The 61,458-nt window shown below is 43.7% G+C and overlaps 4 protein-coding genes across 4 annotated transcripts; 1 reads left to right on the plus strand and 3 right to left on the minus strand.

The window, feature by feature from the left end:
- Positions 1-3,230: 3,230 nt before the first annotated feature.
- On the minus strand, positions 3,231-13,417 carry prkag3b (protein kinase, AMP-activated, gamma 3b non-catalytic subunit). Its single transcript, XM_068734189.1, has 13 exons — positions 13,103-13,417; positions 11,106-11,172; positions 10,165-10,271; positions 9,974-10,055; positions 8,674-8,732; positions 8,483-8,528; positions 8,337-8,388; positions 7,701-7,827; positions 7,041-7,206; positions 6,718-6,755; positions 6,269-6,415; positions 5,603-5,696; positions 3,231-3,893 (listed from the first exon to the last, which is right to left on the minus strand). The coding sequence occupies exons 1-13, from the start codon at positions 13,118-13,120 to the stop codon at positions 3,862-3,864; spliced, it is 1,035 nt and encodes a 344-aa protein (XP_068590290.1). The 5' UTR covers positions 13,121-13,417; the 3' UTR covers positions 3,231-3,861.
- Positions 13,418-15,984: 2,567 nt separating this feature from the next.
- On the minus strand, positions 15,985-26,962 carry ttll4 (tubulin tyrosine ligase-like family, member 4). Its single transcript, XM_068734197.1, has 20 exons — positions 26,288-26,962; positions 25,698-26,148; positions 25,092-25,308; positions 24,919-24,995; positions 24,730-24,793; positions 22,669-22,787; positions 22,197-22,307; positions 21,614-21,690; positions 21,314-21,508; positions 21,119-21,201; positions 20,903-21,031; positions 20,578-20,700; positions 20,356-20,454; positions 19,828-19,962; positions 18,969-19,106; positions 18,727-18,823; positions 18,427-18,637; positions 18,138-18,205; positions 17,962-18,032; positions 15,985-17,826 (listed from the first exon to the last, which is right to left on the minus strand). Exons 1-20 carry the CDS (start codon positions 26,879-26,881, stop codon positions 17,628-17,630), a joined length of 3,258 nt encoding a protein of 1,085 aa, XP_068590298.1. The 5' UTR covers positions 26,882-26,962; the 3' UTR covers positions 15,985-17,627.
- Positions 26,963-29,568: 2,606 nt separating this feature from the next.
- si:ch211-67e16.11 (uncharacterized) lies at positions 29,569-42,112 on the plus strand. Its single transcript, XM_068734195.1, has 8 exons — positions 29,569-31,785; positions 33,214-33,480; positions 36,041-36,295; positions 37,115-37,285; positions 38,066-38,197; positions 38,778-38,944; positions 39,465-39,731; positions 39,810-42,112. The coding sequence occupies exons 1-8, from the start codon at positions 31,533-31,535 to the stop codon at positions 39,984-39,986; spliced, it is 1,689 nt and encodes a 562-aa protein (XP_068590296.1). The 5' UTR covers positions 29,569-31,532; the 3' UTR covers positions 39,987-42,112.
- Positions 42,113-44,352: 2,240 nt separating this feature from the next.
- abcb6b (ATP binding cassette subfamily B member 6 (LAN blood group) b) lies at positions 44,353-61,105 on the minus strand (the record flags this gene model as incomplete). The annotated part of the gene is made up of 8 exons (XM_068734185.1): positions 44,353-44,861; positions 48,084-48,152; positions 53,742-53,836; positions 54,017-54,129; positions 54,304-54,478; positions 60,264-60,368; positions 60,666-60,723; positions 61,020-61,105. Coding segments are annotated over 8 exons (816 nt in total), but the record flags the coding sequence as incomplete, so codon positions are not given.
- Positions 61,106-61,458: the final 353 nt, after the last annotated feature.

A 61,458-nucleotide genomic window follows, 5' to 3' on the forward strand; every position in this document is an offset into this window, starting at 1 on the left:
TAGTTTTAATCAAATGTTACTCAAACAGCAGGACATTGCATTGCATCCGTTTGATAATAGAATAAGAAGGATCTATCAGGCAGCACTTGTTTGTAGGAGCAATTTGAGAATTGGAGAACTTCACCAGCGTCATCAGGCTACAGGGAACAAGCTTGTTTGCTCACTCAACGTCAAAATTTATATTGGTTTTATGTAGCTCCCAAGGCTTTATTAGTCTTCTGTGGTAGTCATAAAAAGGACGTCAAAATGAAAAAGAAATGAAGACATGCTGCAGAAGCCCATTAGCTGAGGCTGCAACTGGACTGTACCCATCATAAATAGAAATGGAAGGAATGCATCCTGCCCCCCAGAACAAGGCAAACATCTGCTGCCATGATTAGCAAATACTTTCACAAGGGAAAGGCAAATCCCCGCGTCCTCATTACACTGTGGTGAAGGAGCCTTGTTTCTAGTGGCCCGTCTTGTTATTCACCATGAACAGAAGACATGTTGTAGTCTTGAACAACACTCATATTCAACTTCTTGAACTTTTAGTGATCGCAGAGCAACTCCTAGAAACCCAATGGACAAAACAGCCCCCCCCCCCCCCCCCCCCCCCCGGAACTTCATCTACAAAATGTCATTCAAAAAGACATGAAGCTACCAGGAAGAGACTCAAAATGACAACAAAGAGACACAAAAAGACTACAAAGAGATGCTAAACAACTATAAAGTCTATGTGTCTTGCTCCTGGTAGTGGGGCCTTTTGCATGTCTGTGCACTGAGGGCCAATGTGCTCATAATCCTCCCATGGTTTACGTAAACTGCGTTGATTATTGATTAAATATCAGTTCTGTCAGAAGTTCGTGAGACAGAAAACTGAAAATAGTCTCCTACTACACTACGAAGCCCACTGTCGGTGCAAGTTTCCTCATGACTTTGGGAAGTGGCATATCGAACCATGATTAGCTTCCAAACGAGTTGTGAAGTCACAGAATCCTCTGATAGGAACACAAAAAACACTTCCTCTTCCAGTAGATGAAAGTGAAAACAGGCCTCTAGTATCAAACTGTGCATGAACATCATTATACATCCTAGTGAAGACATATTAAGACATAACAAGAGTAAAACTTAATACTTAAAATGTATGTATTTTCAGGTGCACATTGTCCTGAATGCCTTCTTTTTTTTTGTATATGTTAAAAAACTGTTGTGTCTGATGGCAACCAAAGGCCAATTTCTCAAAATGGTTCCCAACTGTATTAGTCCAATATATGGATTTTGTCACTTTGGTGAGAAGTTGTGCTCTACAGTAAATAAAGGCCTCGCAGAATGATTTATTGGTCAGAAACAGGAGCAAACTTGTTTTTAAATGTTCCCTTTGACCCTGGGACCAATAATAGCTCTGCGTTGGGTTTCGTGTCAGCGCAGGAATGTTGCTAACGGTCCCGATGGAGCACAATCCAGGAAGTCCAGTTTGAGTAACACATCCATGAGTTAGGAGGCATGTCAGATGCTGAAACACTGCACAGCTGTTCACTGATGACTTTACAACTCATTGTATCCTCAATGATCAACAGGTAAACAGCTGAATTACCACATCTACAGTTAAACAGTGATCTACCAGGACATATCCGATATACGTAATAATAGTAATAATATAGTTTGTTGCTGGATGAAATTGCATTTGGTTGCCACTTGTTTTCTCTGACTGAAATGAATGAGGACACTTTGCTATTGTCTATCCTCACAGGTCTACCCTAAAAAGACCCTAAAACTCTCCGTCCATGTGACTTTATGTTTACTGCAGTGTGAACACTACAACAACTACAATCTTCGAATATGTGCAAGCCTCTCCTACGTACATTCAGTTCAGGTTGGCAATAAAATCCAACCGCAGCAAAAGCAACAAAACGAGCTCGTTGACTCGACACCAAACATTGCTGCAGTAATGAGAGGGCAGAGGAGGCCTCCTACCTGAGCCTGGGATCCATTTCTGCAGTCAGGAGTCAGCGTCACACCATCAGTTGTGTCAGCTGTCCACGCTCCGCTGCATCCCGCCTGCATGCGTTGGCTCAGAGACAAGGTTAAGACGTTCAGGTGAAGCGACAGCCCGAGCTCGTGATTGGCGGCCGGAATGTTTGTTCAGAGGAAGGAGTCGTAAAGCAGAGGGAGCGGGAGGACGGTGCGTTGCCAGATCCTTATTGATTTTTTACTTAACCTGCTGCAAAGTTCAAGAGCGAAACAGTCTGCAAGTTCACCTTCACTTTTAAAAATGTTATTACATTATGATTTTTTTTAAGGATTAGCTTGGTATATGTAGTTGTTGCAATAATGGTGGAAGCAGTATTAGCAGTGGCAGTAGTGTGGCATTGCTATTATTTCTTATCATTGCGTGTGAAATAATCCGGCGATTCAGTGGTTTAGATAACATGACGCTTCCTCCTGAAGTTGATAATGACGTTACAATCACATTCATCAGTTGTCATCTGCATATGGGGGAAGTTTGCATTGAAGGCTTTCTGCTAGAAGGGTTTATTTGATCTTTTCCTAAACCGACAACCAAGTCCATTTGTTGCCAAAACCTAAAGAGATTTCTGTCAGAAAAAACAACAACTTCAATCACATATGGAGGATTGTCAGAGCTATTTACCTAATGTGTGTGTGTGTGTGTGTGTGTGTGTGTGTGTGTGTGTGTGTGTGTGTGTGTGTGTGTGTGTGTGTGTGTGTGTGTGTGTGTGTGTTCATGTAACCTGGTTATCATGTGACCAGGATGTATGTAAGTGGTAGAGTTAACAAATCCGCCCCTGGTAAACAGAGCAGTCATACCTCATCAGCTGTCTAATCACCTGATGGACTTCATGTACTATTATATGAAAGCTTGGGCCACATTTACGATACAAATATCTACCAAACGGAATTTAAAGTAAAAGATTTTATGTAGATGTTTTGCTTTGAAGTGTATCCGTAACTGCAATAAATATATCCTTCAGAGACACTATAGATTTGCTTTTCAATAAGGTCATTTAGATTTGATGTGGTGGAGAATATAATAATAACAACAAGGTAATAGGGGTGTCATTATCATGTGAACAACAGTGTAATTTATGGGTAATGCCAAGGGAATCCCAAATGTAATAGCCTGTTAGTATCTTGTTACTAATTAGTGGTCATGTTGTGGTTTAATTAACTTTAAAATGGAGCAACAGCATGAGGGTAAAATCAGGTAATAAAAACCAGACAACAAAAGGTTTGATAAGAAGGGATTCTATATTAGCAAACAGAAATAATAAGGGAATAGGGATGATGATAAGGTAATATGCTAACAATGTGAAGGTATCATTAATTAATCGTAGTTAAGTGTAACAACAATTACATAAAAATTATGACTTAAAATAAAGTACGCATTTACGAAAATGTGATCACAATTCCAAGATTCAATATTTTCCATATACATGAATGAATAATTTGTAATCATTCAAAGACCAGAAAGTCAAGTGCAAACCATTAAACTTAAATTAAACGGTCGTGTTTTGGGGGAGTCTCCAATATCCCCCAAACAATCAAATATAATGCACTTGTCGTGGTCACTTTAAAAAGTCTCTGGTTCATCAGTTTGAAGCCACACCTGTGATGTAGTTCGTCACTGGCAGCTTCCCAGCACAACCACAGTCCTCTACTGGCTGCCACTGAGCCGCATCACTTGGGTATGAAGTGCCTTGCTCAAGGGCACTTTAACGCTGCTCATAGAGAAGGTTGATTTTCCACTTTGTCTTTCCGTATTTTATCTTCTGGACTGGGGATTGAAACCATTGACCTCTCAGCCTCTTCTTCGCCGACTCATAGCTATGTTGAGCGTGATCAGTCTCCCGCCGGTTCTCTTCAGTCCTGACAGCCCGATCCCTCGTAAATATCTGGAAAAGATCAAATAACAGAGGAAAAGTTTGAATTCTTATAGTTTCACTTTTGTGGGACGAGAAACTATGACCACCAACGTTTAGTCCAATGGTGTTGCCACGTAACGAAGAGACCATTTAAAAAAAATTCAATAAGAGGAGTTTATGAATCGATTTAATATCTACAGTGTTTGAAGACGGAGGACAAGCACTGAAGCACAAAGCCTAATGCTGCAGAGCGTTTCATCAAAGACGAGTTCACATCATATCAGAGGAACCAGGGAAAGTGGATCGTACTGCATTCAAACAACCCGGGTGGATTTAAGTGTTTACATTTCTAGATCGGCCGTGAAATACAATAATGTTCTGTTTTCTGGAAGCAGATGAGACCACCACTGGAGGATTTGTAAAATCAAATGGGAAATGTCAAAGCAAACATCTCAACAAATAGTTCCTCCAAGATGGCGGCTTGTATTTCGGGTAAATCTGGTATGATGTTAAAACAGCATACTGTAGTGACATGCTGACAGAAGACAAGGACGATGACGCAGGCTTACTTTTTGAGAGATCTTCAGCCTAACATGTTAGGTCCATTAAGTAGCAGCTTGGCAGACGGAGTTTGCCCAGTTATTCTATTTTTCAGCTAACATGGATAAGAAGTCTTAAAGGTTCTCCAAAAACTAGAAATCTATGAAAACCAGGCAAACTCGTATGCTGCATTCCAGACAACTCAAGACCGGAAATTTCCCAGTTGAAATTTCCAACTTTGGACCTCCAAGCGTGCCGTGAGCTTGTTCTGAACAGGCACTGCAATAGTCCCCAAAACACAAACCAATTAAATGTTTTAATAAAATCTAAATAGTATTATGCCATCAGTTCAATTGTATGAGCACAGACACATCTGTCCCCAGATGTCAACAGATTCTTGAAGCAGAGATGGAATGGAAACCCCAGCATGTGTCACCGTGATGGTGAATGATTTGAGATTCACTGCGTTATTGAGGTGTATTTAGCTCACTGGAAGTAATTTACTACATTAATATGCGTTTGAATTGAAAAGAAAACTTGCAGTTGGGAACAAGGATCACAGGTGTGGCTTCCTTTAATGCAGATGCAGTAAATACTTGGGTACCAAATCCCCCCCCCCCCCTCACATGATCCATTTGGAGAATCTTACAGAAGAGCCACAACAGGCAGCAGCAAGACTTTGCAATTCAAAGGAAACGTGAAGATGCAAGCCGCCAACCGGCAGCTCAGGCTGGGCTTCCTACCTGGGATGTGTTGGCTAAGAGTTGCTGGTGGCATGGTGGTTTCAGAGGAGGAATTTCAGCACGAAGACGATGGGGGGGTGGCAGACGTTGTAGAACGTAGAGGATAGGGGAACTGCTTGGTTGGTTTGGTAGTGGAGGTAAAAGTGGATGAATCAGATCGTGGCTCCAAGAGCATTTTGTTTGATGCTTCAAATGAGAGTTGTAGAATAAATGTAAGGAGGTTATTGATAAGACCCTCATTGTCTTCAGGAGGATGACTAGTTGGAGATGAAGTGGAGTTTGCGTATGTAGGAACATGAGCGTTCACAGGACGAGAAGGAGGAGGAGCAGAGATCGCCAGAAGGAGAAGGAAGCTTTTAGAAGATTTGAAGGCCGATGGACGGATAACCGGGGAGTTCAGAGAAAGAGCAAGAGGTGAATGGAAGGGTTGGAGTCAGGAGTACAGAGCATCAATACCTGCAGGAGTGAGAACCAAGGCCTGTAGAAGGTCCGATAGAGAGACAATCCCTCTCACCACATCGTCACCGTCCACCAAAACCAAACGATGCACCTGAAAGAAAAAAGGGTTTATTCATAATGCTTGATTGTAAAGCTTCTACAGCCAACCGAGATAAAATGAACCATTTATCACCTCACACTGTAACGGTAAAAAGAAAAGGAAAGAGAAACAAGAAACTGGAAAGGATACAGTTCTAAACAGTAAATTGAAACGCTCACCATGGTATTATACAGTCTCATACCTGTTCTCCAACAAAAAAAAAACATAATTCACTTATGCATTCTCCCTTTTAAACTCTCTCGACAAAATTCACGGATTCTGTCAATGGAGTCCGGTGGCTTTGAGCGGCGCATGCAACGCCTGTTTTCTTTTCACGTCCAACTTGATGAACCAATTTCAACCAAACCAGAGTTGGTGATTGTTGGAACAGCGGAAAAGACTAACTAAGACAGTGTCGATGACATTTATTTAGTTTCTTACGTTTGAATGAAGTGTGTTTCGATAGATATATATATATATATATATATATATATATATATATATATATATATCGATATGTGGACGTTACTCCTACTAGATTTAATAAAGAGTTGTCGGTCCGACTGTTGGCGCAAGTATGTTACCTCAGCCTTGGCAATGCGGTCAATGATGGTCTCCAGCGTCTCGTGAGGGTAACACTTGAGGACCCCCTCCATGCAGCAGGCTCTGGAGGAAATGGCCTCCCGCATCGTCATGTTCAGGTTGTTGTAGTTTTTCTGGGCGGCTAAGTTCTGAATGATAGAGAAGAAAAACGTTAAACGAATACTGTGCAATGACACAACTTCTGTCGTGTTCTTTCATGGTGATTCTTCCTCGCTTGAGGGAATTAATCTATGCTTTTGTGAAATTGGGGAACTATTTCTACATTGTACCAAATTCATTCGCAAGCAATTTCACAATATTTTCTATTTATTTACTTTTTCTGAGTTGTAATCACTATCAAATTGTTGTATTTTATTTCCAATGTTATTTCCAGAACAATAAGACTATTTGACTGAGCATGACAAGAGATTGATGAGTGAAACTAACTCACAATGACATCAAACCTGGAGTACAGCGCCACGACTTTACCTACAGAGGAGACACAGAGAGATGTAGGGACCATAGACGGCACACACCGGACAATGACAACAGAAAAACATTACGCAGAAAAGAAAATCAACACTGGATGGAAATCACAAGTTCTACTGGCTGCTGATGAAACACATAATAGAAAATGGCATCCACTTTTGACTATTGACTTTGGGCTAAGAGTTAGGAGTCAATCAGTGCAACAGTAATACAGAATGAAACCTTCCATTTACTCAACTGTGATTTTAAATAAATAACCAAATGTCAAGAGTGATGTTAGACTACCTTGCTCGTTGACCACGGGCAGAGCGGACACTCTTCTCTCTACAAAAATGGTCAGAGCTTCAAAGACAGACGCCGATTCCTGGACAGTCGCAATCTGTTTGAAGGTACCGATCGCCACTTCATTGATCCGCTTCTGAAGAAACCTGGGTTTAGGGATCTTTGATCGCTGCAGGGGAGGAAAGAGAACTTCTACAGTACATACAAATCAATCATTTAAAATAATTTGAAAATAAAATAATTTGATAGAAATTTAATAGAAATCCTACAGACCAAGAACTGCATTTTTTGTATTACATATATGTATGTATATGTATATATATATATATATATATATATACATATATATGAAAAAAATATAATATTTATTTTTTTATAATACTTATTTTTATAGTACATTTTGTTTCATGCAAAATAATATATATATATATATATATATATATATATATATTATTTGTTGCAGAATAAAAGAACTTTATTTTATTTTATTATTATATTTTATTTTATTTTATAGGGATGATGGCTGTCACCCATTTCTTATTGTTATTTGTAGGACATTTTCAGAATCCTGTGTTTTCAAATGACAAAGAAATGCAGCAAGCAGAAGGAATTTTTTTTAATCAATATTATGTGTGTGTTTATTGCAAAAGGAAAAAGTCTTACGAAGATGTGGAGGAACTTGAGGATGCGTTTGTGAGTGAGGATGTGGAGGACATTTCCCGATGCCGGGTCGATGACCGGCAGTCGGTGTATCTTATTCTTCAACAAGGAGTAGATGGCGTCAAACAGACTGAGGAGACAATAAAACTCGTGATTACGGTTAGCCGTGAGGATTGTACCATGGACTGATGAGACACATTATGGATTTGATCCTCTGGTATGAGGCAAGAATAGAGTAAAACATGAGTTTATGGTCTCAATCTCTAGTTTACAGTCTTCTTCAATACAGCATGATGTTCATTTAGTACATTATGGTCCATTTAGAGTCAAACAGACCATAAAGCAGGGGATGCTTTAGGGGGCGGGGCTACACAGTGATTGACAGGTCGCTACCACGCCGTTGTCCAGCGTTCGTTTGTACTAAAACACACCAATGAGTCAGCTGTTCATTCAGAATGAACTAAACTAGCTAAAATTAGCAACCCAATTAATACCACGGGTGGCGTGAATTACGGATGCACATTGCTAACCAAGCTAAGTAGCCAGCTAGCAGTAGCATTAGCCGCTTCAAAACGGTATTCCATAAACCAATGGATGGCATCACGGTGCCTACTTCTTTTTTTTTACGTTCCGTTTCACCTGCAGTCAGGAGTGATGCTGATCAGTCTGTTGGAGGACTGTAGATAGATCTCTGCAGAGAGAGAGAGAGAAACACAAGTTATCAACACAAACACATGCAGATGTGTCTTTATTTTTACATGAGAACACGGTCGTGTTGAACACACCTCTCCATGTCTCTATCTTGTGTTCTTCCAGCTCATAGATCTGAACCTGCAGACAAAAACAAACACCATCACGTGATTTGTATTCATAGCTTCCTGTTGACTTCTGTTGTATAACCCGACGATTTGGCGCCACTGTGGCCCGATTTGTGTATTTGCTGCAAATGTTTCACCCAACGGTCGCACAAGCTCACCAGAGGAGACTTGTAATAACGATGGAGAATGTTGATGAAGTCAGTGATCGTCAGCATACCTGCACACACACACACACACACACACACACACACACAAAACATGGATTTATCAGTATGTCAATAGCAACAAAAGTCAATTATATCTCGCAAAGTTTCTTCCTTATCGCATGACTCCATTATTATGACTCACTGTCAGTTTGGCTTCTCTAATGTGGGCATTATGGGTGTTGTACTGACAGCGTTCATCTTTAAATAAACAATCCATTACCACAGAAACATATTGAAGTGACGATATCGTTTCCATACTTCCGCCCATTTTTTGGGAACCTTTAATAAGATAGGAGCAAAGTAAAATACGATGGCCGTCACATGACAAGGATCTTCGTCAATTATCTCGTGAATTATTACTCTGCTCTAACAAACATGTTTTTGAGGCTGTTTGCCGTTTCTATTCCGAGCCCGAAAATGAGCACTCACCGACCTGGTGTTTGTAATGTAACACAAATGTCTCGTAGTTGACCCGCTTCCCTCTTAATGTTGGCCGTCATTCATTTGAAACCCCCCTATCTGCACCAAGGAAACCTGAACCCTCAGGATTCTGGGCTTCAACCTGATGTAGGTCACACACCGATTAAATGGTGGCACGGAAAGGAACCGCAACACTTATTCAGTTCATGAAAGAACCCAAAAGGTGGCACTGCTCGGCCACATTGTAAATATTCATTGAGTTTATTTTCTTCTGTGTTTATTCAGGCAGACTTTATTTAGACTTTATAAAAGTAGACTTGGATTGAATTTAAAAATAAAGGTTTTTTTGGTTAAAACATTGTGTTTTTTACGACAAAAAATTATCGTAATTTTCTAGTTAGATAAAAAAAATTTAAACGCGTGCATGATAACACAGACGCATCACTCTTTTATAATCGTGGAGTTGAAACAGGAGGTAGCTCTGCAAGGCATGAAAGAATAAAACTAGGTATCATTATTTCATTATTATTTCCAAAAGGTTTAGATCGGTGGGTTAAATTGGACGCAAACTATTGAAAGTAAAACCCCGGTTGCTCAAGATGTTGAAAATGTTTTAACAGGTCATGACTATAATGTGGCTTTCCCTGTTTTCTCTGTAAGTTTTGAACATGAATATACAATGTATAAGCATTTTTATGCCCCTTTAAGGGGAGCTCAATTATGCGAGGGGACACTGATGATTCTGTAAACTTAGATCATTTGTGTACTGTACACCTCTACTGTATTAGAGTGTATATGTATGCAAGATAGACAGAGACGTATTAGGGCTCACCCACAAAACACTTCAGCTTGTTGTCCCACAGTGGAGCGGCCCTCACCCCGTTAGCCACCAGAGCAAAGAAAGCCTTCTTCACCTAACACGAACACACACAGACACGCACACACACACACACACACACAACGCTTTTCAATAATTACAACCCAGAACACTCATGCAGTTGTGGGTCTTTTGCTATTCCATACCTGCAGTGTTGTGTCAAAAATGACCAGCTTGGAGCTGGTAGGCATGGCATCGTAGCAGCAGTGACTCTTCATGAAGTTCATGTATATGAACGTGTCAGAGTCTGTGCCTGCAGGGGGCGCAAGAGCATGTGTTGCATACAAACAGCCACCTACAACTAAACAACTGAAAACATAGGATTTACACTGCTGGTGCCCAGGCCGGAAACCCTCTGGGTCTGTAAAGGGAAGCGAATGTGGAAGATCATAAAACCTGCATTCTCTCTAGTGTCCACCAGGGGGCGACTCCTCTGGTTGTATAGAAGTCTAGTCTAAAATGACTCTACTTCTCTCTTGATTTATTCCCTCAGTAAACATTGTAAACATGAGTTTATGGTCTCAATCTCTAGTTTCCAGTCTTCTTCAATACAGCATGATGTTCATTTAGTACATTATGCTCCATTTAGAGTCAAACAGACCATGAAGCAGGGGATGCTTTAGGGGCGGGGCTACACAGTGATTGTCAGGGTTTTTGTCTTATAACTTTAACCCTTTCACAGTGTGTTTTCAGTAAATTGTCACATTTTGGTTGCCTAAAAAATGTCTTATTCAGCATTCAGTTTTACTTAGCTCCTCCCTCTCGTGTTACTTCTGGTTGCAAAAAGCCAAGATGGCGACGGCCAAAAAGCTGAACTCGAGGCTTCAAAACGTCAGTCAAGAAACCAATGGGTGATGTCACCGTGACTACGCCTACTTCTTATGAAGTCTATGCTGGTGCCAAGAGATATTATGCCAAATCCAGATATCAATAAACTTTTTTTTTTTGTTGCAATAATCACAAGAAATCTTGGGTATTTGACACAGTGGCTGTGACAGTCGTGATAATAGTAGGCTGTAGCGGTAGTATAAGCACAGGAATAGAAGTTAAATAAACACACAAGGTGAAAAAACGTTCTCTTCTTTACCTCTGCTCTTCATTGAGGGAACATGCTGTTCCTCTTCCTCATCCTGGTCCATCTCAAATAACGGGACCTGGGAAAGGAAGAAGATCAACAGTTTACGCTTTGAACACTGACTCGACTCCACACACAGCTCTGCAGTGACCCCTCATCCAGGACAGGCATAGGCGTGAATTAGAACATAATATAATAACATGGAACTCATGTTGCCATGTCACCCTCTGACATGTCCGTTGGAGACGAGTAGTTATCTATAGGTTGGCTGCTGCATGTCATGGCAGGAGACCAAGAATCTGCTGGCGGACGTCAGCGTTGATTATGATTTATTAAAAGACTCCACAGTCTTTTAATAAAGGCAGGCTGCCAATGAGCAAAAACGCTTGGTAATGACAACTATGGCAGATCTACAGAACATGGAAGTTTCAACATTGGGAAACAACCAGGTGACTCAGGAAGCTGCTCTCAGCAAGATATTAAAATCTCAAATGAATTCCTAACCAAGGAGGTTCTTTTTAAAGTTATAAAGCTCTTTAGTGGTTAAACACAGATGGGTGCTACAGTCATTAGATCTATAGAGTTGGACTGTCTCGGATGGTCTTGTGATGCAGCTAAGGGTAAGGATACCACAACATTCCTCGGGCACCTCTCTTTTGAAAGTCTGATCGTTACAGATTACCTGAAGACATAAGAACTCTAGCTATTTAACAGCTATCAAGGTGATGCACTGGGGTGATGCTGCGGGCGATAGAGAGATAGAGAGATAGAGATAGGAGAGAGAGAGAGAGATAGAGAGATAGAGATAGGAGAGAGAGATAGAGATAGGAGAGAGAGAGAGATAGAGATAGAAAGAGAGAGAGAAAGAGAGAGACAGAGATAGAGAGAGAGTGAAAGAGAGAGAGAGACAGAGATAGAGAGAGAGGGATAGAGAGAGAGAGATAGAGATAGAGGGATAGAGAGAGAGAGATAGAGCAAGAGAGAGAGAGAGAGATAGAGAGAGAGATAGAGAGAGAGATAGAGCAAGAGAGAGAGAGAGATAGAGAGAGAGAGAGAGAGAGAGAGAGAGATTGAGAGAGAGAGAGAGAGAGAGATTGAGAGAGAGAGAGAAAGAGAGATATGGAGAGAGAGAGAGAGAGAGAGAGAGAGAGAGAGAGAGAGAGAGAGAGAGAGAGAGATAAAGAGAGAGATAGAGAGAGAGAGAGAGAGAGAGAGAGAGCAAGAGAGAGAGAGATAGGGAGAGAGAGAGAGACATAGAGAGACAGAGAAAGAGAGAGAGAGAGAGAGCAAGAGAGAGAGAGGGGGAGAGGTGGATGCCTCCAGAGCAGACAGCTGTTGGAGGTCTGGGCAGGAGGAGCAGTAAAGCTGTCTAGTTAATAGTAATGGATGTGAAGTCAGTGTTGGTTTCACTTCGTACATGAATAAACACTGCAGCTCCTCACCTGAGTCTGTTTTACAAAGTAACGTAAATCACTCAGTAACCCTTCAGACGAGTAATCCAGAACAAATTGTTGAAAAAAAAAAAAAGCATGAATATATTGTATTAAATTAAGCACAAGACATGCCACTTCAGTAGACTTCAGAACAAACATGACTTGGACCACTACAGAACAAAACACATGAACTGTTCACTAACCCTGGAACAACAGACACGGTCCAGCCTTATATCAGGTCTTGTTAAATGTGGTGTTTGACAGTAAACAAACATCTTCAAAATTAACATTATTCATTAAAAAAAAAGAGAAAACAAAGAGACTAAAACTAGATTCAACACAATGATTGAGAGAAGAATGAAATGAAAATCAAGGTTTGAGGGTCTCTGTTGACATCTCACAGCTGATCAGCTACATGCGCACACAGACGCTGTGTTTGGGCCAACAGACATTATTGTGACTATGATTTACTTTAGACAGTAAAAGAAGCGCTGAGGTGTTTTTTCTTTGCAGCTTCTCAGTTACAAAGCCAACCAGGGTGGGTGGGTGTGGGGGTGAGTCAGCAGAGTGTCTTACCGCTGCAAGAGCCTCCATGGTTTGGGGAAGAGGAGCAGAAAAGGCAGCCTCTCTGGAACCAGACCGACCCCCGGACTACAGCGCCCGACCCGCTGATCGGGCGCTGATCTGACCTGATCCGTCAGGCACTCCCTACCATGTCAGGTAAAGAAGTCCCGGCATAGTGAAGAAGGGCTGAGACGGGTAGGTAGGTAGGAAGGAAAGGAAAGGAGGTATCGGACGAGAAAGGGGGAAGAGCAGAATCTGTGAACCACCGGTTCAGCTTCAGCCAGCAGGGTGTGAATGTCTGGGAGAGACAAGAGGTCTAAATCCGGACTGAGGGGTGAGAGGCCTGTGGCATTCACAAAGAGAGAGAGGGAGAGAGGGAGAGAGAGAGAGAGAGAGAGAGAGAGAGAGAGGGCGGGGAAAAGTTTGGAGGGAGAGTCGAGGCAGCTAAAGACAGACACATACCCTAGTATGGTGACAGACATCATCGAGCTCTTCTTTATCATCCGTCGGTGAGAACTTCAGGTGGCAGCATGGAGACCACTCAGAGGAGAAACAAGGACCACAAACGTCATCGCCGTCACCTCCGTCGTACGAGAACAGAGCCGGATCACCTATGAAGTCCAATCATCATTTTAAATCTAAACTGATTTGTTTTGATAAACGGTCAATAATGCAATCTGTGCAATCATGCTATTTATGCAGCAGCTTATGTGCTAAAACATGCACAAAAAAAAACTTTTGTACGTTATATTAATAATTGACACGACGGCGCGGTTTAAAACAGGCTGGAGAACTGGAATGCTCCGTAGAGCTGAGCTCAAGGGACAACTTTCATATTTCACAGTTATTGGATTTTATTTTAATAAAAAGAAGAAATAAATAACTAGACCGGTGCAGCTTTAAGGCTCCGTGTGGGAGATGTTCAAGTTTCACCGGGCCGTTGCATGTCAAACTATTTATAGACGTGCCGAGCAGCCGTACTAGACTACCCACTCCTTTGCACACAGTTGTGATGTGTTAATATGCAGCCTTACAATCACTAAAACGTGTCGTCAACAATGACAAGAAAATACTACGTCAAGTCAAAGTCGTGCGGACATAAAAAACAGCGAAACTGGCTGGTTAAACTCTGCCAATAAACCGCATTCATTCTGCAGAAAAGTGAAATAACTTTACTTTACAGAGAGGAGCTCAGATATTAATAGTTTACAACTGTTTGAATAGTCCTGACATTGAGCCTGGTCCCTGTCTTCACTAGTTCTCTGTATGCATGCATGATGTTTGCATGATGCATGCATGATGCGTGTATGATGCGTGTATGATGCGAGTATGATGCATGCATGATGCATGTACGATGCGTGTACGATGCGAGTATGATGCGTGTACGATGAGAGTATGATGCATGTACGATGCGAGTATGATGCGTGTACGATGCGAGTATGATGCATGTACGATGCGAGTATGATGCGTGTACGATGCGAGTATGATGCGTGTACGATGAGAGTATGATGCGTGTATGATGCGTGTACGATGCGTGTATGATGCGTGTACGATGCGAGTATGATGCGTGTACGATGCGAGTATGATGCGTGTATGATGCGTGTACGATGCGTGTATGATGCGTGTACGATGCGAGTATGATGCGTGTACGATGCGAGTATGATGCGTGTATGATGCGTGTACGATGCGAGTATGATGCGTGTACGATGCGAGTATGATGCGTGTACGATGCGTGTATGATGCGTGTACGATGAGAGTATGATGCGTGTACGATGAGAGTATGATGCGTGTATGATGCGTGTACGATGCGTGTAAGATGTATTCCTGCTCTACAACATCAGGAGGATTCGTCCCTTCCTGACTGACGAGACTGCGCAGGTTCTCATCCAGGCTCTTGTCATCTCCCGCCTGGACTACTGACACTCTCTACTCGTCGGCCATCAGACCTCTGGAGCTTGTCCAGAAAGCTGCAGCTCGCCTGGTGTTCAATCGCCCCAAGTTCTCCCACACAACTTCCTTTCTCCGTTCTCTACACTGGCTCCCTATAAGAGCTCGCATCCAGTTTAAGACTCTGGTGCTAGAATACAGGGCAGTGAAAGGAACAGCTCCTTCCTATCTCCAGGCCACGGTCAAGCCTTACACCCCCGCCCGACCACTTCGCTCTGCTGCCTCGGGGCGATCGGTCGCCCCGTCGCTCAGAGGTCCCTGTGGCCGATCGACCCGGTCACGGCTGTTTTCTGTCCTGGCCCCACAGTGGTGGAATGAACTTCCCACTGACGTCAGGACAGCGGAGTCACTGCCCATCTTTCATCAGGCTGAAAACCCACCTCTTCAGGAAGTGCTACCCTGAGCCTTCCACTTAGCACTTATTGTTTTCATACTAGCTTGTTGCACTTATTGTATTCGTATTACTTATAGCACTAACTGTTTCTCTTGTTTCTGTACTTTGGCTCTGAGTTATGCTCTGCTTCATGCTCTTAGATGCTTGTTTGGGAAAGGAAATGTACTTATGACTTCTGGTGACTAGTAGTTCTCTTGATTACCAATGTTGATGCACTTATTGTAAGTCGCTTTGGATAAAAGCGTCTGCTAAATGACTGTAATGTAATGTAATGTAATGTATGTACGATGTCTGTATGATGCGTGTACGATGTATGTACGATGCGTGTATGATGCGTGTACGATGTATGTACGATGCGTGTATGATGCATGTAAACAGGGTCATCATTGGCCAGCTGCTTTATGAAAGATCAGATATTTTAACTTGTATAACAATAGTTGAATAGATTTTTTTTTTTTTTGCAGGTCACTGTGAGGTAAATGGTAGAAAAATTAAAATACATAAACTTTTTGTATCACCCAGAAAAAGACCCAATCATGAGATTGTACCACAAATTACTTTTATTTTGAAAGAGTCATCCTGAGCAATTCATACAGCCCTTTAAAAAAAAAAAAAAAAGGAGTACATTTTTTACAACTGACAAGTTAGTAAAAAATATGAGCATCTTACTTTTTAACATTTCCTTTATGTTAAAAAAACAACATACTTCAAAGCCAGTGTTATGGTTTCTCTTAGTAACGAGTAACATGAGCTGTAGGGTCCAGAGGAACCTGATGAATGAGTCACATCAGGGTTCAGGAGGACTCCAGTGTGAATGATTCCACACCCACAGAGTTTAATACACTGGTTGGTGTTATTCTGTCATTGTGTGCCTGGAGTAGCACCATGAAGAGCTTCTCTGGCTCTGATTAGAGGGGACAGCAGTCACATCCTTTCTCCTTTAAATGCAATTAAATATGTCAAAATGTGCATTTTACAATATTTCATATTCTTATTTCTCCGTCTGTTCAGCGTCCTCACAGGAGATACTGTTGTCCTGAGGAACCAATCAGGGTTCTGCTCGAACGGCAAACGCAGAACCCTCATCACACTCAGCGGTCATGTGTTTTAAGAGGTACTTTGTAGAAACACGTTAAGTTTGCGTTAATGAACGTACACTGAATACACCTGGATTTGGCAGCTTACAAGAAGTATTCCACATAATTCTATAATTTGAGTAAAATCACTAGTCACACAGAAAACAAAAGCCCTTTTTTTCAAAAGTTAAATAAGTTGTAGTGAGATTACTTCAATGTGTTAAACTGCTCTAAGTTAGAATTACAAATGTAACTTTAAGTATCTCTAACATTGTAATTCAACACTTCCACACAAACACAAAGGTTTAAGGAATGTGACACGTGTTGCTCAACTTGTTGCTCAACTCGTTGCTCAACAGTCTTCTATTTAAGACACTGTGAGAAGTCACAGTCTTACAGTGTCATTAGTGACTCTGTAATAACCGTGTTCTGTAAGGTAGTGTTGCTCTGTGGCGCAGTGTGTGAGGAAGCCCAGTGTGTCTCATTCACAGTTTAAATGAATCCCCCCCCGATGGGATCCCGAGGGTTACCCCGGTAACGACGCAGCGGCGGCTCAACGTTTGTCCGGCTGGCGAGTATTAAAAAAAAAAGGAAAAAAAAGGTGCCGAGACAAAAGTACCGTCCGTGAGTTTAATACCTAAATCCTTTGACACGAAGTTACCACGGCGACAAGTCGTTTCATTGGCCGACGCGTTGCCTTGCCTTGTCGGACGACGTGGTTGCGTGAGCTGCGATATCGCTGCCTGGTTACGTCCGCGTCGTCAATCTAAATTTGATAAATAAAGCAGAAGCCGGCTGTGATATGGATTGTGGATCTCCAGCACGGTTCAAGTTACTGCAGGACGATTTGTTTCAATACGGCACAGAAACCACAGAATGAATGTCTGGCTGCTCAGAACACAGTTGAACTTCAAAGTTGGCATATTATAGATGTTTGTAGTAAATAGGATGAAAATGAACACTGGTATGTTCGTTGCATTGCAGTAATAGAGGTTTACCTCAAGACCAGAACGGCCCCTCCTTTCTACAGGGTTTGTTCAGACTAGAGATGAAAGCTAGACCCCTGAGCTGCGTGTCTGTTTCTGGGTGAACTGAACGTCGCGTTTGGCAAACCAGAGTCTCAGAGGGAGGCGAAGCGGTGGGGCGGCAGGCTGCGGGTGAGGCCGGGCTGAGGGCTCGCACAGGCGCTGCTGGCGACGCTGGATCCGGGACTCGGAGAAACGGTGGTGCTGGAGACGGAGCCCGCCTCCATGTCTGAGCCGCCGTCGTCGTTGTGGTGGTGGTGGTGGTGGGAGAGGTGCTGATGGGTGACCACCACCCTGAGGAACAAGAGGTTTAATACGCCTTTTATATTTATGACGTGGTTTGTGGTGTGTGTGTGTGTGTGTGTGTGTGTGTGTGTGTGTGTGTGTGTGTGTGTGTGTGTGTGTGTGTGTGTGTGTGTGTGTCTGTACCTTGATCTGGAGGGGCCAACGAGGTTTTCTTTGTGGGGCTCAAAACTTGAGATGTAGCTACACTTGGACCACTAGGGAGACACAACAACACAGAGACAGAAAATAAATATAATTCACGTTAATTATTCATTATTCATTCAGACGCATAATAAATAAATCTCTCCACGGTTCCTCACCATGTGAAGAGGGTCACTGGTGCCCAGATGGACTCCTTTCTCACAGAGAGACGTCAGCAGACTGATTCCTGCACGGACACACACACACACACACACACACACACACACACACAATCCACAACATCTGGATTAACTCTGCCAGCTGTTTCAGTGACTTCACTTCCTTCACGTGTCCATACTCTGACATGAGGAGCTCCTCTGTCTCCTTCAGCTAGGACGGTGTTAGATGTGCTTCCTTATGTGCGGCCCTAAAGTAAACCGGGTCAGATAACGTATGGACCACGCGTACCTTTGGTCCTGTTGCTCCAGTACTTCTGCTCCCACTGGTCCAGCAGGACGTTGAAGTACCTCGGACACTCGAAGAAGCGGAGGTAGCGGGACGACGCCGGCGACGGGAAAATGCGCTCGAACTGTCCGAGACGAGTCAGCTCGTCTTCGCTCTCTGCCAGCACGCGGACGTCCTCTGGAGTCAAGACGTCCAACGCCGTAGAGAGGAAGTCCTGACGGAGACACGAGGGCGGAGACTTTTTACTTACTTACTCTTTACGCACTTACTTTACTCTGATTCAGTGCGTTTGTGTTCATTTACCTGGTCGGCGTAGCGCTGGGCGAGGTAAAAGGCACGTTTGATCTTCTCATCAGCAGACAGATCTGGCTTGGTCCTCTCCCTGGTCCCAACACACAGACTATACACACACACACACACACACACACACACACACACACACACACACAGAAGTGTTGATTTAACTTGAGGCTGCAGTTTTGTTTTTCAGAGAAATGTCCTCTAGAGTCACAGGACCCCTGTGAGGTGTAGTACCGCCCCCCTACCTGCTGGTGGAGCTGGAGGAGCTACTGCAGGAGGCGACCACGTCTTCTTTTTGGGGAATACGGAAGCCTGCCAGGTTCAGGAGGTCTCTGATCATCTGACCTTTAACCGCAACATCCAGCGCTGTGTTGGAATGGAGGCTGGACAAGAAACACAACCATTAGAAGATGTCATTTAAAAACCTGAGTGAGTGAGTGGTAGAGGAGGTAGAGGTAGAGAACGAGAGAGAGGTAGAGAGAGAGAGGTAGAGAGAGAGAGGTAGAGAGAGAGAGAGGTAGAGAGAGGTAGAGAGAGAGAGAGAGAGAGAGAGAGGTAGAGAGAGGTAGAGAGAGAGGTAGAGAGAGAGAGAGAGAGAGAGAGAGAGAGAGAGAGAGAGGTAGAGAGAGAGAGAGGTAGAGAGAGAGGTAGAGAGAGAGAGAGAGAGGTAGAGAGAGAGGTAGAGAGAGAGGTAGAGAGAGAGAGGTAGAGAGAGAGGTAGAGAGAGAGGTAGAGAGAGGTAGAGAGAGAGGTAGAGAGAGAGAGAGAGAGAGAGAGAGAGAGAGAGGTAGAGAGAGGTAGAGAGAGAGGTACAGAGAGAGAGGTAGAGAGAGAGGTAGAGAGAGGTAGAGAGAGAGGTAGAGAGAGAGGTAGAGAGAGAGAGAGGTAGAGAGAGGTAGAGAGGTAGAGAGAGAGAGAAGGTAGAGAGAGAGGTAGAGAGAGAGAGAGGTAGATATAGAGAGAGAGAGGTAGAGATAGAGGTAGAAAGAGAGAGAGGTAGAGATAGAGAGAGAGGTAGAGATAGAGAGAGAGAGAGAGAGGTAGAGATAGAGAGAGAGGTAGAGAGAGAGGGGTAGAGAGAGAGAGAGCGAGAGAGAGAGAGACCTTGGTGATATGTTGACCTCCAGGATCCAGGGTTTGAGCTTCTCATCCAGCATGATGTCAAAGCCGAACAGCTCGTGGCAGCTGTACGGAGTCCGAACGTGCATCTTCAGCAGGCTGTTGACGTACGGTTCTGACCTGACAACGGACACGCAGCGCAACATTAGAAATGAAAGAAGTAGTAACAGAGGAAGCTTTAAGGTTCCTGAGAACAATGATATCAAGTGTTACAAGTTTTAAGGTAAACATGAACATATTCATACACTAGTTTTGAAGACTGTCTTTAACATTATATTAAGTCCTTGTGATATTATTATGGCTTCATGTATATATTATGTTGTTCCACTGTGTTTCTATTCGACTGTAGAGCCCTTTGGTCGACTTGTTTTCTTTAAATGTGTTCAATGAATACATTTGGATTATAATCACTCCCAAAAATGAAGACAAATAAAATAAAAAAACGTAACAATGTCAATTCAAAGTGGAATAAAAGCTTCCCAGCAGTGAAGTGACTGAACGGGGGAAACTCACCCAATGATGGTTTTGATCACAATGTCTTTAATCTTCTCCCAGATCAGAGTGGTGTTGACTCCCTTAGAACCCAGATACTGCCACAGGGCCTTCAAAGCCCTGCAAACAAACACACACACACACACACACACACACACACACACAGGTTGCAGTTTATGAACACATGCACACAGAATAGAAGCAAAGGTGTGTCGAGTTTCACTTTTGCAAAAACATACAAACCATTTGTGTCCCTGGCAGGCCTTGTCGTCGCTGTTGGCCTGGTACTCGGAGTTCTTCTTGTTGACGCTGTAGTTGGTCAGATGCATGAACTTGTTCCCCAGAGTCTTCATGGAAGACGAATACCTGAAGACGAGAAGCAAACAAATCAAACCACACGCTGGCGTCGGATTCAAAGCGTCACCGCTCACACACACACACACACACACACACACACACACACACACACACAACTAGATCCCGTTACTTTCTCCTGCTTAAACGACCATTTATTGTTCCATTTTACATGAACTGCTCTACGGTGTTTGGCGGCGGCGGCGTCACTGACTTGCAGCTGGCGAATCGAACCAGTCCGTCGGAGAAGATGTAAATTCGGAGCGGGTCGTAGCAGGACACGTAGACGTAGATCCGCAGGTCGAACTTGTTGCCGCTGATGAGGTAGGGCTTGTGAAGGTACCTGAAAAGAAAACACATGAAGACGTTTGATCTGGAAAAATGGTCACTGCACTACGAAGTTTCAAACCATCCGCTCCGGTCTACTTACTTCTGGACCAGCAGCGGTCTCTTGCGGGGCATCTGGCTCCATCTGTGGATGACCTGGATACCGATTCCTCTGGCTGAAGCAGGCTGTTAACCGAAACACAACTTCATCAGACTTCAGCACCGTCGTTCTTCGGCATTCTGGATGGCTCAGGTGGAACATTAAGTGACACAACGATTATCCACGAGCAGAACTTACGGGCTTGATGATCCATTTCTGCCGGGAGCCGCCGTCCTCCCAGGCCTTGCGTAGCAGCTTGATGTCCTGAGGGAGGACGAAGGTGCGGGGGAAGAAGCTGAACTCCTGTTTGCCGAAGCGAACCTGCATCTTGGACAGGTTCCTCCACAGCCGGTCCTTTCTGCCGATCTGAAACGTTCCCGGGAAGTGGTTCAACTGAGACAGAAGGAAAAAAAAAATGCAGCCGAGTTAAGTGTAAATCTGGTCAAGAAACCTAAAATAAAGCTGGTTAACGTATTCTTCGTCTCTACGGTCTCTCACCTTCTGGTGCTCTCCGAGGGCCTTGAAGCCAGGAGACTTCATGTGGTGTCCCCAGCAGCCCAGCCAGTCGTGGCTTTCTACAGGAACAACAGAGCGAAGCACGGTTCTTAAAATCACCCAGAACAAACGCTAAAATCAACAAATATCTGAAGGCTTCAGATCCACAGAACAGACGAGATCTGTGGACGAGGACGCGACGACTCCCGGCAGAGGATGGAGACGGACCAGTGACCCAGAAACCAGAGTCAGACACCATCAGACAGGCTTTGATGCGGAAGCCTCAAGTGAAGAGGAAAACGTACACCTGGTGATCTCCAGGCAGACGTCGAGACAAAGCCGGTATCAGAGGACTCTCGATGTCCCTTGTGGACGGCCTACAATCCGCCCTGAGGGTGTCAGGCTCAGGTAAGCGAAGGGAACTAGACCCTGTGATCCAACAATCAATGATCAGCCCGAAAAAGGTCCTGATCTCTTAACACCGACGCCTCTAAAAAAAATCAATTAGCTCAGCCTTAATGAGAGACCGAGTTCACCGTTTGATGTTCAGCAGATGTCCTGGATTAATCGCGCGTTAACGACTTACTCTTGGTGACCTTGAAGTGCGACCTGCCGATGGTGTGCTTCACGATGTTCGGGGTGACGGTGCTGATCTTCCATTTTAACAGTCGTCTTTGTTCCGCTGGCAGCAGTTCAACTGTGGAGCGCGCACAACACACACACACACACACACACACACACACACACACACACACACACACAAAGTTTGATTTATCTCATAAACACCTGATGCAAACACACAAAATTGAAAATTTAAATTTTCGCCTATAAAAAAAATGAAATTTGTAATAAATATTTGTTTTTAATGTTGTAGCTGCAAGCTTTAAACCTCACCCAGATCATAGCAAAATAAAAGGTTTGGTTCATTTAAATTTTGGGTTTTGTCTGTGCTTGGGCTCTCCATCTTCTAACAGGACCTCCCATCACTGAAAGCCCCCCCCCCCCCCTTCCCCCCTTCTGCCTGCTGTTGAAGCGACAGTCCGGCTCAGACAACAGACCTTTCTCATCGGCGGTGCTGAAGTAGAGCGTCGGAGCGATGAAGGCGAACAAGCTGGGAACCAAAGCCGGCCTCTCCTCTCGATCGTCTTCGGCCCCCAACGACATCGGCTCCTCGACACTGAGAGACAGAGTGAAGCCAATTCAATGCGGACGTCCAAATACATGAACCCTAACGCCGCTTATATCGAAAGGGAGAAAGTCGCATGCCACGGTCAGACTGTAACTTTGTTTGAATAAAGAAATATTAAACGACAAATTTGTTTTTTTTAATCCCTGAACTGAAACATTTTGAAGCACATTTCGCCGTCCAATCTCATTGAAGAGCTTCCATTTCAACAAATACCTCAAGCCACATGGTCTGAGAGATGCGTCACGAAGCACAAACTCATCGTTTTCCATACGTTGCATTTAAAAACACCACCTACGATGAGTCGCTGCCCCGTCGGCGCCACAGCTCCGATTACCTCGTCACCATTAAAAACCAGCAAATTGCTCACAACCAATAAAAAAAAAATAAAGTAAAGCGGCTCGAGTTACGTTCACTGGAATTCTGACTGAAGGAAGTTGGCATTCCAGACAGCTGTGGTCTAGATCGTAGAGTCAACACAAGTAAAGGAGGCCTTCTACAAGGAGGCTTTCTGTTATGCCTAAAATGTATGTTCCCACAAATCTTAATTAATACACCATTTAGAGAGCCAAAGAGATCATCAACATCAACTGAATAACAAGATGAGAGCAAAGAAAAAGTGGGTTTTACTCGCAATTAAGTCCAACATTTCAAAAATAACGCTATCGTTCTCATCTGATGAGCAGAAAATAATGTGAGTTTACACCTGAAACACAAAAGAAAGCCACTCACATGACGGTCATATAGGAAGGGTGGATGAACAGCTGGATGGAGGAACAGCGGCTGATGTTAACCTGCTGCAGGTCTGACAGCTACGCGTTGGCATCGCAGCTGGACCAGGTCAACTTAACACTATGCTAGACACGAAGGAGCTACAGCTTTCAGGAAAGGGTGGGGAGGTGGTGGGGTGCATGTAAATGAACACATGAACAAATCAGCTGGTTGGGGGGGGAGGTGACAATAGCGGCCCCTATCCAGGCTGTTTTAACAGAGAATCAGCGCCGAGTCTTTGGTGGGGAGTTCTATTGTTGAGGCGACCACAGTGGAGAACAACGCGACGCACAATACAGCAGACCTTTCCACCACGCTCTGCTGCTTTCGGCCTCCTCTAACAATTGCAGAGAGAGAGAATGAGAGAGAGAAAGACTGAGAGAGAGAGAGAGAGAGAGAGAGAGAGAGAGAGAGAGAGAGAGAGAGAGAGAGAATGTTAATGAGAGGTAGAGATAGAGAGAGGTAGAGGTAGAGAGAAAGGTAGAGAGAAAGAGAGAGAGGTAGAGGTAGAGAGAAAGGTAGAGAGAAAGGTAGAGAGAGAGAGAGAGAGAGAGAGAGAGAGAGAGGTAGAGGTAGAGAGAGAGAGAGAGAGGTAGAGGTAGAAAGAGAGAGAGAGGTAGAGGTAGATAGAGAGGTAGAGGTAGAAAGAGAGAGAGAGGTAGAGGTAGATAGAGAGGTAGAGGTAGAAAGAGAGAGGTAGAGGTAGATAGAGAGGTAGAGGTAGAAAGAGAGAGAGAGAGAGGTAGAGAGAGAGAAAGAGAGAGAGAGAGAGAGCGAGAAAGAGAGAGAGAGACCACAGGTTCTGATGAATTGATTTCTCCCGTGTTAGCAGATCAATTAGACACCGAGGTTTGGATGTTGGGCGCTTCATGGAAGAGGAGAGAGGCTTGAAGAACACCCGTAGATGTGATTCATGAATTCACACAGAAAGCAGGAGAAAACGTGACGAAGCACGTCGGAGGAAAGACTCTCAGAGCGACTGAGGATTTACAAAAGATCATCCTTCAGCTCCGTGAGGAAGACAAGCAGACGAGCGTCCGGAACACTGACCGGAAACAGTAAGTGAGAGAGAGAACAACTGTCGTCCACAGAGTTGACATCGGTGTGGTTACAAGTGTGTGTGTGTGTGTGTGTGTGTGGGGGGTTATAAAGTGTATCTTACCCAGAAAGGGGAGCGATGGACGCTGTGGATGAGGTGCCATCAATGGATGAACAGTCTGAATCATCTGAAGACAACAGAGGAACAGAGATTAGAGGTTTACTAAAGGCAGCTTCAGTGTGTGTGTGTGTGTGTGTGTGTGTGTGTGTGTGTGTGTGTGTGTGTGTGTGTGTGTGTGTGTACACATCTTACCGTCATCACTGCATGCGTTTTCCAGCTCATCAGGCAGCTCCTCCTCAACTCCATCTACCTGCATAACACAATCCTGGCTGGAAGAAAAGAAATAAAATAATACGAGGTGAAATATTCAGAGGGACAATAAGAAGAATTCGATGTATTTATTGAAGCGATTAGCTGTTACTCACCCAGACAGCTGAGACTCTCCAACCAGAGAGTCCTCTGTCGAGGGAGAGGGTGAGGAAGGGAAAGGAGGCGAGGAGGACCCGGAGGACCCGGAGGACCCAGAGGACCCAGAGGACCCAGAGGACCCAGTGGCCGGCCGGTCCCGCCCGGTGAGGAGGATGGCCGAGATCTGAGAGGTCACGGAGCCCAAAGAGGCTCCTGCAGGACTGGAGGCCGCAGCTACGAGGAAACGCATCAACACGGTGTCTAACGGACCTTTCGTGGTTTCACTCAAGAGTGTAGGGATCAAACCCGAGCTCTATCGAGGACGGTGTGGGAGTGGTTTGACCATAGCAGTAAACAAAGTAAGAAAATAACACACACATTGTGGCCATGCTTTCTGAAACAAAAGCTCAAACACTGAAGCTCTGCAGAAGCACAATGCGCTGCAGGACTGAAAACTAAACAACAAATTGCAGGTTTCTCCCAAACTCACATGTTGCCTTTCTGTTAGATCTTTACTTCGGTTTGAGGTCCTTGAATCTGCACATTCAAACAGCCAGACCATCCGCTCCCTTGTCCCGGGTTTACCGCCGTACGCTTCACAGTAAAACAATCATTGCGATTACCTGCGGTGGCATCCAGCGGCGTGGCGCCGACATTGGCACTGAGCACAGTTGGAGGGGCCCCGTCTGGACGCGGACTGGCTTCTGGTAGACTGACTCTTCTGCATGTGGACAAGGTGCTTCCTGGTGGACGCCGACTTCCCGGGCCCTTCTCGTTCAGGTCTAGTGATGCTGCGGTTCGGGGTTTCCCGTTTGTAGTCGCCGCCGGAGGACCCCCTCTCACCACCAACTGATTGTCTGAAGCGGACGCCGTCGTCGTCGTGCAACCGTTTTGCGCCGGGCTGCATTTCGGAGCTTTGGCTGATGGGCTCCTCCTTGAAGCCGTTGCGTCTCTTGTTGTGCTTCTCGTCTCGGTCCTGGAGGCGTCCGTTCTCAGCTGCGGCCCCTGGTGGTCACGCAGAGTAAGGCACAGAGGAGGCGCCGACGGCAGGCAGGAAGAGTCCGCAGCTTCGGGCTGAGGAGACAAAAAACGAGGAAAGGTCACATGTGGAGGAGGCGGTAGTAGACGTAGTTTTGGCATTTCTGTTCTGCCCAGTCTAGCTCTACATGAAACCAGAACATTCCACCGTGGCAATTTCATATTCACCACTCACCGTCATCTTGTTAGCTTGCTGCAGAGCGGGCTGCCCTTTGATGAACAGGTCTTGAAAACAGACTGAAGAAAGATTCTGCAGTCCCAGCGGGGCATCAGCCGTGGCAGCCCGACGTCCGCCTTTCTGCGCGGCGCCCGACGGCTGGACGTTAATCCCAGTCTGACGTTCCTCCTCGGGGATGGAAGAAGGGGCTCTGGGTTCTGCGAGGCCGCGAGCAGCCTGCTTCAGTACCCGGTGTGGGTTTTGAATCCCGTTAAGTGGCTGTGGCAGGTTGGGAGACCCATCTGGCACTGTGGCGAGTTGGCTCCGGGCGTTGGTGGTGTTTCTGCACCCGTTCTCCTGAAAAAACGCAGACGGGGCCACCGGCGTCTGCCTCGAGGGGGAAGCGGACAAGGCGACGTCTGAGGAGAGAGGAGGTTTGGCTTGATCCGTTCTCCTGGACAGCTCTAGAGAAGTCGGACTAAAAGGCACTTTAGTGGCCACGGCTGTCTTGGCACGCGTACCGACAGAGGCTGTAGTGGTGGTGCGACTATCGCCGGTGGAGCAAGGCCGGATTTTCGCCCCGTCCCAGGGAGAGGACTGGTTGGTGGGCATGGCAACGCTCAACGAAGCCGTTTCTGAAGGGCTACGTTCCGGGGCAGAGGTCGCGACAATACCAAAACCTGACGTGGAGGAAGGTTCTCTTCCTTAGAAGACCCCTCCACCCCCCCCCCCCCCCCCCCACCCCCCTCTCCTGTTCCTCCTGGTAGCTCCCCTCTGCTTCTTCTGTAGGAATGACTTTTTGAAACGTCAGCTCCAGTGGAATAGAGTTGAATATGTGCTACTGGTCACCGTACAAGTTCTCGATAAGTCCCGACCGACAGTAAACATAACTGCCGCCACAGATGCAGCGACAGCGGTGCGACACTTGGGCCTAGACCTCGAGGCTCAGACCGGCAGGCACGTTGAGGTTTTGTCCTCCTGAGGCAAAGTGATTCCCCCACTCTAAACTAACCGTCGCACTCAAAAGAGTTTGTCACGAGGACGAGTCGAGGAGCCTCGAGGACGTCGAGACGTGGCTCACAACAAGGTGTCGGGTCGTAGAGGAGAATGTGGCCTCCTTGGAGTTCTCGTATCTTCCTCAGTGGATCCACAGGAGGCGATGAACCAGCGACGTTCACCCCTGAAAGAGTGCAAGGAGAGAAGCAGAGTCAGTCTGAGAGAAGCTAGTCCTCTAATAACAGGGGCAATCATCAGGAGACCAAGAAGTAATCCCTCAAACTCATATTGAGATACATTTCAATAGTATTAGGAAGTGCTGTGTGTCTCAATTAGCCTGTAATGCTCAAAAGTAGTATTTACAATCATAATAACTTTCACTAATTACATAACTTTCACTTTACAAGCCCCCCCCCCCCCTTTGAACAATAGCTACTGAGCTAAACTACACTAATAACGTTTAACACCATGGCTTTTGCCTATTTAATGACATTTGTGATACAAACTCATACTTAACAGTCACAGCAGGTGTGCAAAGTTGTGAGTGATATTAAAAAAAAGATACTCCATCATTGAAATCACAGCCACGTGAGCTAGCTTAAGCCGGTATCGCCAAAGCAAGACATCCTACGTAACGTTATATGTACAGATGTTGCCAGTGGTGTTATCGGTGATTAAAGCAACGTTTAGTTTCACACGTGTGCGCGCGCTGCCATGACACGCCGCTTCACGCTTAGCTTAAGGTTAGCTTAGCAAAAAAAACAAAAAAAACCGACCAAGACAACACCAACTGCCACTGGGTGTTTCAAAGACCCCCCCACCGGTGGTAACAATGAAACACAGACATGTATTCATACGTACTTCGCCACACGTAATGTGCCTAACATGTTGTTGCGTTGGCCTGTCGAGGGTTGAGGTTCTAGTGTTGAAGTAACGTTAGCTAACGTTAGCTAGCTGGAAAAGTCCGAGTGAAACATCTCGATCGAAGATCATCTGTTGAGACTAGAGCAACGCTCCTCTCCGCCTCACTTCCTGGTTGGTTTCTGAATCAGCGCTCCCGCCGCTGGTCAACAACAACAACAACATTCAGCAAAAGTTTTTCATGTATATACATTTCATTAGATAGCTACATAATGACATCAGTAACAAATATCAAAATATAATATGATCAAACCATAATTGGCTGAAAAGTCCGAGTGAAACATCACGAACCGAAGATCGTCTGTTAGGACAAGAGCCACACTCTCCGCCTCACTTCCGGGTTAGCTTCTGAATCCGCGCTCCCTCCGCTGGTCGACAACACCAACATTCAACAAAAGTTTTTAACATCTATATTTTATTAAATAGCTGCATAATAACATCAGGAACTAAATATCAGAGTAAAATATGATCAAATACTGAATGGATACCTAATTATATATTGTGTGCGTTTTGTGTTTTAAATAGTTTATTTGACTTATTGTGAATGATTTATTTATGACGTTGACTGTTTTGACATCTGGTATATGTACACATGGCTTTGTATCACTTGCACTCACCATCTGCCGCTTTTACAATGGCATTCAGCCTATTAGTTATTTTATCTTTGTCTACAATCTAACTTTATAGAAATAGTTTTCAATACAGAAACAAATGCACTCTTATATATATAAATATAGATATATTTTTTGACTAGAGGGGTATACACTTCATAAATAAAGATATGTTAGTGGGGTTAATACAAGATACATAACGTTATATAGATAATAACAAAAGAAAATCTACTGATAATAAAATATAGAGATGTTAAAATAAATATAGAGATGTTAAAATAAATAGAATGAAGACAGCTTAGTCTATAAATAACATTAAAAATGGAAAAAAAAAAAAGAAAGATGGAGGTAAGTAGAATATGCCGTTGTTATGTAGTCCAAGCATTAAAAATTGCACTTAATGTTCCTTAGTTGTTTGGAATATCAAATTTAAAAAAATCTAAAGTCTAAAAAAGTTTAGTTTGTTTCATTAAATGCAATTGCTGTCATATAGTTAACTGCATATAGCTTCATTTCTAAAATTTGCACTGCAAAGAAACCTTCTTTTTTGGTCCACTCAAACTGCTTCTGTTCGTCCACTATACCCTCGTTTCCTTGCTGAGGACCAGACGGGCTTGTACTACACATATCTCACCACTGGAGGGCTCACTGGAGGGAAGGCCTACAACAGCAAACCTCTGTCACTTTCCTGGCTTCGCTCGTGTCCTCTCCTCCCTTCTTTCTCCACTGGTTTTCTTCACTATTTACTCTTCTTGTGTCCCATTATTAAAAATCTTCTCCTCTCCATATTTGCCTTCCCTGCCTCCTCACTCTCATCCTTTCCTTTCTCTTTTTGTCTTCTTCCCCTCTTCCTCTGGGTCTCTCTTTTCCTTTCTTCCTTCCTATTTCCATTTCTCTCTTCATCCCTTCCTTCTTTCTTTCCCCCCATCTGTCACTCACTTTACTCTTTCCTTCCCTTTCCACTTTCTATTCCTCCCTCTTTTCTCTCCTCCGTCTTTTTCCTCACTTCCTCACAGTTTCCTTTCCTTACCGGCCTTTCTTTCTTTGATCCTTTTCCATCCACTTGACTTTTCTCTTTCTTTCTCTCCTACTTTCCAATATTTTCTGCCTGATTATCTCATTTACACTCTCCCTGTTTCCTTCCCTCTTTTCTTTCCTTTTGCTCTGCTCCTTCTCACCCCTCTTCACCGTTCTTTCCTCTTTTTGTTCTCTGTTCTTTGTCGTTTCCAATCCTGTCATCTCTAATTTTTTGTATTTTTCTTTCCCTTTTAATATCCTCTTTTCTTCTTTCATGCCTGTCCATCTCTTGTTTTGTTTTTCAACCCCTCTCCCTTCATATTTCATTTCCTCATACCATTCCTCCGCTCCTTCCCTCTCTCTTCCCATCATTCTCCCACTCATCCTTTGCTCCCTTTTGGACTCTTCCCTTTTCATATCCTCCCCTCTATCCCACTGGCATGTCAGAGCTTGCAGACAGAGAGAGAGAGAGAGAGAGAGAGAGAGAGAGAGAGAGAGAGGGAGAGAGAGCAGACTGAAGCTGAGCAGTGAGCGGGTTGAGCAGCAGGACTACTTCTGTCAGAGCTGCAGGACGTTCCAGTCTCAAGTGCCACTGGGAGCAAAGAGTCTGCAGGACGAGCTGGTTGTCCCAGAAGACAGAAGAAGATAAGAAGCAGGATCTGTCCTCTGAGTCTCCTTTTTGTGAGGACAACCTTTTCTGACTCCAGGATGATCTATCACCTTCCAAACCAACACAGAGCCTAAAGCTGCTCCGTCTGGCTCGGCTGAAATAAATCTTTCCTCCGAAAGAGGAATAAAGAAGAAGAAGAAGAAGAAGAAGAGGAGGAGGAGGAGGAGGAGGAGGAGGAGGAGAAGGGGGAGGAAGAGTCAATCTATCAACAAAACACAAGAACAATCGAAAAAAAGTCTGAATTGGAGCCTTTGGGGACTGTTGGATATATATCGTACCCTCTGAAAACCAGAAGAAAAGAAGAATAAAGAAGAGAAAGTGACGTGAGAAAAGAAGGAAAAGGGTTTCATTGTCGGAACAATCACAAGAGGATGTTGGTGTCTGTTGCATCCACTCAGATAAGAGAAGAAGATAGTAAATAAAGAAAAATATAAAAAGACGGAAATCACAACCACAAGGTTTTGCTCTTTTTTTCAAATATCAGAAAAATAAGGAGGAATAAAGCAAAAAGAGAAGAAACAGAAGAGGAGGATGTTTTTTTAGATTAAAGATGTTGTAGACCAACATTTGTGTGCACTCTCGGAAGAAAAATAAAAGACGGAATATCAACCTGAAAACAAATCAAGGAAAACATTGTTTTTTAGTTGGAAACTTTCAATAATTGATTCTGAAAGAAAGAGAAGAGAACAACAAAAGGAATCTGAATTTGCAGCTCGGTGAAGATAAAGCAGGAAAAGTTCAAGGACCAACTAACAAAGTCAAAGGAAGCTAAAGAAACACAGGAGTGAAGAGTCATAAGTGACGGAATAAAAAAAGATACAGAGGAATAAAGGGAAAAGAGTAACGAAGAAAAGAGAAATAGAGAGGAAACAGAGGGGGTTTAAAGGAGACACAGAGAAGAAAAGGAATAATCAAGGAGGAAAAGGAAGAATAAGGAGCCAAACAAGGACAAATCAGAAGAATAAAACAAAACTAAAGAACAATAAAAGGAGGACGAAAAGAAAAAAATACTCTTTTAATAGTTTAAAAGAGCCAGAAGGGTGTGACAATGAGGCTCCTGGTGCTTCTTGCAGCTCCTCTCTCCATCCTCGTCCTCCACGTTGCAGCGGTGGCCCCGGCGGGCGGCGTGGCCCCGGGCCGGCTGGAGCGCTGGGTCCGCTCGGGCCTCCAGTCGCTGCAGCGGGACCAGCTGGACCGGTGCCTCCGCATGTCCTCCCTCTCCGAGACCGAGTGCAGGCGCCTCGCCCACCTGCCACTGTCCGCCGTGGCCGTTTACGTATCGGAGCCGCGCACAGCTGCAGGTATGGAGGCCAAAGAAGGTCAAAACAGCCCCGGGTTAGTTTGTTTGTGAACGTTTGGTGTAGTTTGTAGCAGTTGATGTAAGAAAAAAAAACTGGGTTGGGTCAGGTTCAGGTTACAAACTACATAGTAGCTTTCTAAATAGTAATGTGATCTGTATAGGATTACAAAAAAGTACATTTATATGAATACTTTTGGATTTATAAAAAAAAATGTTTCAATGCAACTAAAATGCATTTTGCATATTCAGCATTTACAGTTGGTCAAATCAAATGACCCTTACAAAAACATGCATAAAAGTATATTTTAAATATGGAATAAAAAATGTAATCAAGTCCTTAAAAAAATATTCTGATTGCACATTTTTTTAAATTGTGACAGATTATACTTATTTATTTATTTTAATATGAATAAGTAATCACACTTATATGTAAGGTTACACACCAGGTGAATAGGGTAACTGAAAGGATGTGCGTAAATATGGAAGTGAGGCATTATCTTATCAAATATGCCCTAATTTGCATAATCTTCCAGAACAGAACTCTGAACTTTGGATAAAGCCAGATAAAAAAATATCGTTTCATCTTGTTGACATATTAGAGTCAAAGGTTTTTACAGACTATGTAAGACTTGTATAACTACATAAATCTGTAAATACTGTCAACAGCCATAAAAAAACAAAAAAACAATTACCATGTTTTTACAAATAAAATTTTCTATAAATGAATGCTCTGAATGCTGTGTGAACAAACCCCTCTGTAGAAAGCTTCAGCACACAGAGAGGAATGAAGGTGTGAAGTTTGGTGGATGTCAGAACTACTGAAGAGGAGATTTCTGGATCAGAGTCTGAGAAAAACTCCATTTAGAGAAAAAGTCCTTTAAAAGAGACGTTTAGTTAAATTACAGACATTTAGAAGAGAGTCAAATTAATTAAATAATAGATCTGACAATGAAATATCTCCAGTTGGTTACTTAAAGACAATTATCTTTTGTATTACAAATGAAATTGCATGTTTAAATATGCAAATGAGGCATTATCTAATGGTAACTTTTGGTGAATTTAGGAGAAATCTATAGACACAAATGGACAAAGTCGTAAAATGAACAGATAAATGTGTATTTTGGAGTCTAAAGAAGACATAAGTGTTATATATGTTGTACAGTCAAACTATTTCAAGATGTGTTTATATGCCGTGTGTGAGGAAGGATTACAAAGAATACATTTTCTATTGATATTGGAATGCAGAAGTGGGAAAATTGACTCAATGTATTTAAATCAGTCAAAAGAATCCAATAAAAGAGACTGGTTCAGTGATCAATATGATTGACGGGCGTCCACCGCCTTACAAAGAACAACTGAAACTCAGTGTGAATTTCTAAGTTCCCTCTTGTTGACTTTAGTTACACACTATTCTTCCTGAACCCCAAAGGTAACTCAGACAAAGTTCTGGCCATCCTGCCGGACTCGTCGGGCGGCTCCGTGAGCTCCAAACCACGGGGAGGTTTCAGTGTCGGCCAGGTGCTGAATGGAGGTCACCACAGACAGCAGCAGTCTTTCCCCGGCTCCACGGCCCATGATGCCGTGCTGGTGCTGGATCCGAGCCCCGGGGAGAACTTTGGACACCCGGTGGTCCTCTTCTATGTGGACGTGAACGTGACGAAGAAGAGATGCTCCCACCTGGATGGCATTTACCTGGGTGAGTCAGCAGTTTTTTAATGCAATAACAAACATTACAAATGTATACAAACCTTAAACAGAACCATGGCTGTCTTTCATTTCTTTTACCTTTGTATTAAAGACCTGTCTGTAAATTTGCAACACTGTCTCCTACAACATTACGTTTCCATACAACTAAACTGCACTCTAGAACTCCATCTCAAAGTAATATTAATGAAACAATATTGAACGCATTAGATTGGCCCAGTCTGACAGGAGGTGTTTCCGCTCTGTGCTGTCTGCAGTTGCGAAGCCAGGCTGGCCCGCGCTACGGCCGAGAACCATAACCACTCACATCAAAAAAAATAAAAAACGCAGTTTGGGAGACTTCCCAAACTTCTGAATAGCCAATGTGCCCCTGGGAATGGCAGTAATAGCAGATAGAGAAGAAGTAAAAGTTATAGTAATCTCTAATGAGGTGCCACAGGGGTCGAGTCTTGGTCCATTACAATTGCCGTTGTTCATAATAATAATAATCATACCTCCAAATCAGTACGTTAATGTCCATCTTTATGCGGATGATGCAATTGTATATGTCCCTGGCTGCTCTCCAAACCAGGCTCATCTTCAGTATGCTTTTGATGCTTTAAAATTTGACTGAACATGTTTTGAATGCCAACACATTCTCACACCAAAATAACATAAAATAATGCAGCTTGGTCAGTAGCACTTAGCTTCACGGTATGATGCTTTACGTGCCCATCTAGCATCAGTTTTGCACGTCAGTGACAACGTCTCACAAAAACAGGCAACGATTACATTTAGGAAAAGAGCCTGGTAAACGTGACCAGCAACGCGGTTGCAGTTGCTCTGCACGTAAATGTATTTAAAAGTAGTATTAACAGTAATATGTAGTAGTAATATTAGGTTTCCTGAAAGGTCCACATGCCTGTTTCTGTTCTTTCTGTGTGATTATGAATTTCAATTTGAATCAGTGGCACCCAGTGTGCATGTATCTGTGTACATATTTAGGGTGTGTGCGTGTAAAGCTCTGCATTTAACTGCAGCAGAAGAGAAAGTCAAAGTTGGATGTGCGTGGTCTCACCCTCTGAAAGCTCCATTTATAGCTCATTGTGCGATGCTGGACACTTTTTTTCCGCTCAGTGGGGGTCCGACCCAGCTACATCTTCAGCACTTTTTGCCCCACAGCAACATCTGATATATCTTTGTCTCTGTGTGTGTGTTTGCAAGTGTGTACTTGCACTTCTATCTTTGGTGAAAAGCAACTCGAGGGTTAGACTTAGAAAGAGAACATTTGCACGGTCAGAATATTGATCCTCACTCCTTTATGGACTGTTTTTAGCTGCTGCTTTCAGTATGGAGTATTTAAAATTAGGTTTAGATTAAAAGATAATTCCAGTTTAGCTACAAAATGACCAATGCTATGAAAGTACTGAAAATAAAACCCAAATTGTAAATAAATTCTCCTTTAAGTTTGGAGGAAAAGTTAAAGGCTGTTCTCAAACACTGTTAGTAGACTTTCACCAAGGAGACCACTGTTCAGGATACCTTGGGGTAAATCCAATGACGGGTGAATCCAATGTCCTATACGTTTCATCTTCAATGTTTTCCATCCATCCACACAATTTTGTGTTTCAAAATAATCAGCTATAACTATATTTTTCTTTTGTCTCAATGCAGCCTTTGAGGAATTACTGTAAACGTTGGTTAGTTGGTAGCATTTTCAACCACGTGCTAAATATCAACTTTGCACTTGACAGCAGAAATCAAAAGATTTTGTCATTGCTGTATAGAGAAATTGCCCATCGTTAACAAATGCTGTGAGTGATTACAGAGAGATCCAGGAGGAGACGGGCAGTTCTTCCGTGACACTACAGTGAGAGTATTTTGGTCATATCTGTAAAAGGGTTGACAATCGAACATCGCGTTTCTAAAAAAGCACCACTTTTGTGTGGTGGCCAATGTCTTTACTGTGGATAAAAGGCCAAAAGTGAAAGTAAAAGAAGTGTTTCCAAAGTGCTTCATTCATGTAGAAATAGTCCAAGGGGACATTTATTCTGTGATGGTCCTCGCAAGTCCTGTAAAAGAGACGTGTTTGAAAGTGCAAGTTGTTGACTTCCCGCTGTGAGAGCGGTTAGGGCCAGATGCTAAGGTGAATTTGGCCCTGTGCTACACGAACACACACCTGTCAATTATTCATACACACACAAACACACAGCACTGTGCCCCCTGCTGGGTCCTGCAGATGGTTTTGGACCAAAGTCTTTTAAAGTGAAACTTTCTTTAGACCCCATTTAACCTGGTGAGGGCAGGAAGAAAGAGAGCTGTTGAGCTGAATTTGATTCAGTTGCAATGATACAAGGGTTTTTCATGCTACACATGTTCTCACTCATCTCTAGCCATGCTGATCACAGTCAGATTTACTTGTTAGGGGACCCTGGACCATAGCGATACACTATTATTATTAGGGGAGGCCAAGCTGACAGCGATGGCCCGTTTATCCTCATTTCCCACTGCAAGAAACAGTTAATCTAAACTTCTTGTCATCAAGATGTCTTTCACTCTCTCTGTGTCTTCAGGCGAGGAGTGTTTGACTCTGGCTCTGAAGGGTCGTTGTCAGAACCAGCTCAAGCGTCGCCAATCCGGGCCAGAGAGGCTTATGGGTAACGGACACGGTCGGCTGGCCGGCGGGGTGCTGCGCGGCAGCGCCATTACCACTAGCGGTGGAAGCCGTCTGGTGGAGCGAGCCGTTGGAGGGCTCTGCGAAGTCCACTTCCTTCCACTGGTGGTCGGAGTCGGAGACAGCAACCGGACGCAGAGGCTCAGATGTGTTGGTAAGTAATAAATGCATAATCCAGAGCATATCGATTTGCCCCCACACGACTGTCAACATGGCAAAGGCTGAGCCGGTGGCTCGCAGCTAACAGCGCAAACAGTGCTGACAGAGGAAACAGTGTTTGACTGAGGGGGGGGAAACAGAGGAATTGTGGACATATTTCACTCACAGACAAAAATGTCAACCTGCTGGTGACACGGGGAAAAGTAAGGATTCATTTGGATTCATCCTCTGGGGACCTCGAATACCACTGCCAAATTTCACGACAATGCACCCAAATGTTTTGAAACGAGTAACAGAACATCCATTTGAAGTATGTCACGACTAATTTTCTATCAAGTTTTAGATGTGAAGAAAACATAATCGCTGGGTTAAATTAGGGTTGTTAAGCTTTATAGCTTGAGTGGCATTCTGTTTCACTTTTCCCGGTAGGAGACTTTCTGAGTGAGATGCAGAATTATTCTCATGTTATGCCAAGACCACCCACACCTGCAGGCTCTGCCAGCAACCTGGGCCTCGTGAGAAAAAGTGCTGGGAAAATGTTATCACGCTGTTATGGCAAACACAGACAATCCATGGGATAAAACCAACCAAACCCACCTCTGGCATGCTACACATTTGTGGAGATTAAGTATTCCTTAACTGTTGATTGTGCATCTCCCACTGTCCGTTGAGTACTCTAGCATACCCAGTTTGATTGGAGCTGAAAAAAAAATGTGTTGAATGTTTCAGCACTTGAGGCTCTGCTTTATTTAGAAGTTGTTTTTCGAGACAAGCACCTGTACACTTTCTGACGCGCCACCCCATGCTCCAACAGACCATGCAGAGTTCGCGAGATGCCCTCAGCCACTGCCGATGGGCTCGCCCAGTTTGCCCGTCTCAAGCTGCGAGCTAAATAAAAACACCAGACGCTGCCACCAGCAGCCGCTGGCCACTCACCTCTCCTGCCGACTCTACCAGACCTGTGATCACGCTGTGCTCATCTCAGGTAGGACAGTTTGTGCCTGTTTTTTCTTCTTCTGTTTTTCAGATGGACATAAGAGACACTCGACAATCTCGGCAAACCCCCCCCCTCCCAGCCAACACATACCACAGTTACAAAATACAATTTGAATGTAAAGCCTCTTACTCACGGAACAAAACACAAACAATCTCCAGTATGACATACACAGGGTTCCCACGCGTCCTTGGAGAACATCTGACGAAACTTGCTTGTCATGGAAAACACATACAAATTAAGAGGAAAAGTCAAATTTCCTGGAAAATTTGAGTAAGTTTAAACCATAGTTGACACGAGTTTAAATCAGACTTCCACTGAGAGGAACATATTAGCGCATGGCATCCTGGAAAACAACCTCTACAAATGAGTAGGAACCCTGACACATTACAAAAGTATTAAATCCAAAACTGGGTGGCACTTTATCAGTTCCAACTTACCTAAGAGTTTACGTAGTGCAAGGCCCTTGTAGTGTTGATAAATAGCGAAACATTGGATCATAATAACGATGAGCTGTGAAACAGCTGCACCGGGCTTTACAAGGCTCCGGCACCACCCACACGTCTGAACACATTCTCCGCTTTATATCACCCATAAAGTAGCCGCATGTACACAGAGCCTGGTTTCTCTGGAGCTAATCAAAATCAAACGGCTAATAAAGACAGGACTGCTTTGCCCTCTGAACGTGTGTGTGTGTGTGTGTGTGTGTGTGTGTGTGTGTGTGTGTGTGTGTGTGTGTGTGTGTGTGTGTGTGTGTGTAACTACCTGCAGGTGGCTGGCAGCAGCAAATGACGTTCCAGCGTCATGTTGAGAACCTTCAGAGGTTCTACAGAATGCTGCAGAACAACGGCTTCCACAAAGAACACATCAAGACCTTTTTCGCCAGCAGTGGACAGCTTCCTGGTAGGAACAGTCAAACTAAAAAGAAATGTTTGCTTCAGTCTCACTAAACCACTAAATTTAAGTCTGACAATTGCACTTTAAACATTGCAGCTTGTTCCGTCCAACAATGGCGTAAAAACACCAACTTCCACTTCCTTTTCTGTGACTTCACGGTCATGTGTTGGGCGATAATTCACAATGGAATCGTACCATGATGAGGTCGTACATATCGAGATATCGTGGTACACAATTAAATGTCGTTTAAATGGATATTTACAAGAACATACTAACTCACGTTTTCTCAGAAAATCCGATTATTTTGCAGCAACGTTCTTAATTTAATGAGAAAAATATGCAGTACTTTATCTTTGTCGATTTGTCAAAACATTTTTATTCATCAAATTACCAGAAAACATGCTATGTCGTGATATATCCAGATATGAAATGACCTATCGTGATAGAAGACTTTGGTCAGATCCCCAAGCCCGGGAGCAACCTCATATGAAAGCATGAAAGCAGTTTTTTTTCCTTTGTTTGGGTCCAAAACAGCCAAAGCTAAGACTGAACCATCTCTACCACATGTCTACCCCCCCCCCCACAGACGATGTCGAGGGTGTGTACTCGGCGACGGAGAAAGCGGTGATTCGTAACCACGTGTCGTACGTCTGCAGGAAGCAGCACTGCGCCGACACGCTGGTTCTCTACCTGAACTCGCCGACACGCAACGACGGCGCCATGCTGCTGTGGGACGCCAACCTCAACGGCATCGTAAGAGTGACACACACGCATAAACGGACTATGTGTGTGTCTGTCTGTGTGTGTGTGTGTGTGTGTGTGTGTGTGTGTGTGTGTGTGTGTGTGTGTGTGTGTGTGTGTGTGTGTATAGGGAACACAGATACAGACTTGTCTTCAAAGCACATCACCAACAAAATGATGGAAATGATGGGAGCCATTATCAGCCTGATAAGATGATTCCTCTGATCTCACACACACACACACACACACACACACACACACACACACACACACACACACACACACACACACACACGAGGACCACCCAGACGAATGGATTCCTGTTGTTGTTTCTCAAAATGTGGATATGAGCTCATCTGGTTGAAGGGTTACAGAGAAATGTTTAACGCGGTCATACTGGGTCCAGCAGCCTGCGATTAATGGCTGTAAAGAAGATTTAGAATTGTGTTTTTCAAAATTCACTGTGACTGATACTTACGACCATCTCTCTCTCTCTCTCTCTCTCTCTCTCTCTCTCTCTCTCTCTCTCCAGGCCGACCTGAAGGAGCGATACTCCGTCAACGAGCTGCTGGCCGACCTGGCCGGCTGCAGGGCGACGCGCGTGTTGCTGTTTGTGGATCAGAGCTACAGCGGCGTTCTGTCCAAGAGGCTGCGAGGGTCCCAGAAACACCTCAACGTGGTTCTGATCCAGAGCCAGACTCGGCAGACCCACAACCACCAGAGGTTGAACCCTGGCTGGGAGGAGAGCAGCTGGTCCTACATCAGCCCTGCGAGCTGCCTGCTGGACCACCTGGGAAAGGTAATTTATCACATTTAAGGGTTTATCTTCTATCTTCTTAATCTTCTAATCCACCTCTTTCCCCCGTGATGTCATCAGAACACTGAGATGTCTCGCCTCCTGGAGCCGTGGGCCGGCCTTTTAAACGTGACGCTGGCCGGCGCCCCCTGCAACGCCACGCCGCCTCTGACGGACGGCGAGATGCGGCGAGAGTACCAGGGCTGCCAGAACCTGCCGACCGCGCTCTGGCACCAGAAACACAGGAGGACCAACTGAGAGAGAGAGAGACACTGAGACCGACTGGGGGAGAGAGAGAGAGAGATAGAGAGAGAGAGAGAGAGAGAGAGAGAGAGAGAGAGTGGGAAACAAATTAATTATGGACACACACACACACACACACACACACACACACACACACAGACAAGACACGTGTGTTTGCATTACACACATAACTTAGGACTTTAGTTTCAGTGTGTTTGGTGGACACTGGTGTGTGTCTGTGTAACCATGGCGATGACTGCTCATCCCAATGGGAGTGTCCTGAACACCATGTGAACCGTGAGTGTGTGTGTGTGTGTGTGTGTGTGTGTGAGTTCAACAAGAGGACAACCACTCTGAGACCATTGCTAGCTTACGCTGGGTGTGTGTGTTTGTATGTGTATATGTGTGTGTGTGTGTGTGTGTGTGTGTGTGTGTGTGTGTGTGTGTGTGTGTGTGTGTGTGTGTGTGTGTACGTCACAGCTCCCTTAAACATTTCAGAGCCAATCAACTTTCTCTCTTTTTATCTTTACAACTCTTCCTCTCCCTTTTATTTATTTCCTCGTTTCTTTTTTCTTTCCCTCCTCTCTTCATCCTGTCCTTTTTTGGCTACTTTCCTCCCAACCTTTCCTCTCTTGATATCCTCCCCTAACCTCCTCTCTACTTTATTTCCTTCTCATTTTCTTCCTCTCTTTCCCTTCTTTCTTTCTTTTGTTTTATCAGCTGTCAGTTTATCTCTTTTTTCCTTGATCCGAGGAATCATTTTGACTGACAAAACCCTAAAGCATTAAAGTTTAGTGCATTTTGGATTTGTGCACAAGAAATGTGAATGACAAAAAAAAATCTTGACTCAAAGGCCACTTGTTATCTTTTACCTGCATCTCACAGTTAAAAGCTCCTGAGTTGGTTTATTTATTGTCTAGTGAGTCTAAGGTCAAGATAAAATTTCGCACTCAGAGTCATCAAACATACTCTTATCTTAACCCCGATTAAGTCATTTTGTGGCCTAAACTTCCTGTGAAGATGGAAGTATAGAGCATCACAGTTAAGAGGCGTTGGGCCACTGGCCGAAGTTGGGAGTGAGAATGCGTTCCATATTTGTCAAGCAGAACACTAGGACTCTTAAAATAAGTTCCCAAAATCAACATTTGGGTCAACCAAACTGTGTCCCATTGTAGTTTACACCTCTCTCAAAGTCCTCAGCTAAGTCCTTTCAAAATAAAAGAAACCAATCGCAAGACGGGACATAAACGCAGCTCTTATTGTTAGCGGTTTTGCAGAGGACAGTTGCTACTCAACCAGATTTCAATTTTGCAACAAGGCAAAACCAACCTGAGTGATGAGACAACCCAGTTCCATTCTAGTCAACAGGAAACCTCCAAAACAAACCTACAGGAATAAAATAGATGGTGTCTGACGTGCGGACATTTATTTTGAAGATTTTAGGAGCTGGAGGACTTTTTAATGCGTCTTAACCTGAAGAAGACGGAAAGAGAGACACTGAGACGGCCATGAAACGAGAGACAGAAACTGGTTGGCGGTGATCATGATTAAGATATGAAGCACTGAGACTGCCCTCACTGCTACACAGACTGGCTATGGCATTTTAATAAGGGCACAACTTGCAAGTGTGTGCGTGTGTGTGTGTGTGTGTGTGTGTGTGTGTGTGTGTGTGTGTGTGTGTGTGTGTGTGTCTGTGTGTGTGTGTGTGCTCAATCGCATAGACAGGCATCACATGAAACATGCACGTTTCTAATATTAACCCATCCCCACACTAACAACATCCATGTCGTCCTCTATGTGTGGTGGTACTTTGTGATATGTGTCTGTACATTACATCCTGTCCTTACAGCTGAGTAACCATATATACCACGGCCCAGTGTGCATCCCAGTCCCTCCTGTGCTTGTCTTCTGTCGCCATACTGATCTGTTTTACATTAGAGATTTGTTCATTTAGCAACTTTCCAAATGCGTGGGACCAATTTTGCACCAAAACCGCGTCCAACAGGTTGAAATGTGCATATTCACAGTTGGTGTAATGACCTGTACAGAGTATGAGATGTAATTTAGCAAAAAAAATGTTTCTAGTTGCATGCAGCAAATCACAACATTTAGTCAATAAAGTACGTTTAGAAACCAGTGAAGTGCGTGAGATTTATTTGTCTGGCTTCCAACTCTAAGCAGTGACCTGAAAGTAGAGCTGTAACTGCAAGCTAAACCTGCGAACATGTAAACCTTTCCTGTCTAGCTTTAGATGTGAACTGCCGTCGTGCGACCCAGACGGCAACCTCCGGTTCTGAAAAGTGAAGTGAAATGTGGTCGTTCCTTAAAGCTGCATTCTCTCTAGTGTCCACCAGGGGGCGACTCCTCTGGTTGTATAGAAGTCTAGTCTAAAATGACTCTACTTCTCTCTTGATTTATTCCCTCAGTAAACATTGTAAACATGAGTTTATGGTCTCAATCTCTAGTTTCAAGTCTTCTTCACTACAGCATGATGTTCATTTAGTACATTATGGTCTATTTATGCTTTAGGGGCGGGGCTATCTTCTGACTGATTGGTCGTGACCACGCCGTTGTCCGATCTGGGAGTTGTCCGTGTTTTTGTCTTACAACTTTAACCCTTTCACGTTGTGTTTAAGTTCATGAAAGTTAATTGTAAGCTTTTAGATCACCTAAAAAATGTCTTAGTCCGCGTTCAGTTGTACTCAGCTCCACCCTCTCGTGACACTTCTGGTTGCAAATAAACCAAGATGGCCGAAAATGCTGAACAAGAGGCTTCAAAAACGTCAGTGCTCGAACCAATGGGTGATGTCACGGTGACTCCGTTCACTTCTGACCCAGTTAGCTTTAACAAGTGCTCAATAATTTGAAGACATGTTTGCTCTAAATGTGCCATTCTAACAGGATGTAGAGTCAGGGGAGGAGGTATTTCAGGTGTCCAAGGTTCCAGATTCAAAAGTCCTTCATTTCCAATTTTCCGACCTCTTACAAGAAAAAAATCAAAGTCACTTAAAGTCGGAGTTGTGTGAACTTTGGGCGAATCCATTTACAAGCAGTTTGTCTGACAACACGCATCAATGGAAGACCACATTTTACTTTACACTATTGACTGAAAGGCAACAAAACGTATATTTGTCTGTATTTAATTAAAATAATACACACTTCACACCCTCTGAAAGCCTCATTAGCAAAATGTTGGGAAGACAATTATTTGTCACTTGAAATTGTCACTAAAATGTCTTTTCAAAGCTTAGTGATGCGCAGCAGTTTTCATTATTCAAAGTGCAAAAAAACATTTATTCACAAATTTGAATCCGCTGTCAATGACACAGCCAGACAGAGCAGGAAGTGGGTTTGTGGACCTAGAGGGACCCCCTTTGAAAAAAGCCTTTTGTTGGTGAGGACCTGGATTAAAGCGGGACATTTGGGGGGATTTTGAGGGGGGGGGGGGGGGGGGGGGGGTTAGATGGGACCCCCACCACCCCCGACTGCCACGAGGTATTTTGCACACTGCATAAAACCGACATAAAATTGCTTAGTGCATATCTGAAAAGGAGCTTCTGATGCATGGAAGTCCTGATGTGATGCCCTTCAAAGTGAAATATCATTTTACAGAGAAACGCCGTGACACAGTTGTTGTTTGAGAAGCTTTTATTGCTAACGAGACTCAGTTACAGCACACTGCCCATCTGTCTTCCTCCTTCTGGCCCTCAGGCTGCTGATATAGATTTACTCTAAACAGTGACCTTTGACACCGGCACTCTCAGCCCATCCGGGATGTTTTTAGCCAAAAACAATCTCGGTAACACAATCGCTTTTAAAACGGATCGGGTGGAATCTTCACAAGCTCCTTGATATTTAGTCGGCTCTGTAGCATCGCTGCTACGGTTGTTAGCTGGCTGACGTTACTGTTTTTCCGCAGCTTCAGAGTGAATTTACGAGAACAAATGTAGCGCTGCATGGAACAGTTGGCACTTTACTGACTCTCATGTTGTTGCAGGCTGGAGACTCAACACGCGTGCAGACTCTTTGGTCACTCTCATGCCAGTTATGCACACATGTCAACCGGCACCACCAACGGGAAGAAAAGGGACAGCAGCAGTAGTTCAAACCCAAAGTCCATTGACGCTCCTACCGAGAGTCAATGGGCCTCATTCAAGAACCAGTCGTATGAACAGATTCGTTCTGAAGCGGCTTCTACGAGTGATTGGGGAGAACTCACCAATTTTCTCGTATTCTACGACATTATCCTGTTTGAATAATAGGCTAAAATAGTTCTAAATGTATTCATACAGCCACATTATACAGCAACTGATGTTATTGTATAACACTACAAAATCAATATGACCATCTTATATTTATTTCAGTGACAGTACGACCCTCAGGTCCTCGTCTTCAGCTGACGCCGTTAAAGATTATAGACTTTTCTTCATGGATCTCTGAAAGCAGGACTTTAATGATGGAAATGCGGTGCAGGATGAGTAGCCTTATATGGTAGTATTGGGACGTTGATGATGCTAATTTACACAGAGTTCACGCCGGTCATTTACACAATTGTCTGAAGTTTTTCTGAATGTGACGTGGTTACTCGTACGAGTCCACTGTGTGCAAAGAAAGTTAAAAATACAAAAAATACTCTTGCATGAGGTCCAATGAGAATAACAGCTTCAGTGTCATTATCCAACACACTGCTGGCCTTCATTGCTGGAGATGCAAAACATCAGATATGACAAAAAAAAGTGTGTGGTGAGTACAGAGTTTAAAAAGAAAGTTCAGTGTCAAGTGTCTTGAGTCCGATTGTTCATCTGCGTTTCTGTTTGTGTGTCGTGACTCTTCTGCTGTTTCCTCCACATGGCTGCGTACAGACCCCCCCGCTCCAGCAGCTCCTCGTGTCTGAACGAGAGGAGGAGACGGGAGGAGAGAAGAAGGAAAGTACCATCAATCGAAAAGGGTCAGTAACTCCTCTCTGCCCTGCGGAAAAATTGCAAAACTTTTTGATTTTCTGGTATTTTTCAGTCTGATTTTCTAAAGTTCAAACCTCTAATAGTGACCTCTCATCCGGCTGATAAAACTGCAGCTTCATTAAGTTGTGCATTTACCATTTGTTGTTCAGATTACATTTAAAAAAAAAAATGAAATAGCAAGTGACAGCATAGAACCGAGTGGGTTCTATGCTGTCACAGCTCTTGAATGCAAATAAAAGAAGAAAAAGGTAGGAGGGCAACCCAATTTCTCCCCAAAATAAAGTTCCTATATGACACATTTACATTAGTAAATACAATTTGTAGGAGATTTTACGCTATCTGCTTTTTATTTATATATGTTTTTGAGTTTTTTTGAGCAGGCAGAGGAGAAGGTGGGTCACTCATAATGTCTTGTGACACCAGAGCTGCTTTAAAAACAAAGTTGAGTGTTACGAAATCCTCCTGCAGACTTCGACCAACTTTACTATGAATTAGTAAAAACACAAGTGTGTCACTGTCTGGACTTCCAGACAGAGAGAGGGAGAGAGAGAGAGAGATAGAGAGAGAGAGAGAGGGAGAGAGGGAGAGAGAGAGAGAGAGGGAGAGAGGGAGAGAGAGAGGGAGAGAGGGAGAGAGGGAGAGAGAGAGAGAGAGAGAGAGAGAGAGAGAGAGAGAGAGAGAGAGAGACGACGAGGGTCAGAGATAAGGATACAGACAAACTGAGCGGGATAGACAGAGGAAGAGTGAGAACAGGTTGATGAAGGGGAAGAGACACGCAGAAATGAAAAGAGAGAAAACGAAATGAAGAGAAACATGGACAGAGAGAAGGAAGAGGTCAAGAGGTCAACGAAAGACAGAGAAAGAGAAATCGTATCTTAAAAGAGTCCACTGATAAAGCATTTCAAAAACAACTCAAAACTGATGCAGCAGAACCAGAGGTATTGTCTTTTTTGCTCCACACATTATTCTCCTTTGTCGAAAACTTGCCGCCTACATTACCCACAATGCAACTTTAGGACATAGATTCAGATGCGTAACGCTGAGATTGTCCTCCCCGAAAAAAACAGGCAGCAGAGGACGTCTGTGTAAGCAGCTAATTACGACTCGCACTTGAGGTTATTGTCAGTCAGTCAGTAATTATGACGGGATGAGTAGAGTCCTGGTGACGTTCCAAAGAGTCACAAACACCGCCGATGGAGGAGGTCTGGTGGATGAATGGGTTAAACAAAAACACAAGACCTTCTTCCAGGAGAGCGCTGTTCATGTCCCGTGTGAAACCAACACAATATTGACTTATTAATCTTGTGTACGTAATTAACATGTCACGTAACTTGAGTTACACAAGAAACAAAACTAATTCACATCATGCGCCTGTCGCTGGTGTTCTCCGACAGTCACATAAGTGGTTTTGAGAGTCCACCTACCCTGAGCCTTCCACTCAGCACTTATTGTTTTCATACTAGCTTGTTGCACTTATTGTATTCGTATTACTTATAGCACTTACTGTTTTTCTTGTTTCTGCTCTGTACTTTGGCTCTGAGTTATGCTCTGCTTCATGCTCTTAGATGCTTGTTTGGAAAAGGAAATGTACTTCTGGTGACTAGTAGTTCTTTTGATTACCAATGTTGATGCACTTATTGTAAGTCGCTTTGGATAAAAGCGTCTGCTAAATGACTGTAATGTAATGTAATGTAATGTAATGTATTCTGTCATTTAGGTATGAGGACTAGTCGCTAATGACAGTAGCGGCTCATTTAGCCTCAAGCCTGCAGCAGAGATATGGAGCGGGCTACAGATCTACTTCTACACAAAAATTTTGTTTTTGTCATTTTCCAACGTGAAGTCTTAAACTGACGTTCAATTCTTTAGATTTCAGACGCCTTAATTCTGCTGCTGTAAACTTTGATGTAAACAAATCGGACTGCGGGCGGCTGCTCGTTGGTCGGAGATAGGCTCGGCCCAACTCCTCCTCTTCCGCCTTCTATCAAAAACACTGGCAATCAGATCGCCAAATGTATTTGTAAAGATGAAGAAAGCAAGTACAACACAGCCGCAACTGTAAACGTATCGAATCGCAATCAAATCCCAGTTTGAAACTCAGAATCTGTCCAACAACAGACACAGAACAACATGTAAATGAGAACAACTGAAGCAGCAGTTTGGCTCTATCAAAACGCACAAAGCAGGATAACCGAGGAGAAGAGGTTTTGTTTCGTGTGGATGGAGATGTTCAAAAAGTCACGTTGTCGTGTTCACAGGTAAAACAGCGCTTTCAGAATTAGCCGCCTCGGCGCGGACCGAGTCCTCGTAAAAAAAAAAAATGTTAAGCACGGGGGGACAGCCTGAGGACAGGATGAGGCCTCTTCCTGTCTCCGTGTCATGATACGCTTCCACACTTTGTGGCACAAACGGTGTGTATTTGGACACCGGAGGTGGAACTGTCTCGTGTTTACACAACACAGTGTCGATCAAAAGATGGATGCTTTGTACCTGCAGGGGGGGCAAACAAAGCCCCTGCATGTGTTTACCCTCCGCCACAGCCAAGTATGTGACCAACTCATCTTATCAGCTGCGTTCTTATCAATACCTATGGATTATTAGGGACAATACACTCATCTGGGTGATCTATGTTTATCTGAATTTTGCATATTGAGTGAGAAATGTCACTTCTTTCACCTCTTGCTTGTGTGTGTGTGTGTGTGTGTGTGTGTGTGTGTGTGTGTGTGTGTGTGTGTGTGTGTGTGTGTGTGTGTGACCTCAGTGTGTGAGAAAGGAAGTCTTCATTACCAGCTCCTATATCAAAGGACTGTACGCATCGGCAGTTAAGTGGCAGCTCCATCGCGCGCGCGCGCGCGTGTGTGTGTGTGTGTGTGTGTGTGTGTGTGTGTGTGTGTGTGTGTGTGTGTGTGTGTGTGTGTGTGTGTTGTTGTCCATCAGCCTCTGGGGCAGAGAGAGACACCAGAGGGGTTTAAGGGTCACACACAAAAAACACTCTGAGCTTTTGAGCTACAGATAAGAAATTTGCAAGCACTTAGGACACACACAATCATTCAGGTGTGTCTCACACACACACACACACACACACACACACGCGCGCATCAGTGGCTGTTCAAAATGTCCCGAAGACGTTTCAACAAAACCACAACCGTACCTTCCTCTCTCTGCTATCTGTCCGTTGTGAACCACCAGGATCTGGTTCGCTCCGACGATGGTGGACAACCTGCAACGTCACACAGTTGAGCATAACATTAAAGGGTTTAAACGTTTTTTTTCATTTGCATAAAGTAGCATAGACCTCAACTTTATGCAATCTCTCTAAACAGCGCCACGGCGCAACCAGAATGCATTGCGCGGCCGCTTACAATGAATGGGAAGCTAGAAATGAGGGATCCTGTGGACCATCAGTACGTTGAAGTTGAAAACGGGTATCTTCACACGAAAATGTTGCTCCTCCTTTGTCAATTTCAGTTGGTTGCATGCATACAATGCTTTCAAAATAAACTTTCGTCTTAGATGTTAGATTTAGGCAACTCAACTTTAGGTTTATGTGGTTAAAATACCTACGGAAGTTACATGAGACATAAATCAAAGGGGCAATAACAATGGTCTCCTGGGTGAAAGTCCTGTGTGGGTTTACGATTTTATGAATCGCATACGGAGTGTTTTCGTGTTATTACAGCAACGTATCCTCATACGTGTGATATCTTACGTAAAAGTGACTCCTCATTTTTCGTGAATTTCGTGAATTTACCGCTCGTTACAGGCATTCGGTCTTTTCAAAATTTCCGTCCTCACAGGAAACTATTCTGTTAGACTTCGGCAACAAAACTACTTCAGGAAAAGATCATCGCATGGATTAAAATTATGCGGATAAAATACAAAAGAGCAACCAGACCAGGAAGGCATCTGTTCAAATTCGTTTCCTCTTATGAAAAAATGTAACTAAGCTGAATGCCTGTTTATCATCTGTATAAACATGTGACTGTGCTTCATGGACTCCTTCTCTGTAGCGCTGCCATGTTCCGAGATTGCAATATTTAAGACGTTGTTATTATTAACAATATGAATAACGGCCAGCATTACAAACTACAAAATACTCTTTTGAGACACGTGTGAAGTGCAACAAGGCGTACAAGAGTCAGCAGATCAAAGTCTTTTGACCATCCGGCGTCTTCGCAACGAGAGGAAGGAAGATAACGGAGCCAGAGGTCGAGAGGGAGGAGGAGAAGATGAGGAAATGGGAAAAGAGGGAGACGCATGCTGTTGAAAGAGAGAGTCGTAATGTGTGATGTTAAATATGTTCAGCTGTCTTATAAAAGTAAAAACACGTAGAGTCGTTCCTCAGTAATCACTAACAGCCGGGTATGTTGCTCTGGGTTGGGGAACTCCGTATGAACCTGTCTGTAAATTATTAAAGTTAATATTTATGACCAGTCTCTGATGAGAGTCTGATTAAAGAACATCTAACTGTGTCTCAGCTCCGGACTCGACTTTGTGATGTGACGCAGTGTGTTTTCCTTTGAGGGGAGACAATACAGTAAAAAACAGAGATTCTGATGCACTTTTTTAAATTTTGGGCTATTTTCCTTTCATAACATGTCTTATTTCAGAGTAATGGACAGAAAACATCCAGGTGTTTATTTTACTACATTTGTCTTTTTTTGTCTGTAGATTTCTCCTAAATTCACAAATAGTTATCTTTACATAATGCCTAATTTGCATATTTAAACATAACATTTCAGAAAACTTGTAATAGAAAAAATAATTGTCTTAATGTGAGTAATGAACAGGTGAAGTTTCATGGTGATATCTACGAGTTAATTTTTCTACCCTATTCACCTGTAGAGTCTTCTAAATGTCTCAGGACGTTTTCTCTAAATGGCGATTTTCTCAGACTCTGATCCAGAAATCTCCTCTTCAATAGCTCTTACATACACCAAACTTTACACGTTAATTTCTCTCTGTGTTCTGAAGCTTTCTACAGAGGGGTTTGTCCACACATCATTCAGAGACTCATTTATATGACATTGTATTACTAAACATATGGCAAAAAAAAATATTTTTCTGAGTGATACAAAGAGATATCCAAACTCCCCTCAGTAAAAACCTTTGACTCTAATATGTAAACAAAATGAAATAAGAATTTTGTACCTGAAGGCCTCATCCAAAATTCAGATTTCTGTTCTGGAATTGTATGCAAATTATCACATATTTAATAAGGTAATGCATCATTTGCATATTTAAATTTTAAATAAAAAAAATCTTCATCATCTTTAGTGTCTCGCAAAATGAAAATATTAAATATAAATGCATGAATCTGAGTCTGAAAGTAGTTTTTTTTTTTTTTAAAAGGTGAGGGGGACGTGTTGCCCTCCTAGCCAGTGGAAATGACACCCTGACGCTCGACGCTGTGAGCAGAACAACAACAACAACAACAACAAAAAAATAGAAAATGGTTCCGCAAACCATAGAGTTCATGCCTCTCCAAACTGCTGAGTGTCACTTTAAGCTCCAGCAGAGCCACCACTCTGCTTTAGTGTCACCGTGGCTATCTTTGGACGTCCACCTTCAATATTTGATAGAAAACCTCGGTCAAAGGTAGAAATATCTCTCCCCGGAGACTGCAGACGTCACCGGGTGTTTTATCCGCTCATTCAGGCTTTGGAGCAAGAGGAAAACACCCAGTGTGTTGCACTATACGCAGTATACGCTATAGTAGTTCATGTTTTTAAGGTTATGTTCAACTTCAGCAGGAAGGGAGATGATGTGCATACAGATGTGCCCAGGTACACAGGTGTTATGCCTGCAGGTTTGATGACAAGGCTCTCTGGGACACTTCAATGAGATGGAACCATTGTTAACACCTGTGCTCTTTCCTGCCTATTAAACCCAGTGACTGTCCTGTTGAGGTTCAGCTTCCACTGACACCCGATGTCCTAGATAACTATCCAACCATTTATCCTCACTCTATACTATGAAAAATGTATATATATACGTATATATATACGTATATATATATATATATATATATATATATATATATACGTATATATACACAACTATTGCAAAACCATTATAAACTAGAGCTCTTTGTTGTGATGTATGAAGCCTCCATACATCGCATTAAGGTCGGTCAAACAGGCATTTTATACATGTCACTTTCATAAAATCACAGAAATATACTGTAAATGGCTGAATTTCATTTAGCTGCTTAAGTTTCGGGGTCCTGGTATTGTGCTGAATAGATAGATAGATAGATAGATAGAGAGGGAGAGAGAGAGAGACAGAGACAGAGAGAGAGATAGAGCGAAAGAGAGAGAGAGAGAGAGAGATAGATAGATAGAGAGAGACAAAGAGAGAGGGAGACAGAGACAGAGAGAGAGAGATAGAGAGAAAGAGAGAGAGAGAGAGAGAGAGAGATAGATAGATAGATAGATAGATAGATAGATAGAGAGAGAGGTAGAGAGAGAGAGAGAGAGAGAGAGAGAGAGAGAGAGAGAGAGAGAGAGAGAGAGAGAGACACACACACAGACAGACAGAGATACTTACTTTATTCATCCCGCAAGGGGAAATTTGTTAACTTTTTAAAATTTTAATGTTGGAATCGTCGTCACACTGTCATGACTTGCTGGGACACTTGAATAGAACAGAGCCCTTGTTAGTGTTATTAGTAACACAAGTGTTTTATCAACCTGATCTCGTGGGAAAGTGTTAATTAGAACAATATTTTAAGGACATTTTAAGGACAAGTTTCATTGTTACGCATTTTAGGCTTTTCTCGCTTCATTTTTACACCATGCTCGCTACCATGAAACGGCCGCACTTAAGTTTAGGCAACAAATCTACTTAGTTGGGTTTCTGAAAAACAAGTCAACATAACATAAGAACGAAAAACACGTCACAAATATCACTAACGTAACGTTCTGAGTAACTCAACAACAGTTTGCGACGCATGCCACTTCTTAGCATTAAGAAGTCAAAAGCAAGAATGGCATTGTTATTGCAGGCTAAATGACTTAGAAATGTTCATGTCATTCATACGCCATTTGGTGAGACTATGACAAGTACAAAATGTCTGCTGTTAAAAAGGCCTATATTACACATGCGGTTGTGGCACTAAGTTAAAAACATGCAACTAGAAACAGGATCTTGTTGAATTCTTGTTGATTGATTGTTTTCGAGACTCGAAATGGAATTTCAGGAGAGTGTGCAGGAATTAATCCAAGTCAAAGAATGTACATTATTAGGAAAAGAAATATTTTTAAAATCATGAAACCATATGTCACATCGCTGTCACATCGCTACCCCCCCCCCTCCCATACTCACTGCTTGGTTTTGTCAGCAGACTGCCACCATGTTCAGGAGAAGGGACAACACGATGTCCATCCAAAAACTACAGTTGATTAAAGAGCGATTCCAGCTCACCCTTCAAAGTTAAATCATGACCCGTCTGCTGTGACTGTGTGTTTTAATTTGATTTGAGGCCCAACTGATGAAGTCAATAAACAGCCTCTGATCCTAAGAGCACGCTTCCATCTGCTGCTGCTATTGAAAGATTAAGAAGCCGGTGGATCAACTCATTCAACGACTGCAGGTCAAAGCAAGAGCAGCTAGCAGCTCTGCGATGTCGGCCATTTTCCCAGGAGAAATTTCCAAATTTCGAAAACCTCCAAGTGTTCCAGATCGCAACGCCAAAATAGAAACAAAAAACTTTTTTGCTTTTGACCAATTTAACACAATCTAAAAACCACGTTTTAATAATGTTAATGAACAAGAAAAAAGAAGAGCCCAGTGTGCTAGAACACAGAGGAGATGATGAAAACCCGAAGCGGGCCACTTCGCTGTCTGCGAGTGTCACAGCCTATCAAAGTCTTTTTCGATATCACTCAGACTGATGAACAAGCCGACATCTGCTTCTTTTACTTTTGTCGACCTGTCGTCACCTCATATCCTCCGATCAGCTTTTCGCTTAATCTCTCCATCCCCTCTCTTTGTGTCTGCTCTAATCCGGTTTCCCTTTCACCACATCCATCACCTGTCCTTTTTCCTTTCATCTCTCTTACTCGCATTTGATTTTTTTCTTTTTTTCTTTTTCGGTTGGGTCCTGTATTTACAGCTTTAATCACAGACCACTAGTCATTTCAATGGCAGAATTAGTGTTTGTACTCTCAGGGTGAAAAGAATAGGAACTCATGTCCAGTACCGCGTTGGACCACCTTTTGTCCGAATGCTCACAGGTGACTGGTAGATATTTTCGGGATATTTATGACGATTGATACCTCCATTTATTGAATGATATTCATGATCCCCAGAGGAGGTATCCCACCGACTTTTCTGATCTGCTAACTTTTCCTCTAGCGCTCCCATGAGGCTGACCTTTGTGGGTTTTTTTAGTAAAATGTTTCAACAACTATTGGATGGATTGCCATACAATTTGGCACACCCATTCATGTCCCCCTGAGGATGAATTTGAATGACTTTGGCGATAGCTTTACTTTTCCTATAGCACCATATTACCAATTAGTCATTTTTTCATGAATTCAAGGAAACACGGAGTGAGATATTAACGCGCAAACTGTCATTTTGGGGATAAAGTATTCCAATACGCCCTGACTGACTGAAACTGATTGTTTCATTACCCGCGCTCTGTTTCATGACAATGACGTCATAGCTAATCTGATCTAATAATAGATAGCCTCCAGTGGCTATGAGTTGGGAGCGCTGGGTGTCTTGACACTCGTGTAAATACAAGCGAACCTATCGAGAAGTTTCTCAGTTATCGAAACACACAGCTGGGTAGTAAAGTCACCTGTGTGCGACCACTATAGTCGTCCTGTTGGCGCAGATCTTGGCCAGTGAGGCCTGGATGTTCCTCTCAGTCTGGGTGTCCAGTGAAGACGTGGCCTGGTGGGACAAACACAGTATGTCAGTGTAAGTGCAGCATAATGTAAGTACTAAGGAGCAGTTTTACATCAATGTCAATTAAATCATCTAACTGATCAGTCGACAGAATGTTTTCGTCTAGTGTGAGAAAGTATTTTTAAAATGATTTTAGTGTTATAATCCTGTGTTTTAACTTCTCACCTCGTCCAGCAGAATGATCCAAGGTTCTTTGAGGATGGTTCGAGCGATCGCCACTCTCTGCTTCTCCCCACCGCTGAGCTTCAAACCTCGCTCCCCCACCTCCGTGTCATAACCTGATTGGACAAAACACCCGTCATCGTCGTCGTTCGTTCCCTTTCTGCGTCAAGATTACCAGGGGGTTCCACACAGGTCTGCTTCAGCCGACATCGAAGTCAAACAACAAAAGCAGTTTTCATCATCATCATCATCATCATCATCATCATCATCAACACACACTCCAGCCTGACCCTGAGGTAGCTCCAGTATCCTGGCGTGTATGTCAGCGGCCACGGCGGCTCTCTCCACCTCCTGGTCGCCGGCCGTGACTCGGCTGTAGCGGATGTTGTTGCCGATGGTGTCGTTGAAGAGAACCGTGTCCTGGGGAACCACGCCGATGCGCGACCTCAGAGAAGCCTGACGCACCTCGGGACACAGACAAGGGGGAACAGAACGGTTTGCTTTACAGACATTTCTGCTAACCCGGATTCAAAATTGGAGCGAGCGTTGAAGCCCGACCCTTTTAATTAAGCGTCGAGCCTTTAATTGACGTGTTGCAATGGAAAGCGTTTTCAGTGTAGGGGAAATCTTCAGATCTGCGGGTCATGATACACATTCGGTATGTTTTGCGTTGAACTAGGTTATCCTCTCCCCGCACATACACACAGCATACATGTATATAAATGTTGCATGGCTCGATTCCTCCTACACTATATAATGCATGCTGCCCCGGGTCACAGACAAGCACACGTCCCGAACCCATTTTCTGTCCTCGTCTCTCCCCGAGGATTTCACCTGTCAGACGTTTTACCCGCTCACCTTCGCTTTGCTTCTCTACGTCTCACTGTCAATGTCCATGCTTATTGTTTAATCATGCACACTGCAGCTTGAAGACATATTGAAATATTTTTACGTTTTCCAGCGGCAAGCCTCCGATCTTAAAATAATGTGCAGCGCACATTGGTATTTTCTGTTTACGCGCTGTTTTCATCCAGATTTTTGAACATTACTTCCCATATTGCAGATTAAACACTGGCTTCATCCAGATGGTCCAGACCAGAAGGGTCCAGCTTGATCCGATCAGTTCGGTTCCCCATTTGAGAAAAAGCATCTCATCGTTTCATGAATCTGTCTCTTGATCTCTCTCTCTAGAAATAATTTCCGGTTTTCAATGACTCTCCGGTCGGTGTGCGGCACTTTGAGTATTTCCAGTGGAAAGCTGTCCTCCTGCAGCCTCAACAACGCAAATTCCATTTCCTGCGCCAGCTCTGGCGCTTGGCCGGTAATCAATCACTTTCCCTCAGTTTAATTGTTGCCGTTCACTTTCGGTATTTATTCCACGGAAGAACAACGCGGCATCTGGTTCTGATCGAGGTCGGGCTGACGGAGGTCTGAAGCGGACAGATGGAGAGGGGAAAGAAGGAAATGTTTTCCATTGACATATCAACAGCTGAACAAAAGGAGAACGTATCAGTTAGACAGCTGTCCTCGCATACGACACATAACGACTACCATTGCAGTAACTCTGAGGGATGATGCAACATCTAACATCTTTCTTTAACCAATCTGTTACAAAATACCCAACCTCCTTTCTGTACACATCAGGTTTTCATTTTGGGAACTTTGTTTCAAAATTAGGACAGATCAAGCATGACAGGACTCACTGCCCCCCCCCCCCCCCCCCCCCCGTAAGACGACAAGCTGACATTTTTACACAAACGAGATGTGACGTGTTTTATTAGCGACCTCTGAGGAGCTAACACGCTCCAACAGAAGCACTCAACAACGTTAGAACAGCGACTGAAACCTCCACACACACCTTTTGGAAGTTGATATTGGGGGGGGGGTGGAGTCGAAACAGCTGTGAACATTTTTGCCGTCCGATGCGATTAGACGACATGTCACACAAGTTGCTAGTCGGCAGATGTTGTTACCTCAGGACAGCCATTTACCCTGGTTTACCCGAACAAAATGTCAGACTATCCCTTTGTAAAATCTGGCTCTTGTGTAACTCTCTGTCCTGCTCTAACTCTTCAACAATTCTGCTTAAAGTTATTGATGAAAGATTCTCCATCTGCTTTGATATGCGTGCTGTGTGGCATCTCTTTACTGACAAACAGGAAGTCAGGAAGTCAGAGGATAACAAGAGAAAACTTTGTCGTTATGAGCAGTAATTTCCAACATAGCGGAACAGGAACTACACTAAATAAAAACGGCTGTTTGTATCCCTTAAAACAGAACCTGACGGACACCTTAAAGAGCACACAGATGAATCACACCAGCGCTCAGTGACCGACCATCAGCCTGCAGTGTCGGGGCCGGACTCATCAGAGGTTTCACCACATGTGGCCGCCATGTGCGGGGACAAACAGAGTGGCAGAGGAGCGGTGGGCTAAAAACAAACCCAAGAGGCCCAAAAAAGCTCAAACAACAAAGTGTTGCAAAATACAGAACTGGCCGCACCTCTGGAAATCTCCTGCATGGCAGGAAGGCAACAGAACGTATATATATTCACCAGGCAGCAACCTCCGGTTCTGCCGAATGAAGCCGATGAGGTAGTGTCTTACAACTGCATTCTCTCTAATGGCCACCAGGGGGCGACTCCTCTGGTTGTATAGAAGTCTAGTCTAAAATGACTCTACTTCTCTCTTGATTTATTCCCTCAGTAAACATTGTAAACATGAGTTTATGGTCTCAATCTCTAGTTTACAGTCTTCTTCAATACAGCATGATGTTCATTTAGTACATTATGCTCCATTTAGAGTCAAACAGACCATAAACAAACACAGGACTTTCAACCAGAAGGCCGGTGATCTTGAGGTGTTGTTGAGTTATTGTGAAGCTGAGATGTATATTTTACTTAGTTTGAATCCTAATACGTGATGTTTCGAGGTCGTGGTCATTTCACGTTGACATTTATGAATCATTTTTAAACACTCACAAATCACATTAACAGACACTCTCTACACGTGTTTTGAAATCATTTGAATATTGTAATAAATAAAAGATTTGGCTCACTCAGACTACCTCATATGAGCTTTCAGCTTAATGCATTTCTGCACAGGACTGTGCTGTTTGTCCCTTTTTTGTTACAGTGTGGAAGCAATAACTCTCTGAATGTAGGACATATGAACCATGTGAGTAATGTATTAAGACATATTTGGGAAAGAAATCTAAACTTTTCCTTTAAACTGCTCAGAAGAAAAGATCCTACAGCATCCAGCAGCTGTTTGCAACAAGCATAACAAATCCCAGATTCAGCCGGAACATGGAGACAACATCCTTAAAAAGACTTGTGTATTAACTCATCCCAGAGGCTTTTGTCATCACAATACAAGTGGTTTACATTTCAATCTGTAGTGGAGAAAAATGAAGTTGCAAGCTCAGAGGAATGCAAGTAAGTGGACCTTGAGTTAAGACATTTGTTTTCAAACTACATGAAATGCATTCATCATTTATATAATTTATATTAGTGCAAGTAAGGGTTAGCTGGGTGAAATACCAAACAAGTTTAAGTGCAATTTCAAACTTGCAGATGAGCTAGCAAAGGAGGAAACCGCAAGCTTGACTCAGTCCAGAGTTCAAAGAAATGTCAACTTTTTGTTTCTCGTTTAATCACAAACAAAAATGTAAAACCAAAAAGCAAATGTTTTATTCTGGAATCATATCTTGGCCACAACCAGGCAAGCTGCCCCCCCCCCCTCCTTGCAGTCTTTATGCTAAGCTAAGCTAATCACCTGCTTTATCTTTACATAAGCATATAGAGTGCTGCATGGATACGATGTATTTTTGTAGGCCGACCATGGAAGCATCAAGAAATGGTTTCCATTGGATTTTGGATTATTACAGAAAATAATATCTGTGGCAAACACGATAGATACAAAACAAATCATAAACGAACACCACTTTTATGATTTAGGCTGCGAACAAACTACACAACGGTCTACGGTATGAGCGTATACGCAACGGGTCTGGGAAGACGGGTCTGGGAAGACGGGTCTGGGAAGACGGACTAGTCGGCGTGATGACGTTTAGTTTCAGTTAAGCAATTGTTGCAACCGCCTCATTTAAGACACACAAAAGCTTCAGAATTCATGAATATTACTGACATATTGTACGTAGAACAAAGCCGTAACATCTCTTACGCTTACAGACCTTATTTCAGGCATCCAAAAAACTAAGTCATCGTCTTCAAGACGAAGGAACTGGAAGTGAATCAGTCAGTAGCTGCTTTTGTTGAATTAGGTTTCACTTTTGTTTACATTCTTGTTAAACAGAGGTATTAATAAAGTTTTGGCATTTTTTACTCGCCAATGTTTAACGGCAGGAACAGTTACGATCGCCATTCCCTTCCCCTTCACTTCACCGCCGAATGAAAACACAGTTATGAATATTATGTATATTCCATTTTTTGCCAATTAATACCCCTAAATGTTACACGCTCTTCCTTTAAATTGCTTTGCCTCTTGTGAAATTGCACCGGACTCATTCGTAGCAGGTGTGCGTGACGAATGCTTGTAAAGATGGATCCCGAGTGAAACAGACCAGCAAGTTCTCCGATAGTGACACGTTCAAAAAGAATTTATAGAGTACAACATGAAACGCATGACACATTTTAATTAAGGGTCAACAGGAATGTGAAACAGATGGAGTATAAAACACAACTTCCTCCTCGTCCTTCTCGCTCTCGGGGAACTTTATGACCGATCTTTTGATTACAATATTTCTTTTTATTGATCGACTACAAACGACTCGGACTTCTACTCAACTCTGAATGTTAAGGGACTTCCCACCCATGTTTAATAGTTTATGTCAATATGTTCGTTCATTCTTACCAGCATTGTAAATAAAAAAAATAAACAGCTCACAGCTCAGCTATTAAAGGTTATTGCCACGTATCGTACAGGATTTATTCGTGATTAGCACAGCTGGGCTCATGGGCTGTGAGTGGTTTTTTCCCCTTCGTCATCACCAGGTTTGTCCTCCTGAAGAGACCATTGAGAATAAAATACGAGAGACTTATAGAAAATAAAAACGGCCCCGACAACAGACAGAATCCTTCAGTGGACCTGCACTTCCTGCTCCTCCTCTTCCTCCACGAGAGAACGGATAAACAACAAAACACCACATGTGTGTGTTGATGAAGACCGTCCTCCTGCTGTACAATCATAAATGAGCGTCCTCGTAAAATCCCCAGAACGTTGACCGAGCACGTCCGTCGTAATGGAACCGGTGTGCGTGGTGTGCCGTTTTGTTTTTGTTATTGAGATTTTTAACGACAAGCAGAGTTATTTAAGCTACAAACGCAATAACTGGGCTATCTTTACACACACGCACACACACACACACGCACACACACACACACACACACACACACACACACACACACATCTGGCGTCTGGACTCGTTGCTGCATTATTCAAGAACCTTTTACTATGATTTATTCACAGTGTGACAGGAGCTCACACACTCAGCCCAGCTGTGTGTGTGTGTGTGTGTGTGTGTGTGTGTGTGTGTGTGTGTGTGTGTAGAGAGAGAGAGAGGGAGAGGGAAATGAAGATAAAGTGAAATGAAGAATGAAAAGAGACAGAATCAGAAAGACAGAAATTCAGACAAAACACAACACAACTGATGGTAAAATAAAGAGCAGTGACTCTGGCTGCAGTTTAAAGGAATACCACTGAGTTACGTGTGTGTGTGTGTGTGTGTGTGTGTGTGTGTGTGTGTGTGTGTGTGTGTGTGTATGTGTGTACATGTGTACATGTGTGTGTATCTGTACAGGAAGTGCCATCTTGTTTTGTGACACGAGAGGGTGGAGCTCAATACAACCGAACCCTGAATGAGATATTGTTAGGGGATGATCACTTTCATGAACAGAAAACTGACTGTGAAAGGGTTAAAGACAAAAACACGGATGACTCCCAGACCGGGCAACGCCGTGGTAGAGACCTGTCAATCACTGTGTAGCCCCGCCCCCTATTAAATGAACATCATGCTGTAGTGAAGAAGACTGTAAACTAGAGATTGAGACAATAAACTCATGTTTACAATGTTTACTGAGGGAATAAATCAAGAGAGAAGTAGAGTCATTTTAGACTAGACTTCTATACGACCAGAGGAGTCGCCCCCTGGTGGACACTAGAGAGAATGCAGCTTTAACACACTGGAGGTTTCACTTTTCAGACCCGGAGGTTGCTGCCGTGTGATTTACCTTGGAGATGTCTTGCCCGTCGATGCGGATGTTGCCACTCTGAAGGTCGTAAAATCTGAACAACAGACGCAGGATGGAGCTTTTCCCTGATCCAGACGGACCGACCTGCTCACACACACACACACACACACACACACACACACACACACACACACACACACACACATGCATGAGTTCTTTTACTATTGATATATTTTGATGCATGTACTTTTACTTGCACAGAGTATTTCTACACTGTAGTATTCGGAGTATTTGTCTTCCACCACTGATAAACACCACTAGAGGTACAGTAAGTGAGATATGTTATTTTATTCTTGTTAGTATTATTATTAAATCTGGTAATAGTGACACATTCGATTAGACTTCATAGAACATAGACGTAGTAAACAGAGGACAACTTACCAAAGCGACTGTCTGTCCCGCCTCCACCGTAAAGGACACATCTCTAAGAATCTCAGTGCTGAACACACACACACACACACACACACACACACACACACACACACACACACACACACACACACACACGTTAAAGAACACGGTTTAGGACATGGGATGCAAACAGCCGTCTCCAGCGTCACGCTCAGATGTTTTTTGTGAGCCGTGTCAATTAAACCGACCTCCTCCCTCTAAGTGTTTGACTGAACGACCGATGCTGTTGTTGCTATGGTGACGGCACTCTCTGTTTTATGCACAATGACTGAAATCAGATCAAACTGTAGGAAAGTGGAAGCAGACTTGTTGCTGGCGACGCACCCGGACACGTAGCTGAAGCAGACTCTGTCAAACTCCACCTGACCTGCTGTGAGCTGCAGGTCCTGTGCATCCTCAGCATCCTGAACCTGTGAGGAGGAGCAGGAGGGGGAGGAGGTGGAGGAGGAGGAGGAGAAGGAAGAGGAGGAGGAGGAGGATTAGGAGTAGGAGGAGGGGGAAGAGGAGGAGGAGGAGGAGGAGGATTAGGAGGAGGAGGAGGGGGGAAGAGGAGGAGGAGGAGGAGGAGGAGGAGAAGGAAGAGGAGGAGGAGGAGTATTAGGAGGAGGAGGAGGGGGAAGAGGAGGAAGAGGAGAGGTGGAGGAGGAGGAGGAGGTGGTGGAAGAGGAGGAGGAGGAGGAGGAAGAGGAGGAGGTGGAGGAGGAGGAGGAGGGGGAAGAGGAGAGGTGGAGGAGGAGGAGGAGGAGGAGAAGGAAGAGGTCGA

This window comes from Cebidichthys violaceus, unplaced genomic scaffold (genome assembly GCF_023349555.1).
Source record: "Cebidichthys violaceus isolate CVI_PGR_0920_01 unplaced genomic scaffold, fCebVio1.0.p SCAF_61, whole genome shotgun sequence".
Classification (NCBI taxonomy): Eukaryota; Metazoa; Chordata; class Actinopteri; order Perciformes; family Stichaeidae; genus Cebidichthys; species Cebidichthys violaceus.

What these genes read in the sequence shown, in the direction of transcription:
- prkag3b (XM_068734189.1), bottom strand. An exon ending in GCCCGTGGTCAACGAGCAAG is followed by an intron (nt 6,756 to 7,040) that starts GTAGTCTAACAT and finishes TCTCCTCTGTAG; the next exon opens with GTAAAGTCGTGGCGCTGTAC. An exon ending in CTTGGTTCTCACTCCTGCAG is followed by an intron (nt 3,894 to 5,602) that starts GTATTGATGCTC and finishes GATCTTTTCCAG; the next exon opens with ATATTTACGAGGGATCGGGC.
- ttll4 (XM_068734197.1), bottom strand. Translation starts at nt 26,881, where the DNA reads ATGCCCACCAACCAGTCCTCTCCCTGGGACGGGGCGAAAATCCGGCCT. An exon ending in AGAAATGGATCATCAAGCCC is followed by an intron (nt 21,202 to 21,313) that starts GTAAGTTCTGCT and finishes TTCGGTTAACAG; the next exon opens with CCTGCTTCAGCCAGAGGAAT. An exon ending in CCAGTGACCCTCTTCACATG is followed by an intron (nt 18,033 to 18,137) that starts GTGAGGAACCGT and finishes GTGTCTCCCTAG; the next exon opens with TGGTCCAAGTGTAGCTACAT.
- si:ch211-67e16.11 (XM_068734195.1), top strand. Translation starts at nt 31,533, where the DNA reads ATGAGGCTCCTGGTGCTTCTTGCAGCTCCTCTCTCCATCCTCGTCCTC. An exon ending in GGAGCCGCGCACAGCTGCAG is followed by an intron (nt 31,786 to 33,213) that starts GTATGGAGGCCA and finishes TGAACCCCAAAG; the next exon opens with GTAACTCAGACAAAGTTCTG. An exon ending in ACGCCAACCTCAACGGCATC is followed by an intron (nt 38,945 to 39,464) that starts GTAAGAGTGACA and finishes CTCTCTCTCCAG; the next exon opens with GCCGACCTGAAGGAGCGATA.